A 71,769-nucleotide genomic window follows, 5' to 3' on the forward strand; every position below is an offset into this window, starting at 1 on the left:
GCGGTATCTGGCCTATTAATTTAATCCTACATTATTTATCACATTTATCACACTGACCCAAACGCTATAAAAGAGTTTCATATCATTAGACTACACCCCTCAATTGGACGGGACTCAGGGAAAGCGGAGAGACAGGCAAGACTGTCAGAAGAGAGAAACAAAGTGAAATCTGGACTGTAATCCTCCAGCCCCAATCTCCTTGGAGAATAAAATGAAGGGATGTCCTGGTTAGTTTTGATTGATTATACTCTTTCTGATGGACTTTTACTACAGAGCTTTAGATGTTGTGCTTAACCGTCTGTTCCCTAGTTACAATATTAACCCTCTGCGTGCATCGCCGCTCCGCACCTTCCCCTGCCTCCCCCCGCGCCCGTTCCTGCGCCGGCAGGTGCTCGGGTCCCCCGCGCTCCGGCCCGGCCCCGGCCCCGGCCCCGGCCCCGGCCCCGGCCCCTCTCCCGCCCGCCGCACCGGCCGAGCCCCCTCCCCGCTCGCCTGGCGACCCCCCCACCCCCCCGCGAACCAGCGTTTGAAAACAGCCCGCATCTCTGCCTCGGCTCCCCTTTACAGATCTGTAATATTTTCGAGAGCTTTCCTCGCCGTCCCCCCAACCCCCCCCACGCCCCCCCTCTCCTTCCCGAGTCCTGGTGTTACAATAATTAACAGTGCCCAGAAAAGTGAAGTAGTAACCAGAAAGACTTTCCAGCGCTGAAGAATTGCTTTGCTGCCTTGAGCTTTGGAATGAATCCATGCTTTTTATGTAATATTTCACTAAGGTGCTTTTTGTTGCTGGTGGGATTTTTGTTTTCCTTTCCCTTTCCCTTTTTTTTTTTTTTTTTTTTTCCCAGCCTATTTCCTTCCAGGCAGTTGCCATAGGTTTCCCTGTCTTGTCCTAAGCTTTTGAAAATATATATCCAGAAGACTTTAAAGAAAACAAAAGTAGATAAAAAATGTAAAACACTTACCGATCATACTTCCAGGATTTAGAGAATTTTTTTTAATTTTAGATTTTAATAAGGTGACAGGGGGGAAAAAGCATGTTCTCAACTCCAGCGAAACGATCCATGTTAAGATTTTCCTTTGCACTGACTCCACTAAGCCCCGCTCTCCACTAGTCTATTATTTTCACCAAAATATATGAAAATTTATGCAAATGAAAATCAGCACTAACTGTTCTCCCCTTGTTATACTTTGGATTTTTTTCCAGACAAAACAATCTCACTCTGCAAGGGAGGGGGTGGGAAGAGTTGGGGAACGAAGTTGGTTGTTTGTTTTTTGTTGGGATATTTTTTTAAATAAAAGACATTATTCCATCTAAAGCTTTATTTTTTGTTGTCGCTGTTATGAGGGTGTACAATTTTTTTTTTTATTTTGAGGGGATTTCTCCACCACCCCCCACCTTCCTTTTTTATTAAGAAAGTAGATCTGTTTGCAGAGGCGCTATCACGTTTCATCAGGCCACCTGAGACGGCTTTTGAAAGCGTGTACTGTGAAATTCATAGCAGTAATTTAGACAAAATCCTCACTGTATATTAATGAAAGACGGCCCCATGGCACCGTTCCTATCCTCCCCATTCAGTGTAAACAAAACCACGAGACTCACTCGGTTTTTGAGCCTGATCCAAGCAAAATCGGCTGGAAAGGAAAACATGGGGTTCTGGCACTGACTATTCAAACGTCTGCACCTGGAGATCTCAGATTTATTCAATGAAATCTGTGTTGGATCTTTTATATATAAAAAATAAACCTTTGGAGGACGTATGGGAACAAATACACATACATACATACATACATATATATGTGTATATATAAAATCATTATGTTTGGTGCTTAGATACCAGCGCCCTTCAGATGCGCACGCTTCACTTGAATGGTTTTTCTAACCCGACCTACCATGGTATTTCGTACTGTGCCAGCCGGGGGCTGGAGGGAGCCCCGAGCACCGGCTGCCGAGCGCGGCGGGAGCGGGGCGGCGCGGAGGGCGCTGCCAGCGGGACGCAGCTCACCGCCCCCCGGGCGTGCGGAGGAGGGGAGCGAGGCGGGCAGGGCCGGGCGGGGGGCGACGTTCCCCATTCCCCTGCCAGCACCGCGCGTGTTTCCCTCGAGCGAGTCCCCGCCACCCGGGGAACGCGCATAGGACGGCGCTGCGCGGCGGTCACTGGTAGCGCCGTGTCTCCTTCGTGTCCGAGCGCTGTTATTGCACCGGCAGTCCCCGAGGAGTGTTCAATTTGCCCTTGTTTTTGTTGCCACTTTCTCTTTTTCTGTGGTTCACTGAGGTTGCCTGCGCGCAGCGTTTCCGCTCGGTCGCATCTCTCCCCCGCGCCCCCCGCCTTCCCCCGCCCCCCTTAACTCTTTCCGCTGGACGAGAAATAATACAGCGTTTCATGCCGCGGGGCTGGTTCCCTTCGAGTAGACCGCGGCGCGCAGGGCAAGCCCGGCCGGGGCTCCCCTCGCCGCCTCCCCCGCCGACGGGGCGGCCCTTCGCCGGGGCTGCCGGGCCGGCCTCCCAGCATGACGGCTGCGGGCGGGCGGCCGGGCTTCGGGGCGCACGCCGGGGTGCGGGGGCGGACAAAGGGAGGAGGGAGCGGGCGGGGGGCGGGCGCCTGCAGGGTCGAGCATCGGGGGGGCAGCTCTGAGCGCCGGTGCGGGCACTGCCGGCGGGGGAGGCGAGTGCGTGTGCACGGCAGCGGCACCTCCGCACAAACGCCCTTCCGACCCCCGCCCGGCTCCGGCGTCGTTATTATCGTCGTTATTACTGTTGTTATTAATTATTACCGCCCGCTCTCGCCCCTGCCCGAGAGGCGGTGGCGGCGGGAGAGCTCCGAGGTGCGTGTGTCCGCCGGGCAGGAAGAGTTAAAAGGCGGAGGGAGGAGGGAAGGGAGGGAGGGAGGAGGAGGAAGAAGGAAGGGGAGAAGGGAGGAGGGATAGAGGGAAGAGGGGGGCAACTTCCATCTCCGACGCCGCTTTGCCTAAATTAAAAGGCAGCCAATCGGAACGGCCGGAAGGGGGGCCGCGCGGCCGGCGCGGGCTGTCCGTCACGGGGCGCGCAGCCAATCGGCGGGGGCGGCGCGGCCGCTTCCTCGCGGCGGGGCCGGGCGGTGGCGGCGCGGGCGGCGGGAAGGAGGGAGGGAGGAAAGGAAGGAGAGAGGGAGGGACGCACGGACGGGAGGAGGGAGGGCGCGGGCGCGGGCACGGCCCGGGAGAGGGAGGCGGGGAGAGGCGAGCGGCGGGACTCCGGCACCGCCAGTGCGCGCTGCCAGCCCGGCAGCCAACTTCCCCGCTGGAGTTAGTGTATAAAGGATACCATATATGCACACACACATACACACACCTCTCCACCAAGGCGCTCCTCCTCCACCTCCTCCCTCGACCAACTGCTGGAATTAAAATAAAAAGCAAAACAAACACCAAAAAAAAAAAAAAAAAAAAAAAAAAAAAAAAAAAAAAAAAAAAAAAAAAAAAAAAAAAAAAAAAAAAAAAAAAAAAAAAAAAAAAAAAAAAAAAGACAACAAACCAAGCGAGCGAGCGAGCGGGAGAGGGAAAGAAACAATTCGCGAGGTAACGAGAAATTTCAACTTTTTAAATTTCTTTTTTACTTTTTTTTTTTTTTTTTCTTTTCCGACCGCCTAAAGGAAAGGTAGAGGAAAAAAAAAATGTCTTATCCAGAGCGTGACTCTAGCAAGAAGGCTCCGGCAGGACTCTTGTTTCAAAGGGGACAAAGTGCTCCAGCAACAGCACAACTTTGAGAAATGCATCATCACCACCATCACCACCATCATCATCACAGGAAGTTTTCTTAGGACACCAACAAAACTTGCAAATAAAAGAGCAAAAGGAGATCGAGGAACCGAGGAGAGAAAGACAGAGAGAGGCAGAAAAAAAGGAAAATATACTCACTCACAAAGCCTTAAAGAAGAAGAAAAGGAAAAGTTTCTCTCTGAGAGGGGAAGGCTGAGAGGAGGAGATGTACTCCTAGGGGAGCGGAGGGGAGAAGAGCACGGGGGCTTTTTGATTCCCCCCCCCCCCTCCTTTTTCGCTTTTTAGCCTTTGTTTGGTTTCCTCCCTCCGAGCAGCAACCCCGGGCGAGAAGAAGGCGGAGGAAAAATATATGTACAGCTAAATATTTCTCTTTTTTGGGAAAAAAAAAAAAAAAAAAAAAGAAAGGCTTAAAAAAATATAAAAGGCGAAGCAAGAGCCGGCGACCGCAACGAGCGCGCCGCGGAGCGGAGTCAGGACGGCCGGCGGACGGGCGGAGGAGAGCGCGCAGCGGAGCGCTAGCAGGTGAACCCCGCGCCCCGGCGCTCCGGCGAGGCTGGGAAGGCGGCGGCGGCGGCGGCGGCGCGGGCGGCGGCCCCGGCAGCGCCGGGCAAGGGCGCTCTCGGCGGGCGCCCGGCAGCCGGTGGCGGCGGCGCAGCGGCGGCTGCGGCGCGGCGGGGGCGAGCGGCGGGCGGCGGGCGCGGGATGGCCGCGGCCACCTCTAACCCCTACCTCCCCGGCAACGGCATCCTGGCGGCCGGCTCCATCGTCCACGCGGACTCGGGCGGCGGCGGCGGCGGCGGCGGCGGCGGCATGCAGCCGGGGAGCGTGGCCGTCACCTCGGTGGCGGGGGGCTACCGCGGCGACCCGGCGGCCAAGATGGTCCAGAGCGACTTCATGCCGGGCGCCATGGCCGCCAGCAACGGCGGCCATATGCTGAGCCATGCCCACCAGTGGGTGACAGCCCTGCCCCACGCCGCCGCCGCCGCCGCCGCCGCCGCCGCCGCAGCCGCCGAAGCGGGCTCGCCCTGGTCCGGCAGCCCCGTGGGCATGACGGGCAGCCCCCAGCAGCCGCCGCCGCCGCCCGACGTCAAGGGCAGCGGCGGGCGCGACGACCTGCACTCGGGCGCGGCGCTGCACCACCGGCCGCCCCACCTGGGCCCCCCGCACCAGGGGCACCCGGCGGCCTGGGGGGCGGCGGCGGCCGCCCACCTGCCCTCCATGGCCGGCGGGCAGCAGCAGCAGCAGTCGCTCCTCTACTCGCAGCCCGGGGGCTTCACGGTGAACGGCATGTTGAGTCCCCCACCCGGCGGGCAGAGCCTGGTGCACCCGGGGCTGGTGCGCGGCGAGACGCCGGAGCTGGGCGAGCACCCCGGGCACCACCACCACCACCACCACCAGCACCCTGGGCACCACCCGCCGCACCACGGCGGCGTCAACAGCCACGACCCGCACTCAGACGAGGACACGCCGACCTCCGACGACCTGGAACAGTTCGCCAAGCAGTTCAAGCAGCGGCGGATTAAGCTGGGCTTCACCCAGGCCGACGTGGGGCTGGCGCTGGGCACCCTCTACGGCAACGTCTTCTCGCAGACCACCATCTGCCGCTTCGAGGCCCTGCAGCTCAGCTTCAAGAACATGTGCAAGCTGAAGCCTTTGTTGAACAAGTGGCTGGAGGAAGCCGACTCCTCCACTGGCAGCCCCACCAGCATCGACAAGATCGCCGCCCAGGGCAGGAAGAGGAAGAAGCGGACCTCCATCGAGGTGAGTGTCAAGGGGGCCTTGGAGAGCCACTTTCTGAAATGCCCCAAGCCCTCTGCCCAGGAGATTACGAACCTAGCGGACAGCCTGCAGCTGGAGAAGGAGGTGGTCAGGGTTTGGTTTTGCAATCGGAGGCAGAAAGAGAAACGGATGACCCCCCCGGGGATCCAGCAGCAGACCCCCGACGATGTCTACTCCCAGGTCGGCACCGTCAACTCCGACACGCCACCCCCTCACCACGGACTGCAGACCAGCGTGCAGTGAGGGGCACCGCGGGCGGGCCGGGGAGCGCGGGGGCAGCGCGGGCCGGGCCGGGCCGGGCACCGCCGCCGGCACCGCCACCGGCACCGGCACCACCGCGCACAGCCGCACGCTCACAGTGACACACACACACACACATGCGCGCACACACACACACACACACGATCCAGGCTCGTTCAGACTGCTTGTGTTTATATATATATGGATATATGCGTGCATCTATATATATATAAGATCGATACCAATAGGGAGCGGTGGAGAAGGTCGATCCGAGTGAGAGCGTTTAGACCGTGTTGGGAAAACGGGGTGGAGATGCATAATGCACCAAAACTGCAGATGTGCCGGGGAGTTGTTTGGCTGTGGGGAGAGGGCTTGGATGGGTGGGCTTGGGAATTTTTTTTTTAATTTTATTTTAATTTTTTCTCCAAATTATACCCCTGTCACAGCAAGGAACACCACTTCCTGCACCTCTTCTCTCCCCTCCTCCCCCCTCCTCGCACTCTTCCCCCTATTCCCAAAAGGGCTCTCTTCTATGAATCACGGAAACTTTTTTTCTCCTTTCTCTTTCCCTTTTTTTTTCTTTTTTTTTTTTTTTTTCAATGGGAGCAATCCAAAAAAAGGGAAGCAGAAGCAAAATAATCTGGTTAATCAGAGGGTGCCTGCTGCATTCCAGCACCCTGTTTTTCTTGGCCGAACCGTAGAATTTTGGTGCAAGGCAGACATCCACTCTGAAAACATATATATCTCTATATTCTGCAAAATGAAACGGGACACTTTTTCCAGGAAAAAAATTATGCACACAGCACTAAAAACAAGCAGGCTGAATAGGGAAGCAAATACATATATATATATTTATCTATATATATAGGTATAGCTATAGAACAAAAATATGGAAATAAATGCCCGCACGCCGATAAAACTGACCCTGAGGAGAAAGGGGGGAGGGACAGACGCCGGGGGGAGGGTGGGAGAAGGAGATGTTGTTGGTACCTAAAGTTCGAGCTCTGTAGAAGGACTTTGCATGAATTAAGGGAACCAGCGAGAGAAAGGGAAATAATTTAGGGCTGTCAAAGTCCTGTTCCTGACGGCTGCCAATCATCATGGAAGAGTCATTAAAAAAAAAATCCACTGCTAATATTTTTTTTATTAATATTTTTATTTTTTATTTCTGGACTGATTCAGATAAAGGGATTTAGAAGGACTGAGCATCTGCAGCTGCACTTATCTGAACTTCTCCTCTCCTAAATCCGTTGCCAACTTTGATTGAATGGGTGCTGTGGATGTGATTATATAATACTGCCATTTCCAAGCAGTGTTTTTGGTAGGTTTTAATAAACAGACTTTTCAAAAAGACGGCAATATAGAATTGTTAGATCCGTTGTTGATCTAAAAAAAAAAATTTGCTTTATATTTTCATTAAATGACTTCTTTTAATATTTTATTCAGAATACCTATGAACTGCTGCAAAACGGTAATTTATTTTTTCCCCAGATCTTGTATTACGTGTTTTTTTCAGACGAGCACAAATCAAAATGAAATGAAAATATGGACAGTTGTTAGGTAATAAGGGTATCTTTTGATGTGATAATTTGATTGTAATTTAATTTGAGTAGTGATTCCGTAAGAGCTGATTGAGAAAATAAATTTGTTAGAATGAAATAGTCTGTGTCTGATGCATAAACATGTCAAAAAAAAAAAAAAAAGTTCTCTGAAGGGATATACTGCTGAAAGGAGAGAAATACCGAGGGTCCGATCTGCCGGCCGCACGGCCCTGTGCTCGCCGGCAGTGCCCCTGCCGCTGCCGGCCCGGCGCGGGGCTCACCCCCTGCCCACCCCTCCTCCGAGCCCGTGTCCGCGGCCCCTTCCATCAGCCCGGGGACCCTGTGTCACCGGGAAGGACGGCGAGACTAGAGATCACCAAAGACCACCTTCTCCCACAAAGGGCTGTGTCAGCTCAGTTTAGGCTGGCACTTGGGCGCGGGTGATACCTGAGCGTGTCCTCTGGTCCCGCGTGGCCGGTGCTGAGAGGGATGTTTCCAAAAGTTCAGTATTGTTTTCTCATTTTCCAAACTGAGGCTTGGGAGGGCAAAGAAGGGGAAGGGGGGCTAAGCTATAATTTATTTTTATGCATTTTATGTATGTATTAATATTTGTATTTAATTTGTCTTTATAATTTAAAAAAAAGGTACGTTCGGGTTTTTTTCTGACTGAATATATAGAATACTTTCAGCATCCTACGTGCAGTCTGCCTAGTTCACCATTTCTGTTGTTGCTGTTGCTGTGGCTGTTGTTGTTGTTGTTTTAGGGTTTTTCTATGGGGTGTGAAGTGGTGTAGCCTAGTTTTCTCCTCCACTCTGCCATAGCGCTGCCATACCTTCTTTGCAAACACACGCGTGTGTCAGTAACGTTGGAGATGCCAATAGATGCACTAGCTGACCTGTCATACTTATCCGCTATAATTTATTGCAATATAGGGACAAGTGAATGACCGTCTCAACTCTCTTCGTTTTGCAGCGGGGAGGTTATGGGAAGTAGAGAGCTGCATCTACTGCATCCACCTGACCCCATTGATAGTCTGCTGGAGAATAAGGTTTTCTTTTATGATCCAGCTCACCCCTGGGCTCCTTCCTCACCTTCCTCTTCCTCCCTTCTCCGCGCCCCCCTCCCCCCCCCCCCCCCTTGCTTCTCTAAGTGCTATTGAGGCAGGGGTTAAACCCCCAGAAAACTGCTGCAGGAACAACAAGCATTTCTTCCTTTCAGATAGGCCTTGTGTCAGTCCATAAATCAAAGCCAACCTGAGAGCCGGGCACCGGGATGCATTATTTTAACACCAGCTCGTAGTAAATATCACCGTCGGTTTGATTTGTGAAATCCAAAAGGCCCTACTGACACCGAGGAAAAAAAAGCGGGGTGGGGAGAAGCCAAACCAACAAAGGGAAAGAGAACCCGAAAGGGTAAAGGACGCTCTTTCTTTTGTTCGTTTTAGCAGAAGCTGCTGGCTGATTTTGCTGCTGGGCAGGGAAAAAGGGTCGGGCGGGGGCTGGCGGCCAGGCGGGCAGGCCGGGCCCCCCTCCGGGGGCCGGGTACCACCGACACGTCAGGTGGGATCCTGTTTTCACACACGAAGGGGAGCGGTTTTATTAGCCGCGGAGAAAGTCTATTTAAATTTCGGAGCGGTATTTGGTTACTCGATTTGGATGGCAACAAAGAGCTAACGTTAGGCTTCACGCTGGTTTCTATTAAAAGGCAACCTTTGCGGGTTGCTGCCTCCGAAAAGCTGGGGGTTAGGCTGGAGGAGTAACGTGTGTTCGAAGGGACTGGCAAAATGTCCCTGTTCCGTGGACTTGTTATGCACAAAAAGTGAGGCCATGGGCGCTACCCCCCGCCACCCCTCCGTCCCCTCCCCCGCCCCCGAGAAACTGAATCCTTTGAATGTATTTAGGAATTTCAGGGTTGTGAGTCTCTGAGATAGCAAGAGATAGATAATAAATGAGAGGGTCTGCGCTAAGGGTTATATTGTTACACGTGTAAATAATGAAAATATTGTTATATATCACCAGATCTCTTAATGAATTTAGTAATTGTATTCATTTATAATATCAGTGTTCTGTGCTTGGTAATGGAGTCGGCATCATTTTCCTTAGTTTTTGGTTTTGCTTTTGTTTTTGTTTTGTTTTGTTTTCCTACCTAAAGGAAAGCCAAATGTTTTACAAAGTTATGTTTGGTCAGACTGGGTAATCCCGAGATGTGATTATTTATAGTTTACATTTTCATATCCTGTGATCCTTCACTACGCCCCAGTCTTCTCACATCCTATCCTTGCCCCGTCGAGTCTGTACACAATAAATCATTTTCAGGTGTATTCAAAATAGTCATCTCACTGCTGTTGGTCCGCATATTTTCCGAAATTTAGCAAAGAGCTCTACTTCGGTTTTAAAACCAAGCAGTTCCTATCGGAAAGTGATCTTTACAGAACCCTTTGCTTTACTGTAGTGACTCGTGTTTGCACATTACAATGCTCATAATTTGTTTTGTATGAATGGTTTTAAATGGAACGTTTAGAGAATAATTGGTTCTAATATGAAATGCAGTATATACTATTGATAATTTTATCAATAAGTGTACTATTTTAAATAATTTTAACAATTAAATTTGTTTTTTTAAATTATATATTTGTAAAATATTTATCCTGTTGAAAGCAACAATATATTGTTGTATTTATTCGTTTATTTTTGTAATAAATGATCAACATCTTCAAGCTACAGCAAAATCGATACTTCTATATATTTATACAGAGATACGTTTCTGAGACGCAGAGATGCTCGTTCCAATTTGGAAGCGAGTGTAAATATTACCTCTGTAACTGGCAGGCTGCAGGACCAAACTGTAGGCGTGAGCTTCTTCCCCACATATACTTTAGTTTGTTAAAGTTCCAGGGTAATTAGTACAACTCCAAAAGGGATGCAACAAGTCCCGGCTTCGGAGGCAGGTGTGGGGCAAGCGCTTCAGGACAGGGACCTATTTTGCTGAAGCCAGAGTTGGCGAGGAGCTTGGTCGCCTGAGGCGAAAGGGATGGATGGATGGATGGAGCGAGTGGAGGAGATGCAGGGAGGTGGTTATTGCCCTATCGGTGTTTTCAGTTGCAGTTTGGCACAATGGAACGGGCGCAGCGCTCAATAGGCGGCGGGAGCGAGGGGAGAGGAGGGCGAGCGGCCCCGCAGTGTCAATGACACAGCAGTAGGGAGTTCTTTGGTTGAGAGGCTTTGGCGGCACAAAAAGCTAAGGAGTGAAGGCCGAGCGGGGTAAGGTTCGCCGCCCATCCCGTCCTCTCCGACACCAAAGGAGCAGCCGGGTCTACAGAGGTGCTCATGGGGCCTCGCCTCCGGGGCCGCCCTGGGACCTGCCCCCCCCCCCCCCCCCCCTCGAACAGGGCGGCTGCGGCCGGGCCCGGGTCTCTCCACGCACGGGGAAACACTGGCGCCGCGTTTCCCCACCCGTGGGAGGCAGGTCCGGGGCAGCGCCGACGGGGCGGCCGCCAGTTCCCGGCTGCGCTCCCTCCCCGCGGGCCGTCCCGGGGCGGCGGGCGGCCCGGGGGAGCCGACGGGCGGGCGGGCGGCGCGGTGGCGCGGCGGCAGCTGCCGCGGGTCCCACAAGTTGTTTTCCTCGTGGCGACCATTCAGCAAAACGCAGGATCCTTTCTCCAAGATTTAAATTTCGCGGATGAATTACCATACAGCGGTTGCTTAGCAACTAAATTCAAGCCGGGCTAAGAATATGCAAGCTTTTTGTATTCTCATTAATAAAAATGCCACTCTGACACAGCAACCTGACTTTGGATCACTGCAACTTCTGTAAAAGCCATAGGAGAATACAAACGGGCTCCTCCATTTAATTACAGATCAGAGTGGCTTGAAATGTGATGTTTTGTTAATCTATCTTCCTAAAAGCGATGTAAAAAATAACGGCTTTTCAAGAGCAGTGGAAAACTACTTTTTTAATGGAGCTGTCTCCTGGTGCTACTGATGGCTGCAAAGCGAAACCTCTTTTTTTGAGTCACACTTTCAAGTAGCATCCCTCCTTCCGTTTTGAGTTTCCTGAAATCAAAAACATTAAGACATTTGGAGCCACAGGGGAAAAAATAAAAAATAAATAAGCTGCAGCCGATTAGCGCATTAGAGAGGAGAGCATCGCTCAGGAAAGGGAATAGAGGATAAAAATTGTCAAGGTGCAGCCCCAGCCAGGCAGAGACCCACGATGCGGGGTGCAGCCTATGCTTGCTCTGAAGCAGGAGTCTCTTGCTCCGAAATGGCTCTCTTCGGCATAAAGTGCGTGGGTACATCGGCTGGGGAGGGCGGGGGAAAAGCCTTCAGGGACACCTTGTTGAATGTTTCTCTCCAAAATTTATTTCCCCTTCTGCTAACATTTACTTTATATTGCTTTCAGATCGCCAGAGATAAGATCTTGGAGTTAGATTCTGGCACCATGCACCCAATCTCGTATATATGGGAGAATGACCTCATCAGGGGAGGACTGTGTGTATAGATAGAACAATTTAAACATAGACTAGACACCTACATATAAATCTATATATAAAGATGTGTGTGTATGATATAGATAGATATATATGCTTGTGTGTGTGTGTGTATATGCCTTTAGCAGTACCAAAAAACTTCCTTGCCAATCCCGCAGCCCCCAGGCAGGGTTGCCTTCCCTCGCGGTATTCGGAAGAAGTGCTGCCCCTTCCATGGGACAGCGGGGGGAGCTCCGGGGCTCGGCTGCACGCAAGGTGCTTGGCAGTCAGGGCTGGGGCTGCCTCTCCCTGCCGGCCATCGGCATTGTGTGGCGGGGAGGGCCGCCTCGGGACCGGGCGCCGACTGCCAGGGTCGCTGCTCGCTCTTGCTAATGGCTGGGGGTTTGGTTGTGGTGGGTTTTTTAGCAACAAAGAGTTAAATCCAAACTTTCTTTTCCCTTTTTGTTTCTTTTGTTGTTGGTTGTTTGTTTTTTTTTCTCCTTTCGAGACTTCTGAAATGGAGCCAGAATTGTATAAACCCCAAGCCACGTTAAAAGTTCAGGCATGGGGTTTCTTCTCCGAAGGGACTTGTCTGCAGGAGGCGAGGGGGAACTCGGAGGTCTGTCCCAGCTGTGCAGATCACTGAGGAATCAGGAGTTGCCCCGTCCTCCCCAGTCCTGCTTCTCTCTTTCTCTTTTAAAGTTTTTTTTTCTTCCCTGAAAGGGGGAGGATGACTAGAAGGGGGGTAGTCAAAAGGGGTAGGCATTTTCCAAATGTGAGTTTGTGGTGGAGGGAGCTCACTCTCTCCACAGGATTTAGTCTCTACTCACTTTAAAACACAGAAAGCAGGAAAAAAAATCCCATATAACAAATACTAATGGAAGAAAGGCAATGAAGTAAGAACCTGTGAAGACTAGAGTCCCCTGAAACTCAGGCTTACCCAAAGCTTTAGCAGAGTGTTTTTCTTCTCTCCCCAACGGTTATAGGATGTGTATCACAAGGCTACAGCATAAATAATCTGATTCCTTTCCATTTCGCATCTCTGTCTAAGAGTTGAGATTAAAAGCCAAAATTCGAACGCAGCCCTTACAGAGCAGTTGAATAGTGCCAGTGCATATAGTTCCAACTCACAGGTTGAAAACTGTACCTTCAAACTTAGGTTTGTTTCTGATAGCTTGCATTTCTTCAACTAGAAGATAAACAGAACTTTTCTGAACTTTTCCTATTGCACCCATCCGTGGGGGGAAAAGACAGTATTACATCAGCTCTATACCTTCAATACAAGCAGGGAAGGTTTAGCAAGAAAAACTCACTGGTATACCACAGTGTAGATCTTTATTTTAGACTTGGGACAGTTCAAACCAATTTGACACCAGCACTGAGCACCACAAAGTATTTGGTTTGGGAACAAACTCCTCCACAGTAGTGTGAAGTGGATTGTTGTTGCTTGATGCCCGATGTGTGGTTACTCCAAGTGTCCCCTCGCTGCATTTCTTGCAAGGCTCATAGTACAGAGGAGAGTTTCCACACACAGTGACAGTGCTTTTATATCAGACCACTGTGCCATGCTCCCCGAAGTCCAGACCTGGGGGCTCAGCAGAACTATTTCTTCTCAAAAGGAGAAAGGGGAAAATGGATTAGAAAAAGGGAACCAGCTGGGGACTGTTACCCTCATTGGTAGTAGGCCTGCTCTTAAAAAACAGTGTCAAGGCACTGCAATAGCATGTGAAATGACAAAGATAGATGCTATTTCTTCCTGAGGTCCACACTGAGTGGAGAAAGTCAGAGGGTTGTTGACTGTCTTGCATATTGGGCCATTCTTTCAAATTGAAATGAATTGATTTTAAAAAGCAGGGACTGGCTAATGGGGAACCTGGTATGGCTGCTATATTTATGTGCATCAAACTGAAATTTAAACAACTTGAGGGAATGTGAGATGTATAAACATTTTATATATAGTAACCTTTTTGTTATTAGTTTTGGAAATGCTTGGTGCTACTTCCCTGCCACCGCTCCATAAAGCTGACTATACAGCATTCAGTCCGTGTTACAGGCAAGCAGGAACTGTTTGCTTAACAACTCCAGGCTCCATTTTCAACCAGAGTACTAATGTACACCCTGAGCTGGTCACAAAAACCCAGGTAGCCTGAAGTTTTTAGACCACTTCACCAAGCAGGTAGATAAAATGCAAAAAGTAAGTGCATGGCTGTAGGGAGCTGTGGACTGGAGGGTCTTCTGAAAGGTTGGTTTGGTTGTTTGTTTTTTTCCCACCTCTGCGTGAGTGCAGTGAGGATCTTCTGAAGCTGAGTTTGGGCTCATATCTTCACCTCCCCTCCACATTCAAGACGTTGCGAATATTTACCAAGTACAAAAGATATGAGAAGTGCTGGGCATAGATCATTATTATATCCCTTGCCTGACAGAAAATGGGCCCAGAATAGCAGAGCTGAGATTAATCTTTCCTAAAAAAAAAAAAAAATAATAATAATAAAAAAAATTGTTCTGGAGTAACATACATTTCTTTCATCTCCTGGAACTCTCATTCAAAACAGGGGTCTATCTGCCCGAGTGTGACATTTCTCAGAGAACTGTAATGGATATTTGTTCCAGCATCCACACTAAAGCTACAGACCACGTGCAAGGTGCAAATCTCTAATTTTTTTCTCTCACACACACCTATGCATCCTCACAGACATGCAAACCTACACTCCCTTCTCTTCCTAAAATAATAAAACATACTCTCCCCAGTTCTCCCACCCTCTCTATTTTATGCAGATCCATATTCAGATGTGTACCAAAATTTTTAACTCAGTTTTCTGAAATTGCTAGATTGTTGAGGAAATTAAACTAAAAAGGAGATGTTTGAAATGATGAACTTTAAATACCATCCACTACCTCGAGAAGAAGAAAAATGAGTCAATAAACACTCTGGTTTCTGCTACTTTTAGATTATCATGATTAAAAGAATAATTTTGTTAGATTTTTAATTTTAAATTTTTTTTATCATGATGAGAATTCCCTCATGCTGTAATACTGGGTATTGGAAGGTAATGCCCTTTCCCTTTTGATTTTGGACTGAAGAACAGGGTTACGTTGTCTCCCCTAGGTGTTAATGATGGATACAGATATGTTTAATCTTTCAAATGTTATGTGTATTTCTGTGAATACTAGGGGAGATGACAATATCATTGTCAGCAGCCCAGAAGAAGCATGTTTTACCTGAAGAACTGGGCTTGGGCTGGGTGCTGCTGCTGTTCTGGGTTTGGGGTTTGTTTTTTAATTGCCCTGCCTATTCTCTCAAGTCAATATTAATGCCATACAGCACGGCTGAGGCCAGGGCTGAGTGAGCCCCGTCATTAACAATAGCATAAACAAAGGAAGGGGACCAGTTACCTTGACATTCGATGCCCGCTTTGTTCCCGAGCTTCCAACTGCATCCTGAAGCTCATATAGGGAAGTATTGCCTACGGGAATGCATAATCCACTCCAGCTATTGTCCCAATCTCCTGGAAAACAAAACAACAGAACCAAAACAAAGATGACAACACACCCCCGCTCCGCAAGGAGCCTGCGAATGGTTTCATCCCCTCCTGCTTTTCCCCGCGCTTTTCCTGACCACTCGCGTTACTGACCCGCTCCCCACAAGCGCTGCCCGCTGCAACCCAGAGGAGTATCCCAGTTTGCGCAAGCACCCCAAGCCTCGTATTCCCCAGTTTCCAGAGGGAATGGGGTTTGAGACATCCCCTCTGTGCTCTGCGGGGGAGTGAGGGGGGTGCGCGCTCCTGTGCCTGCGCAGCCCAGTCGTGTCCCTCCAGAGACCGGGCCGCACCCGGGGGACTCCGCGTTAGACAGGGCGGCCCGGCGGGGTAGGCTGCCCTCCGACCTCCCCAGCCCTGCCCGTCCCCCCTGGCCTGTCAGCAGGAGGGAGGGTTTCACCCCCTCCCGGTGGCGTGGCGTGGCCAAGGGGCAGCGCGACATCCCCAGGCACCGCCGCGGGGATGCGAGGGAGGCGGGGGGCGAACGTGTCCCTGTGTGTGTGTGTCTGTGTATCTTCATTGTCCTTCCAGCTTCGCCCTCCCGGAACGGTTTTCCCCGCGGAGGGGCCCTCCCGGCCTGGCCCTCCCTGCCGGGCAGCTCCTGCTCTGTATCCCCCTCTGTTTGGCAGAGAAGCTCGGAGCAGCCCCTCTTGCTCACGCGCAGCCGAAGAAGCCTGCCTGGAGTGCGAACATCTCTTTCCTCTGCCAAAATAATTAAGTTCCCCGAACCGAGTTTCATCTTCCCCTTTCTCCTACAGTCCTATGCTGGCCGTCGGAACAGAGGGACGGAGAGAAGATCCCCCCCCCCCCCCCTCCCAAGTATACAGGGCTTGGTTTGACTCCATCCTTTCCCGCTTCGGAGGCAGTTTTTGCTCCCGCTGCATTCGGAGGGGAGCAAGTTCAAGCCCTGGGAACCCTGCGCCTTCGCCTGTGTCTCCAGGAGAAGATGAAGGAGACCTAGTGACAAAGCCCGAGGTGGAGGGAGGCCTGAGGAGACAGATCCCAGATGCCTCCGAATTCATCCTCTCAATGTGTCTGTATGGGGGGAGAGGGGAGTCTTACAGGGGTAACGAAAGAGGTAGTTCGAATCTAAAGCCTTTGCTTCAAAGGTTGTCAAACGTTGCTGGGCCGAAGAGAGGGGAGAAGGAGGGTGGGGGAAGAACATCAACATTACTGAAATTTTCAAAGCACTGAAAATAGCTCTGGGAAATCCCGAGGATCTGCCACCGGTTCTTTTTTTCCCAGGACATATGCATTAGGGAAAGCTTTTCCCGGATGTGTTTGCGAGCAAGGCCAGCGGGAGCTGCGGCTGCCTTTGGGGGCAAGCCGGGTAGTGGGGAGGGGGGCTGCAGGCTGGGACTGCCCCCGACTCCCCCCCATCCCTCGCACCTGCAGCCTCTGGCTGCGCTGGGGACCCTGCTGCTGTGGGCTCTGTGACCACCCCCAGACCGTGTCGGGAGTAAGCCCCCTCCCAAGTCCTCCCCTCACCCCGGTCCCAGGGCCGCGCTCCCGCCGGGAGTCGCGACGGCCGGGCAGGGGCCGGCCCCAGCAGCCCTTTATGCGCAGCGGTCAGCAGCCGGGTTGTGGGTTTGCAGCTGCATGCAAATAAATCCCTGGCAATAATCTAACGCGCGTGTGCTGCCCCGACGACAAAGTGCCGACTCAAACGCAAGTGCTTTTGTTTGGTTTTGACCATCTAGGTCCCGCAACCAAGGGAAACAAATAAAACTAGGGAGGGAGAGGGAGAAAGTTGGTTAATACGTGTTTCATCTAACGCATCGTGCTTTTGTGATATATGAGAGCTGAGAATTTGTCTCCTGCACCTCTACGAGATCTGCACAAGCACCCATCCCAGCTGGAAGGAACGATTCCACGCGTGATGAGCCGGAACGAGGTGTCCTACCTACCCGACCGCCCTCTGCACCTTAGTTACTATGTTCCCAAGTGGAAAACACATCTCTTCCCTCAATTTTCAATTAATTACAGCTGTCTGTATTCGATACAGGACCAGGGGGTGTGTGCGTGTGAAATTTTGTACCCTCTCTTCTGTTGCAGGTAGAAGTTTTTTGTTTGTTTTACTTCTCTCCAAGAAAGGTCTGTTAGCACGTATAGGGGTTGGGTTGTTTGGTTTTTTCCTTGTCCTTTTGTCTTAAGCAAAAGCTGAGCTTTTGGGATGGGATAAAGGGGGGAAAAGAGAGAGAGAGAAAAGAAGGGAATCTTTGAGAAAGAGCTTTTTCCTCTGAGAAAAGGGGGAAAAAAATCAAACGGAAAAAAACCCCCAGCAACCCAATTCCAGAGAGAAAGGGTGGGCATACAGTTTTTCCAATTGCCATTCTGCGGACTGGCATTAAAAACAAACAAGCAAACAAAACAAAATACACACTGAAGGCCGGATCGAGGGAGAGCTTTACTTTTGTGAAGTGTAAGTTTCTGAGGACAGAAATCCTTGGTGACGTCCAGTGCCCCCCGGGACAGACTCGTCCCCCCGGGGCCGCCGGAGACCGAGGGGCAGGCAAGGCTCGGGTGCGGCGTCCAGCCCTGGAGGAATCGCCGTCTCTCCCTCTCGCCCGCCCCTAACTTTGTGAAAGAGGGTCGTTATCGTTGGGGAAAAGATCATTTCCCTGGTAGAAGAGGGGCAGCTGGGCTCCAGCCCCTCCCCGCCACCAGCTCCCACTGAGAGTGCGAGCAGTCTGTGCGCGTACCCCAGCTCCGACGGTTCGATCCCGGTCTTCACCTGGTCCACCTGAGACAGTCCCACCCCACTTTCGCATTCCACCCCTCGTGGGGGGGGATACTCCCCTGCAGCCGCAGTGCTGGGCAAACACGGGCAGCCCTGCGACCAGCTGGCCAAACGGCGGCCCTGGGGCCTCCCCCCTGCACATCGCCCCAGGGGTCTTTCCCAGGCTTTGCCCTACTCTCTCAACTCCTCTCCCTGGCACACTTTCCCAGCTTTCCCAGCCGCCGCACCGCTGAGCCCGGTACCCCTACCACCTAGGTCTCGCCGATGGAGGAGCAACCGGAGAGCGGCAGGGCAGAGGGTGACCATCCCCTTGGCATCTCGGCTGCCTGCCTGCCCGGCCCGGTTTTTCCTGCCCTCAGCCCTGTGGCCGCCCCTCTGGCCTCCCTGGCACGCATAGAGCCCGGCTCAGCTGCCTCTTGTCCCCTCGTGGGGCTTTTTTCTTCTCTCCCCCCATACCCTCCTGGGCAGTGGCTGCAGCCCCCGCCTCCCCCGCCGCGAGTGGGCGAGTGGGCTCTGCGGAGCCTTTCAGCCTCGCCGCTCCGTCAGAAACAAAAAGCCCTGAACAAGGCGGCCAAGCAAAGATGGCACAGCAAGGGCCTGCCCTCCTAAGCCCAGGACTCCCTTAACCTTTGCAGCCTCCCGGTGGGAGAAAGAGGTGTTTGTCACCCAAGTTCCCCCTCGGACCTTTGTGTCACCCGAGGCGAGACAACGTTGCGCCTGTTTCGCAACCCAAAAGGAAACTTCTGAGCCATGGGCTCGGTGCCATGGGCTGGGATGGGTCTCCGGATCACTCCCCTGCCCTACACCCCATACACAGCCTCCTTGTCTCTGTCTTTGAAACCGTGTTTAAAACAACAGCTGAAACACAATTAATTTTAACTGATTAACGTGGAGTAGTTTGGCCTTCAAAGCACTTCAAGTCAGTTCAGCAGCCATAATAATAATTAATTCATTAATAAGTACTATTGGTGCTTCACCACTAACGCCAAGAAAAGTTTCCCTGAAAAAGTACAGGTGGCAGGGACTGCTAAAATGAAAACATTCGCATGCAACTTTTTAACCAGAAGGGAAAGCACTTTGGTTATATTTGGAGACATGTGTCTCACACATTTCCCCCTTTTTTTGTAAACTATGTAAGAATAAACATTACAGCTCTGGGCTTTTAATTTCTCCAGATGGAATCATAAAGTACCTAGTAGATTTTTTTTTTATATATACTATACAATTGAGGACACATGTCTGCTTTTCCCAGTGAGGACTGAGAAGCAACTTAATTTGAAGGCATAACTACTGAACCACATTTTGAACAACACACTCGAACAAGTTCACTTTAAAAGGCAGGAAACCGCTAAGAGCACAGCACTGAAAGTTGCTCCTTCCCACTTGAGCTGCAGTGGAAGCTCGCCCGCCTGACCTTCACATACACTTCGTCGTTTCGCACACACTTACAGAAGTACACACGCGCGGAGGTGGCAGGGTGCCTAGCCGTGGAGGGGGCTTTTCCAAGGCGCTCGCATCCCCAGGAGGCTCCCCCCGCTCGCTGCAGGCTGAAGAGGCTTCTCGGGATCCCACCCTCGGCGCGACGGAGGAGCCCTCTGATCCGCGGGTGACGTGAGAGGTCTCCTCCTGCTCGCCCTGGCTGAAGCAAGGGATTCACTTACCCTCTCGGTGCTCCTCTCCGCTCCTTACGCACACACTTGTGCGCCCAGAAAAGCGCTCTCGTGAAGGGCAACAGGAGGGAGGGAGCCTCGAACCCCCACTGCTCGGCTGCCTTAGGGTTACAGGCGTGCTGAGTGGGGCATAAATCCCTAGGCCGGACGACAAATAATAATAATAATAATAATAAAGCATTTTAAAAGTCCAAGGATAAGATTTCTTGATTAAATGGTTTATTTTTGTTTGTTTTTGGGAGGGGACGTTGGTGATTGGAATGACCAAAATACCTTGCACATCTCCCTAATTAGACTCAGCCTCCCTCCTCCTTCTCCCAGCCCTCCAACCCCCTCCCCCTCCGTTCTAACTTACATGTGTTTAGAGCAATGGCAAGGAGCTCCCAACTGGAGCCCTGGCAGAGAGTGCCTTTAAACTGGGATGATTTACTCCCCGAGAGCTCGGGTCCTGACTGTGAGCCTCCAGCCCCGCGTCAGCTGGGCACTGCAGACAAACAGTCTTAAATATGCATAAGGAACAGTTCTCTTTCTTAAAGGAGAACTTACCCCACTGGAAAGTTCACGGCCCGACGGTAGGCACGGGAGGGGGGTGCGGGGGTGGCCTTTGCGCCAGCCCTAACCCCTTCTCAACGTGGTCGCCTACATGCTCAGAGACAGGGCTGAGGGCATCCGGCCGCCTTTCGGCTGGGGACCGGGGAAAGAAGCTTTGGCGGGTCGGTCATGGGCTTAGTGAGTTGCGTACCAGCGGTTTCATACACTGTCCCACTCTCTCCTGTCCTCTGTGCGCAAGGGACAGAGCCGCGCACTTGGGGCAGCCCCGCGGCAGCCCCCGACAGGCTGCCGAAAACTTGCGGGGTTCTACCAAGGGGGGAAACGCGCGACTCCAAACAAGAAGAAAAAGTGTCTGGGGGGAAGAAAGGGGACTGATTAAATAGCCAGCCAGCAGACCCCAGGCAGGCTGTGGAGATTCCATGAGCAGATTTTTGGAAAGGAGAAATAACGCGGGGCAGGGACGAGAGACTGCCCGTGGATTTCGCCCAGCTCCCCGGCTGGGAAACGGCCGGCTCCCCCTCCCCGGCCCTGGCAGGATCTTCTCCCGGTAGGAGGGACGATTACGCCGGGCCCCGGCTCGTCCACTTGCCCCTGGGTTTGCCCTGGGCGTCTCTGGGGGCCGATCCCCGACAGCCTCCGTGAGGGTGAGGGCGGCCTCGAGAGCTCCCCGCGGGAAACGGGCATCCCTCCACGGTGCCAGATCCCCCCGTTTCGGACAATAAGAGTGTTTTGTTTTTTTTTAATTACTATTCCTTTTTCCTCCCCTCCACACACGTGGTTGTAAAGTCTGTAGCGCCATCTAACGGGAGGCGGAGGCCGGACCGCGCCGCGCCGCCCAGGGCAGAGCAGAGAGGGGCTGGCGCTCTTGGGAGGTGGCCCTGGCAGGAGGAAGGGCGCTGAGCCTGTGCATAAAACCTGCCCGAAAGTTGCTTTGTAACCCGACCAGGGGATTATCCTTCATGAGCTTCCCCTCAACTTCTGCGGTGTTATTTTTATTTATTATGTCGTTGTAACTGTGAAGAACTGGTAGAGTTACTGGGTTTTTTTGGGAGGGGGGCAGGATAGGGAGGAGCAATGAATAAATCCCAGCAGAGCCTGACCGAGCTGGGGATGGAAAGGAGGAGGCCCTCTCAATCCGACATAGATCACTCTTTCCCTTTTCTTGGAGATCAGGGAAGGCCCCAGACAGCTGCTGCATCTTACAGGCCCCAAAATTCTGCTGCTTCTTTCGTATCCCAGGAAGCTTTCTGTTTCCAAAATTTTTGAGCACATGCTAAATTTTACGGTTCAGTTATGATGTTGCCCTTTTGACAGGGCAGTTCAGCCATGCCTCTGTCCATGTTCAGATGGGAAGCTTCTGACTTGATCACCTCAATTCTGTTTAAGCACTGCATTAGTTGCCCCGATAGGAGCCTGCCTTGCTACAGTTCTTGCCACCTGTAAGGAGCTCAAGTTAGAATCAGAGAATACAGGTATTTCTGCTGAACAGGATAGAAATTTTTCTTTAGGTTCGAAATTTTCCTTTATTCTGCTTCTGTGTTTCTGTTACAGGTACAGAATACAAGCGAAGTCTTCAAATACACATACCAATTTTACTGTATTTACTTAGGTCTTCTGCACATACATGTTGGCAGGGAGTCCCAAAGAAGCACAAAAATCCTTCTACCCATACCTCAAGTCATAAAATGGTAGTGTAGCCTTTGGCTAGAAACAACTGTATTTTCATGGGCAACTCAAGCTGGATGTATTTTTCAGTCCAGGTTGTCCAATGCCCTTGGATGTCACTTCTGCAGGTGGCAAATCCTATGTGACTTAAGTGGCCAGGTTACATTTACCCAAGGGACTTTGGCAGATTAAATATCTGAGTGTCACTGACATCCATTCACCCTGAAATTTGCCCCTACTAAGGCCCAGCTCATACAAAGGGTTTAGGCTACCAACTCCTGTGTGAGATCCTGATTTCCTCCAGACACCAATAGGAAGATAAAGGCTTAAACTAGAGTTACCGGCCTAAGATCTTTGTTGTATATTAAAGACCTCAGTCTTAAAGCCCATACTGAAATATTTAGTTTCTAAATCCCTCTTTATTTTGACATAAAATCTGAAACACCTTTGATAGGACCTGAATCATTTGGAAACGGGATTCATCCACCTCAGTTGCTTATGCCTTCTGAACAGAAGAATGATTAAATGTGTTGAAAAACTTACACCTTAAAATTCAGTTCTGAAGTCCCCTGATAGCCAAACCCCAACATTTTAGGTGCTCTTTCCTGGGTTATTGTGAAAGCAAAAACTTCTTACACAGCAGAAGCATTCCGAAGTGCAAGGTGACCAGGACTTCATCCTTTCTAATTGTGCTGCACCACAGGCAGCACCACATAAACCAAACAATTAAGCAACAGTAATAACTACTGTTACTGCTGTTTGGTCAAATTTTATGGGTTTTGCATTTTCGGAGGTGAAAGTGTTATTCATAATCCCTGTCCCATCTAATTTTCTGGCACCATATGAGCAGCAACAATTAAAAATAACACAAATTTATTCCAGTATCAAAATAAGGTTTGTAAATACAGACTAAACTTCACATTACAAAAATTAAATAGAATACCTTCACTGAACTGGTTTTATAGAAAAGGAATGTTGATGTGCATATCCACAAAGAGGAACAGACTTTCCTTTTTGAGTCTGGAAATGCTCCTCTCATTCAGTGATTGAGAGGAAGGGCAATTTCTGTCTACACTGAAAGCAAAATGTATTTTTGGGTTTATGGGCAATAGAAAACCTCTGATAGTCAGGCTAGGATGTCTCAGAGTAGACATGAAAAATGAGACACGGTCCAGTTCATGAGCTACCTATGAAGAGTTAGGCTAGAGAGGTTTATGCATAGTTCCAGTGAAGGATTTACATGTCTTAAAAGTTAGTTGTCTCAGTACTTAACTTTCAAGAGCCTTTCCCTAAGACTGGCATCCTTGATGTTGTGTTTGGCAATACTGTGAATTGAGAAGGTGCATACAGACAAATCCTTTGTGCCTTATCCAAAGCCATACTGTCCAGCAAAGGACAGAAACAGCAGAGAATCCCAGGCTTGTGGTTACACTGGAAAATAGAAATTATTGGTCTTAGCTGAGAGAATTTTTTAAACCAAGAAAGGAAAAGCTTCTCCTCCACTTTTACGTGAAGAGTAATAGAAGGACAGCTGCCCAGTGTCTTCCAAATGGAAGATTCCTCATGCTTGTTCACCCCACAAGGAGCGCAAATCCAGAAGAAGGGCAGATGGCACATTTTGCTGTCACAACTTCCAGTTTAGGAAAGATCCTCCTGACATTGGTGAGGAAGACTTACTTTGAGCTCTCCAGTAGCAGTTATTAATTTGTTTCTGTTGGGATGGGACATAAAGATTGTAATTCAGCCTAAAATATGACACCTATTTTCTCTTACGATATAATCCAGAGTACCTTGCGATTTTCTTTATCGTTCAAAGGAGTTAAGCTTTGGTTTTGAAATTACTTCAGTGTTGTGAGTTTTTTCAAACTTGAAATATGAGAACAGTTCCTTGAGCTAATTCAAGCCAATGCATTTCCCAGGTCAGCCCCAGGAGGGCCACAGGCAGGATCAGCTATGGCATTCCAAAGGTACCTTTCACTGTGCAACTTATGTGGGTGAGCCTATCACAAGCTTTTAGTTCCAAACTTGCTGAAGTTGTGGTGGAAGGTTTCTGTTCGTCCAAAGTTCTTTTGATGAACCATTGGTGAATTATGTGATAGGCCTCTTTGGGTTTTGGTGGTTTTTCTGTTCATTTGCTTGCTTGCTTCTTTGTTTTTGTTTTGTTTTGTTTTGTTTTTTTTCTGGTGGGTTAATTCTGATACAACTGAAAAAACTCTTTGTCAGCACCAAAGGCATCTCTCACTGTTCTTCCCATTCCAGTGTAGAAAGATAAGGGGGCAAACCCCTTTTGGGGTTCCTGTAGTAAAGCAAGGACCACATGTATTCCTTTGTACAAAATTGAAGCATTCTTCCACATAAAGGTATTTAATTAGAACTGGAGTAGTTTTCAGAAGTGCTAGGGAATAAGTAGACTCAGCGGGTGCTCGGTCCCTCTGTAATTCACAATCCCTTAATGTAGATGCCAATGTTTTGACTTGGCTGACTATCCTTAATATTTGGGTTTCAAACTTTTGGCCCATGTGTTCTGTTTCCTCAGGGCCCTCTAATCTTTAACTTTTACCATAGAAAAATCTTAATGTTTTCAAGGTTCCACCTTGCTAGCAATATGGTTTGAATCAGATACACTGCACAGAGACTATTTTGATTTTAAAAAAGAACAACCTTCTGGTTTTATTTCTGCAGGTATGAATAAAAATCTGAGAGATCTTGTGTTTAGAGCTTGCCTTCTCTTGATAGCAGACAGCATGGGCACTGTGATATGGATCAGTGATACAACATGTTTTCCTTCATTAGAAACACAACCCTGACATTAAAAACAGCCTGCTGAAGAATCATATTCATTTAGTAATCATGTAATTTCACAATCAAGGGGTTACCATCCCACCCCCTGCCCCAGCCCCCCCTTAGAACTGCCTATTTATGGACAACATCTGATATCAATAAGTTTATGATACCTATTTCTAAAAGCAATTCTTGCATTTCAAATGGGGGTTTAGCTGTTGAGTTATCAGATCCAGCACTAACTGCAGATGGGATTTATCTTCACTAACTTTAGCCATATACTGGTTAATGCGTAGGCCAAGTCTGGTCTCCTTCTGTATTCAATGGAGAAAGATGGAGAGCTATTCATGCCAGCCAGCTTAGGCACCTATTAAAGGGAGGGATGAGTCACCTTTTGAAGTTGCCTGCATCGCTCAGTAGATTTTAGCAGGCAGACAGGCAGTTAGCTTAGTTAAAGCATACCTGACCAGATGGCTGAAGTTAGGGTGGGTGGGTCCTGTCTTACCTTTCTGTAGGCATTGCAGACAAGAATATGCCATGATCAGCACTGGCTCAGGGCTCAGGACTACTCAAGAGGAGCTGTTATTTCTGAGTGTGAATGGGTTTTGCCCATAAAGAAACAAATATCTCTCAGACAGGTTCAGGAAAACTGACCCCGGTCTACAGCTCATTTGATCAATTTACAGTGATGCCAACTGAAATGCATTTTTATTTTCTCACCCCTTTATTGGCTATTCAGACCGGAGTGCTTCTCTGAAGCATGAGGTTTTATAGTTATTTTCATGACAGGATGAATTGAACCTTCCCCTTTTTTCAAATATTTTCTGCATAACCACATGAGTCTAGGAGACAGGCATTAAACAAAACAAGGACTTCCAAAACTCAAACCAAAACCAGGCAAAAATCAATACAGGAATACCCTTTTAAATGCAGTTGCACTGTGTTGAAATACACTCCTTTACCCATGGCTGGCATACACTGCTTGTAGAGAGTTAGATCTACACCATAATAAATTCAAATTTTTTCTACCTTTCCAGTTAGTGAGACCCCATGACCTGGGAGATATGAAGGCAAGGATGCTGCTAGGCTGGGCAGTGATGGAAGAGACATACATACCCCAAAGCTGGAGCCAGGTGGTGGTGGGATGAGTCACATTTAGCTCCAGGTTATCTTAGGCTGAGTCAGCCTGCAGCACTGGGATGGAAACCAGCAAGTTACCAGAGTCATGGTGCAAGATGGAGACCAGTCAGGTGTGTCTCAGGAGTAAAAATGACACAGGGAATGGCTGATTAACAGTGGCAGAAGCAGAGGAATAACAAAGCACCATTTTCTTCAGAAGAACATATCTGGGGGGAAAGAGCAGTGGGGCTGCCACTTTTATTGAAGATTTCACTCCAAGGACCTCACCAGAGAAGCAGCAGAAGCAGATGGACCCTGCAGACAGAGATGAAAATATCCACCTGCTCAGCTATAAGAACTCTGTATATATGATCCCAGTGAAGCAAATGGATAATATTCTGTGGCGTCTTGCAGGAGATCTGTAGCTCTGCTAGTAGATTTAGCTTCAAACTGGCAAACAGCAACACTGCATGCACATGAGATGGGAATAGACAAATATCCTAGACCACTTTGCTTTCACTTTTGATGGTGTTTGGCTAGCATGTAGATAGTGAATTGGGCTTTTTGTCTGTTTAGGACATACACAGTTTGAATATTTCAGATGGCAAAGTTCAGCTGAATAGTCAGACAAGTCTGAGAAATATGTTTTACGTTTTCCATGGAAACTCACATTCTTCCTTTTACATGACTCAGACTTCAGAATCTTGCTCGAACTTGAAATGAAAAGCTTTTCAAGATTTGTGTCTTTCTGTTTCATCTCATGTTTGGCAAACTAGCAGTAGTTTTGAATTGAGAAGCTGAGAAAACATTTACCAAACACTGGAGACCTGCAGTCTTTTTTCACACACAAATCTCTGCTTTTAGCCTCTCCCTCAGATATTCAGCCACAGTTAGGCCCACCAAACTAAAAGAGACTTCTCAGACTAGCAGGACCTCCTCTTATTGCAAACACATGGATTTGCTTTCAATGATGTGTCAGATTCAGTCTTAAATGTTGTTAGACTCTTTCTGCTCATTTTCCACCGCAGCAAGACCAATGACTCCAACAGCTAGGAAATATTTTCTGCTTTTGCTGGTTTCTTGTGGCTGGCTTGCATCTTCTCAACCCCCCACATTAATTAATTAATTAATTAATTTTATTTTCACAGCTTAACAAACCAGGTTATTCAGGCCTCTTGTTTCCTCTTGGTCGAGTTGGACATTAGGAATAGGTTTTTCACCAAGAGGGTGGCTGGGTACTGGAACAGGCTCCCAGGGCAAAGGGTCACAGCATCACATCTGACAGAGTACAAGAAAGATTCAGACAACACTCTCAGGCACATGGTATTATTCTTGGGGCTGTACTGTGCAGGGCCAGGAGTTGGACTTCAGTGATCCTTGTGGGTCTCTTCCAACTTAGGATAATCTTTGCCCTATGATGATCATATGATTCTAAATTATGTCATTCACAATTCGGAGTTCAAAGGGACCCACAAGGATCATTGAGTCTAACTTCTAACATTAATTGTCTGTATGGGGATCAAACATGTAACCTTGATGTAATTTTGCTTCTGTATAGCTGAAATTGAACTTTCCATGGGTGCCCAGAGCTGCACACAAGCTTTTATCAGGTTTTGTGCTAAAGTATTAACACTTTCCAATCTCTGTCTCACTGGATTTTAGTTACCTGGTTTGATATCTATGTCATACTGTAGCATAAGAATCATTTTGCAGAGCAGGACCAGGTATTTCTGCTCACTTATAAGTGTGGACCATCTAGGGGAAATTGTACTGTTAGTTCTAACTTTGCTTTTACATTTTTTGTTTAATCTTTACTGGTTTTCAGAGTCTTGATATGCTTTTAATTGCACTAATGACACCTCTCAATGCTGCATTAAAATTTAGAAGTCTGTACTAGTATCATGAACATTTATGAAAATATTAATCAAGATTGGTTCAAACACTTAGTCTGATGTGCCTTCCTAGTTACTTTTGTCCAGTATTGTAAGGCTTTTCTTTTTAGCAGTGTCTGTATACTATGACTATACTACATTATTACACGCAGCTTTTCTGCAGCAAGACTCCAACTAACAACATCTGCGCTGTTGAGCCAAAAACTGTAGTGAATCACAAGTAGACAATATTACACTGTTGTCTCTGTGCAGGATATGATCTTGTCCAAGAAAGCTTGGGAAGACTTTGGTGTGATCTTTCCTGTCACGTTCAAGTCCATTCCCCATAGGAACTGGTCTTTCTTTTAAAAGACATAAGATAATGAACTAGTATGTCTCTTGATGTGATTACACAAGCAGGCTTTCTCTTTTGGCTGGTATGCAGATTCCCAAAACTTTTTGTTGCTCAGACCTGTAGAAGTTCCTGGCCTCTTTCACATTTTAATGCCAGGACTTTGCAATCCATCTGACTGTACTAATCAATTCCACAAGTTTACCAATCTTTACCTTTTTGAAATAAAAAATCTTATTAACAGATTAGTTTATCTGTTCCATTTAATTAGGAAGTGTCAGTCCCTGATCACTTCAGCCAAAGTCCTTTTTTTTTGCTGCAGTCAACAGTTACCAAAACCAAGTCTTGATCAGCATCACTTTTTACTGGTTCTGTGAGAATGTTATTAAGTCATTTGCTAACTACTAAATCCATAAGTATCTGGATTATTTCATTATTAGTTGTGTTTGTTCTTTTGTTCATATTTGGGAAGGTAAAAATTTCCCTGCATGATGTGAACTCAATAAAACTTGTCTCTCTATTGCCATTACTGATGTACAAAACCAGACTGAAATCAGGGAGATTGCACAGTACAAATACTCTCCTTTTCCGGCTTTCCATAAAGTAGTTTTAACTAGAACAAAATCTGCTTTTTGCATGCTTTCCCTTCTGCACATCCTTCTTTGCAGTGTTTTGTATCATTAATGTGAAGTTCTCTGCCACCACCTTCACCTTTATCTCTGCCTTTCTGAATAATGCATGTGCTTCGAGACCAGTGTTCCCAGCTGTGATTGCTATTCTGTTCTGTTACCAGTGTATACCTGTCCTGCCTAATGCCCTGCCAGTTTAGTTTATGCTCTTCCCTTTTTTTGGTACGTGTTTCTGTACCCCATAACCACAGTTTTGTCAGGACCCACACCTGACACTCACTGTATTTCCACCTTGGAAGCAGTTCTCTTCACAGTTTTCACTTTCTTTCTTCTTATTCCCTGCCATTCTCATCACATAAATTTCTTTATCCTTTGGCATACCCTTCTGTACCTAGGCTTTCTCCTCTGGTGTGCTATTGGCATGGGGAGATTATTCAAGTCTTTGACTCTGTACCCTTCATTTCTCAGTTCAAAGCTCTGCTTATCAGTTCTGCCAGATTTGCTTCCAGAAGGCTGTTTCCACAGTTGCTCAGGCAGAGTCTGTCCTTCAAAAAGGGAGTTCTTGCGGTAAATACATTCCAATGGTCAAACATTGCCAGTCCTTTGGCTATGTGTTGATCTTCCTTAAAGCACTCTTTTTCTTGGGCCTACTTTTTATTTCCTATAGCACCAGTAAATGCTAGATCTTGGTACTCTCTTTAAATAAGCAATATTAAGAAGTGAAAATTAAAAAATATAATGGCATCTACCCAAAATTTCCAGTAATACAGTTCTAAAAGCAAACTTGCTCATGCAAGAAGCCAGCCCAGAGAGACAACTGAGCTGCAGCTACAACCAGCAGTGAATATTCTGTTCCATACCACTCAGGATTTCTTGTCTGTGCAGAGAGTTTTGCCATCCTTGCTGTGTCAGTTAGAAGCATGAAAACAATTTCCTGAGGTAGACAGAACAATATCGGGGGGGGGAAAAAAAAGGTCTTTTTCCTGGTTTATGATTTTGTTCATCCAAACGGTTCCACTGAGGTGTTTCTGTTGGCATTATACTAGTGTAGGTTTTCTAGAAAACCCTTTCAGATGTAGTGGACAAGGTCTAAAATGAAATAGCAGAGAGCAGGGACTATTCTGTGTCTTTTCTTCTTTGGAAGGTGATTCAGCAGGGTTGGCTTCAGAATCACATCAGTTTTGTGTAGAAATTAATGTGATGTGAGAAAGGGCAGGAAGAATTAAAAAAGAATTAGAAAAAGCTACAGGGAATGCCCTCATAAATGTCTTCTGCTCACAGATTTTCTTCAGATGTCAGTGTTTCTGAGTCACACACTCAACGCAAGCTCAGCATCCACTTCTGACAAGCTAACATTTTGGTCATGTTAGACTATACAGAAAGCTGCTTAGAATATGACTGACTTCGTAACAATGGCAAATATGTAAGAAAATAACAAATGTAATTGTAAGGGAACTGGAAGAAGTAAGTTAACCACTTGACTTGGGCAGACAAAACGCATCCAAGGTTTGCTTCCTCTCTCCATTCTTCCATCTCTTTCTCTTCCTTCTCTTCCACACTTTCCTTTTCCACCCTTTCTGCCTTTCCTCTCCCCTCCCCTCCTCTCCCATCCCTTCCTCTTCCCTCTCCTCCCCACCCCTAAAAGGCCCATATTTCTGTGCAATGGGAGATGATATGGTTGATCAAAACTCACAGTAAAATTTGATTGAATGAAGAACAAAAATGTATCGGCACTATAAGCAGCTTTGTGTTGTAATGAATTTAGAACTGATGTGTGAATTCAGAAAAAACCCAGTGTATTTCTAGAAATGCCAGCCTATTTTTTTTTTTTAATGCAACGATTAGTTAAAATACCACTTAAAGAGTCAAAACAATGTAATATTGTAGATGATCACCACCATACGCACATGTTATAAATATTGAATAAAGTTCTGTGAGTAAACAGTACATGCATGCCTGGGTTATGCCTCTAGATTTAACAGCAAATTAGGTGAAAGAACATGCTGACTAGCCATTGAAAACAGTTAGGAGTGAGTAGTCTTCATATCTGGTCCAGTTACAAGTTCACTCTGAACTTCAGACAAGTGATTTCAAATCTGTCTTACTTTCGGGATCTGTAAAATCAGAAATATGTTAACATTTATCTGTCCTTCTGGGCCTGCAGAGAGTTCCTTGACAAGTCCACAATGCACTGACAAAGTTGTAAAGCTCAGTTGCTGAATAACATGGGAATGCATATGGAAAGACTTGAAGTAAGTTGGCCACTAACCACATTTGAGTCAACTATCTCTATGTACTCAGAGACCACCCTGCTCAAAGGTGTTAGAAGAGCACATTTCAACCATGGTGTTGACTCTCAGGGCTGCAACTGGTGGGCTGTATGGTCAGCCAGGTGATGTGCTGGTCTCCGCTCTTACCTCTTCCTTCCTGCCTGAAGGGAGGCTCTGGACAGCTGCAGTCTGCTTCCACCCCTGTCCCCCACTCTGATCCACCCCCTTGCTTTCTGCTGCCCAACAACTGTATGGTTAAGCTCAAGGGTGAACATGAAAAGTTCAAATCAGAGTCTGTCTCTCTTCCCTTAACTTAGGCTTAGATATAGCCCTGCAGCTTGATGAAGTTCATTTCCTATGGGTGTTTACAAAAGCGTCCAGCTGTAGGATTTCCCTCAGTATTTTCCCCTAGATAAAACCTAATCTACCTATTTCTACCTTTAAATGCTGACGAGGGAGAATCCCAGCAGAAAAAAATAAATCCATCTGTCCATATTAACTACAAACATACCACCTCTGGCTCAGTTTGTTCTCTACCTGCTAATCGCTAGAAGCTAGGAGGGTGTATTGGAGAAAAATGGCTGCATTTTTTGGCTTTGTAATTTTTGCTAAACATCTACTAGTAGTCACCATCAGAGGCAAGGGTCTAGAGGGATGTTGGTATGATTCAGTATTACCATTCTTACATTTTGATATTTTGTTCTGATAATTCAGCCCTACACAGCCTCAGGAAGACAATGCAGGGTAATGTCTGGGCGAAAGGGCACTGATCAAACATTGCTGTCAACGTCCCTTCACTAATATTTTGGAATAAGTACATAATAAAAATGATGAAGAATCCACCCTTCAGCTTGGCTGTTTGCAGCAAATATTATAAGGGTATTAAACTAAACAATGGCTGGTACTCATCTGGCTCTCCAGATGTTTTCTATGACTCTTATTTTCTATCAATCAGTTAACCACGGCTTTTGCTTTCCTTAGCAACGTATTTCCAAATCACAATCAAAGAAACTAACAGCAAATAATAAGGGCTAGATTGTATTTGATTGCTGCTAGCTGCTCATGGGAAAGGAAACTGCAAGAAACACTGCCAATCCTTCACACTGGCAGACGAGCCAGGAACACTTCCAGCTCTCCTGGCTGCCCCCCCAGCGTGCTCCATGCCAAAGGGGCTGTGCAGTGGTCACGTCTGACAGGGAGACCCTGTGCCTAGAAATGGAGGGAAACATGTGCCTGACTGCTATATGGGACAGGAGTTACAGAATGACGTATTTCTCTTTCCACTCAGTCCTTTATTACAGCCTCCCCAGCTCACTCAGAGACACGTCAGGCTTCAGTCATTTAGAGTCTATCAGTGGGTGTTTTCAGCCTGGCTCCACAAGGAAGTGCAGCTCATATAACTGCAGCGTGTGTGTGTGTGCGTGTGCACGGGCACAGTTGCCTAAAAACTTCTGTACTTTTTTACCCATTGGGCAATTACAGCTGAACCTGGCAGAAAGGTAGAGGTTTCAGAGATAATCAAGTCGGTAAGTTTTTGTGAATATAGAAAGCTGAAGAGTTTTTCTACTGATGGAAAGGCTGCAGCCCACGCTCGGTTCTCATTTGACACGGAGAGAATCCACCTGGGAAAGAGACTGGATGTATGTGAAGGAAAGCTTCAGTCAGAACTTATACCTTATTAGATATAAGGGAATCCACTCCGCAGCCAAGGCTTCTCTCCCTTATGGATTCTCCAGTGTCTGATAAGGGCAGAATTCACACTGCAGCAATAGTATAATTCATTTAAAATGTCAGTCAGCCATGAAACTCAAACTCCATTGGAAACTAGTCTTCCAGAATAATTCTAATATTCATGGAAATACTTGTTCCCTCACATACTGCAAAGTTCCAGGAGGAATTATGGGTGTTTCTCCATTGCTTCCAGTCTCCAAGCTAGCTCTCTCAGAACTATCTACCCAACAATACACTGGGTCTTTCTAGCACCCACAACCTCTGGAGGTTTCAGAGAGGAAAGTTGTACTTTACTTCTTTCCTCAGAGCCAGACTCATCAGGCATAACTTGTCTGAAGAACCTGATTCACAAAAGAACTCTCCATTCCCTTTTAGGCACTGAATAAAGAAAAAGAAAAAAAAAAGGCCTGCTTTCTCAATGACTTCCTGGCCAGAAAGAATTGCTAGCTGCTGAGCACTTGTGGAAAAATGCTCTATTGAGAAGTGTAAATGAGAATGGAATCTTTCTGAAAATCTGGATCCAACTGGGGACTATTGGCACTTGAAAATTTGGCCCTCATTGCTTTTGAAATACATAGCTTTTAAATGAGCAAAATCAGAAGTGACTTTTCAAAAGCCTCCTGCCTTCATTCCCCCTTATTCCCAGGTAGCACTGAAAATACTTGAGGTATTGATGTCAGGCATTATGCTCAAACCAGGAAAAAAAGAAAAGGACACATTTCAGTTGGATGAGCGCTCAGGTTTCCTCTAGATACTATTTTAAAAACAGACTCATTAGGAAGTTTCCCAATTATTTGTATTGTCTTCCCATGTTAAAAGAGAGAATGTTATTTCTTAATTTCAATATTATTATTGAATAGAGATAGCTATTCCCTGCAGAATGAATAGATTATTCCAGTCCACTTGGGGATCAGCATTATTTCTGGTTGCTACATTTCCCTGGGAATGAATACTAGTATCATGACAGGTATTTGACAGAGCTATTAAAAAGGGAAAAAAAAAAAAAAAGGAGAGAGACTATCAAGTAATTCGATTACTGATAAAGAGGGAGCGGGACACCAGCACATAGAGACACATGCGAATTCTCCTGTCAGAGAGAATCCCGTGTAAAATGTAACAATTCTGATGAATGATCTTGGTGGAATTTAAGTCAGCGCTGATTTGCCACGGATCTGAATGGAAGCAGGGCCCCAATGACAAAGGAAGAAAAATTTATTTCCCATATAGCTAGGCAGTGTTATTTGACTTCAATAGGTGTTGCAAATAGTGCTGGGAGTTAGACTCTGGCTCTGTTAAAAGTCAGGGTTGAAGGCGATGGCACTGAGATTGTAGACAGGACACATCAGATATTACACAAGCAAGATGGAAATACAAACCTCACAGAATTAACATATATTGTCACATTCTATTAAGATTTTGTGTAGGGCTAGATGAGATTAAATGCACTGAATCCCAGTCATCTTACAGTATATGAAAATATTGTCATGGATAGAATTTTTCATTAGTGAATAAAATGCAGAATAATGAACTGTAGACAAAAAAGAGAGAAGATGTAAAGCCAATCAAAGGAAGGACAGATGTTTAAAAAGTCTTTTGCTATTCAGGATTGTGATCCAACAAAAGCAATTATGTTTCTGCTTTCTCAATTTCAAAACAGCAGAAAAGAGCTTTGAGGTTTTTCCAGTGCTTATGGCCTATCTCCACACCGTTAACTGAACAGAAGGTATCATAATACCAAACATAGCCAAAGGCAACTGATTCCATGCAAAGCTTATAATTTGGGACATCCAGTGAGTTAAAGGGGATTGTAATCAAGAAAGAGATAGATATATATATTCAAAAATTGCCAAAGAAATCTATAAGAAGCCTAATTAAATTCTCCTACAAATCTGGAAGAGGAATCATAAAAAGAAAACTAAATCAGTGCCTACAGGTGGAAATTACACTTGGTAACTGTCCTCTGAACCCATAAAAAAGTAATGTGTGGAATTTTGTCAAGGAATGGCTAGCATGTGACTGCAGAAAAAAATAGTCTCTCTTGGCAAAGTAATGAATATTATTTTTGCTCAAAAATCTATTGTGTTATTTTTGAATGGATAAATATCAGAGCTGTAATTATAAATACACTCCTTCTCCAATATCTATAGCCATGCACCTAAACAAAAGTCAGTGAGGTTGAATATGGGAATATTCAGTGAATGCATCATATGTATGGCCCAAAATGCAATAGAACAGAGAGGAACGTGGCAGAATAGCGAGGGAAAAAATTCAATGCCAGTCAGTCTACATTGTGAGAGAAACACTTTCTTAACAGTACAAAACTCTTCCTGTATTACCCGATGCCCAAGTTCTGATGTACAGTTGCTGCCTTCTACTCAGAGTAGTGCCATAATAAAAACGGTGATGGTCACATTCCACCCTTTGTAGTAGTCATACAACTTACTAAGACTGTGCCATTGAAAGGGGCCTGTGGTCAGACACACAAGGACGTACAACCATAGAATAGAAGGCTGTTGAAGTCAGTGGAATTTTTGCCAGAGACTTCAGTGGAGCTGAGATTTTGCCCACACAGTTTGTCTTCTCTTTCTCTGACTCTTGCTCTGCTGTGCTATTCAGACACAGAGGATACTTCCCTCTTCCTTAGCTCCCCCACTGAGGAAGGAGGAGGAGGCATAAAGTCTCCTTTTTGCAGGTAAGCAACCTGCAGAACTTCTTCAAGGCACAATGAGATGAACATGGACACGATCCTAAACTGTCTTTTATGTGCCTAAAATACCACTTATGCAGAACGTAGGTGCATACTGAAAGTCACACAAAAAAACCCACCAAGCTTAATTAGGCATCTCCCAGGCATGTATGTTGCTGGATGACACTTCCTTAGCTGGCCAGTACAGTCCTACTAGATGTGTCCCACCACTCCCACCTACAGCCAGTTCAGGTAAAAAGGAGTGTAGCCTTCCTGCAGGCAGAGGAGTTGGAGACTGTTTTACTGTGCAGTAGAGAGAGTTAAGGTACAGTGAAAGCAAGGACAGAGCCTGGGCCAGGACAAGAGGGTTCAGAAAAACAAGGGTCTTGGTCCTGCCAGAGATATAAAAAATCAGAGGCGTCAGTTGTTGCTCCAAGATGAAGCCTTCTGCCTCATTTTCCTGGTCATTGTCTGAAGCAAAGTAGTGCTATTGCTTTTTGGTTTGGCTTGGTTTGGTTTGGGCTTGGAGGTTTTTTCTGCAACATGAGGCAGAAAAAACAACAGCCTGCTTGTTTTACATACTGAACTGGCCCTAATACAGGGCTGCATAGCTGAACCATTCCTGTTTCCTTCCACAAGCTGGGCACTCCCTACCTCATACCCTGTCAGAAACAACAAGGTTTCTCCAAAGGTCTACAGAACCAAAACGTAGGACTACTCTGACTTTTGACAGCAATTGAGAGCTCTCCTGCTTGTTTTCTGGCCACATGGTGCTAACTAGAAGCTGTCGAACACTAAGCCATGTAGTTTCATTACTCAGGATCAGCTTACAGTAAAGCAGTTCCACAGCTGGCTTGGAAAAAGGACAAAACAGGCTCACCTCCATCCACAAAAGACCATGTCAGCATAGTCTTACACGCTCTTGGTTTCAGCATTCTCAGACACTTCCTTTCAAATGTGACAACTGCTGTCTACCCTTTGTGCAATTGCCTGGCAGCTGGAATGCTTTGGGAAATAAAAGTTTTCAGTTCTTTTTAATCTAAGGCATGGGTTTGAAGGCCCCTTAAGGAGCCTCTCATTGAGAGAGAAGCAGTAGTGGAGCAGTAGTGGAGCAGTAGTGGAGCACAGAAGCAAGTGTAGTCAAAGAGTCAGGAGTTGCAGAGCTAGATACAGCAAAGCTGAGGCCCTGCTTTTGTGTTGCGTGTAGACAGGCATGGGCCCAAACCCAGGGTTCAGAGCTTCCCATTCTCAGTGAGAATACTCATTACCTGCACCACTCATGGCACTCCTTTCTGCTATCTCTGGCTCTTTGTGCTGTGCTTTCTGCTGAGTCCTGACCCAGCTAGCACAGTGAAAACAGAAGCACTCTTTCATCACTATTCCCACTCTCACCAATATCCTTCTGATGAAACCACACTCTCTACATTATTGTAAGTCTGCTGAGATAGGGCTGGAGTCCCATTTCGGGTGCACATATTCAACTAGCTATTCGCTAAAACCAGTATCACTACAGGCCTCATCCCAAAGGAGAAAAGAGACAAGCCACCTGTCTACAAATATGTATCTAAGGTAGCTAAATGCAGGACAGCCCGGTTCAGAAGCTGACATTCAAAGGCATACATTTAGCTGCAGCTCTGATGGGGAGCAAAACTCCCGTCACTGGGATTTCGTATTGGCTTTGGTGGTACACTTACCTTGCTGTGCCCATGCTTAGGGTATATTGATATGTGTGAGTACAGATTGACACATGTGCTCCATCTGTGATCCAGGCCAAATGAGCGTATGGCATTGTGTTCCAGGAGATAAGGCTTGTGAGCTTAGGTCCAGAGCTGTAGCTGTATGGGTACCCAGAGGAGCAGGCAGAGGTCTCACTGCACCCATCTTTACATGGTTACTTTCTAAGAGCTAGTTTTCCCCAGTGAGTGTCAAGGGAATTTAAGCTTTATCTTATCTGCACGTTGCCTATACCTTAGCCTGTGCTTGTGACCTAGCTCAGGAATTTATGCACTGCTGATCTCTAAAGCCAGAATGCCACTCTCTATGCTGGATCTTCAAACTGCTGGGTCAGCGGAGAGGCAGTAGGTGTGGACACATTCGAGCTCTGTTGAGGGCCAGATGTTAGCACAAGCAAAGTGAGAGCAGTGGCTAGACTGACCTTTGCTTGGGTTATAATGGGCTATTATAATACCATTTAACTGGTGTCCTGTGTCCCTGAAAGCCAGGATGTCTGATGACACAAGTGAGAGGTCAGAGTATGCACTCGGGGACCTGCTGCTCCTCCCAGAATCAGCAGTCATTCCCCCCAGTTACCAAGTGACAGCAGCATCCAAGTATGGTTCTGACACATTTCACTTCTTCTCCTCCCCTACTACAGCCTCAGAAGCCCTGGGGACTTGCTCTGCTTTCTCTCCCTTGGGTCATCAAAGCTGAATTCTGGGATGCAGTAAGGCACCCCAGCTTGTCCCATGCACAGTGTGCTATGCTGTTACACTCCAAATGCGCCAGTTGCTCAGAAGCTTGGGTTGAGAGACAGAAGCATTTATCTGAATGGTGGTGGTAAAAAAATATACAAAGAAATGGCATGTCAAGGCTGCCCCCTCAGCACACAGTCACCACGTTATTGCTGAGATGGGTTGACCGTGTGGACTCTGTCCCTGTTTCACTCCAGGCAAGGGGGCACCCCATTTCCCCATCGGCCTGTCTGATGGCTTGCTGAGAAGAAAAGTGTGCTTCTACAGTCAGGTGACAGTGTAACAAGCAGCACCAGTTGAGAAGTGGTTTAAAAAGCCATCCCTTACTGTCTCTCAGCTAATAGTTTGGTGTCTTTGACTGGAGAAACCTGCCAGAGTATGTGCCATTTGGATCAGAGCATCAGGAGGGTCACAAAGCTCATCAGAACAAATCCATAAGCAAACATCCAGTGTACACAGAGCTTTAGGCGTCTTATTCAGCACTGTGAATTTTGATTCAAGAGCTAAGCACCCCTTTCTAGGTATCACATAGCTGGCGTGGTAGCACTGAGAACTGCTATTAAGTGAGCTCTTCTGACTTCTGCTGATCAGGGGTAAGATGTGGATGCACTCAGTCATGTCCAGAAGTTTGTCTCCTTTTCCTCTTTCCCCAGTTGTTGCTGTCCCATCAGTTTTGCAATTTAACTCTTTGTCTGATTGCTTCTTGACTTCTTGACTTCCAGAAAGTGATTCAGGTTAAAAGAGAAGAGCCTTTGAATCTGGTCTAATCTACATGGCTTCTTGGATTATCCCAGCGAAATTGCAGTGGATATAGCTCAGAGGGACAGCTACAGAGCTCATTTTCTGGGATTTGTGCTGCACTTTACCATCACATGCCTACATGAGGGTCTTGGAAAGAAGGAGGGAAAATACAGAAATACCTCAATTGCACCCCTGCTCTGCCCCCACTAGGTTCCTCTAAATGGGTTCTGCAGGAACAGATGGCATAGGAATTGGCTCTGTCAGCTTTGTATGAGCTAGGAACTCCCTCGTGCCAAGGGAATCCTCAAACAGGGAGATTCAGCAGCTCCTCAGCTCTTCCAGAGTGGGTCAAAATGATTTAAGAATTTGGCCCATTGCAGCCTCATTTTCCTCTGTAAATCATACCAAACTGAGGGAATGATGGAGTGGTGAGAAGACAGAGAATAAAATTTCAAAGAGGATCAAAATATGCCATTTTAGCTTTTGTATGTATAAACACGCATAATATGACATTTTGTTTAGACAGTTATTTAAAAAGAAACTTGCAATCTTTTTAATTAACACAAATGCAAAGGAATAAGCTATAAAAATATGAAAACAGGAAGGTAGGAGTTGACAGCACAGAGCCTTTCAGACAATCTCTTTTTCAGTTGTTATGGGGTATAATAAAATTTTGTTTTCCTTTGCAATTTTTCCCATAATGTTTATGTTTGTTTTAGGTAACAGATTAACTGTAGGTGACTTTTTTTTTCCCCCCATATATCACATCATGTGTCAGAAGCCCTCATCTTCCAGCTAGATTGGGAACAGTGAATGAGATTATAAAAGAAAAGAGAAAGAGAGCGAGATGGCCATGTGGGCAGATCATACCTGAATGGTGGATCTGATATACTGTGTTATGCTGCTTATACACTCATGCTGCTGTTGCAGTTAAAACATTGCTGGCTCCAAGTCTCATTACCTTACCTTACCTCTGCCATTCCCCTGCTGCCCACTTTGCTTTGCCTCTGCTGCCTGTCCGCCTGACTCATGAAATGCTAGACAAGTTTTGATATTTACCTGTTTATGATCAAATTGCAAAATGATCTGTTTAGTTCTGTTCTAAATTAAGGTCTGCATTAAATGTCATAGCATTTATCTTTCATAAAATGAGACAGCAAGGACACTAATTTCCCAGGCACTCAATCACTGCCCGGTGCCACCAGAGAGAGTGGCTGGGGAGGTGCGTGCCCGCCGTTCACAGCCGGCTTGACAGCACCCAGGCGGAATCATAAAAGTCAATTAATCATTAAAAGCTGTTACCAGCCTGTATTGAACCGCTCTGGCACAAAATGTTAATCAGTCCCACATCAATACTATAAATTCCTGCAAATTGGAGTGGTCGATAGTGCCGAGGCCCAGCAGGTCGATGGGAGGGCACAAGACCTCTCCGCCAACATGGTGGCTGGGCAGCTGCCACGTCCTGTCCCAGCCCGCTGGGACTGAGCAGACACCGATGCATCACTGCCCCTGATGGGTCTGTCAATAACACGGAGCAGGGGAGAGCGACCCTCACAGTTTAATCGCTCGAGGCGCCGTGTGCTGCCGCATATGTGGTGGGTTATAAGCAGGCCTGGGTCAGCTGGTGCCCGGGGACGGGACAGGTCGGCCGGCGCCGTGTCCCATTAACCCAGGCACTGCTTCGAGAGGAGTCACCTGGAGCTCCCCGGGTTAGGAAACTGTTCCCTGCTGAGCTGTAATATGTTACCCATGAACAGTCGTGGAGTTGTTCATTAATCCCCTCCAGGCCCAGGACAGTGTTTTGCTGCAACCTCTGGTATGTTGCTGCCAGGTACTCAAGAAACTTGGAGTTGGGGGAAAGTGGAAGGTTGCTTCTGCCTTGGCACCTAAGTAATGTTTTTCCCCATGTAACCATTGCTGCCACTGGGAGCAGGAACAGCACAAGTGAGCTGTCCCTGTGAAAGAGACACTTTGGGCCTTTCCTTCTCACAGCAACCCTACGCGTTTTGGTGTCAGCTGTGGAGAGGCCTCAGGTCGTTTCCTTGTCGCCCTCATCCCCAGGGCCAAGGAGGACTTGTCGCCTTCCCGCTGAGATGTGCAGACCAGACTGGGATGAGTGGAAGAGCCTCCAGCAGAGAATCAGTGCCACAAGAAGGACTGTGTCCCAAGAGAGAAGCACTAGGCTCCCTGAGGCCATCTTGGCAATGCCCCTGCTGCCTTCTGCTGCTTCTTCTCCCAGGGGGGCAGAGATCCCTGCTTCCCATCTACAGGGCTGCCGAAGGCTCAGCTGAGCCCAATCCATTTATCTCCTCTTACTGTTATTAAATCTGACCTGCAGTGGGGGAAAAATAGCATTTTTAGGATTGCAGGATATTAAGAAGCCTCTTTAGAGATGAAAGAAATGCCGGATACTGTTACTCTAGGGAAGGTTTGTGTTCCACCGGTTTCATTGTCATTTAACGTAGAACATAAAGGTTAATGCTGAATAAAATAATACCCATGTTGATTATTTTAATAGTCTCAAAGTATAACTTTTCCCCTGGTCTGCAGTTATCTAATCCATGTGCTGTACATGCACTGGCAGTATTTTGTACTTTTCCACAGCACTGATATGATGGTTCCATTAAGTTCAGTGCTGAGGAGCTATTGTGTGTATCTCTAGTACAATCATTCCATACTCTATGGAAAATGGAAAAAGTATGGATCTACAGACATGCTAATTCCAAAGATTTGTACATTTTTAAAGATTAATATAAAAGTCCATCTTATTACTGTCCAAGTTATAGGAAACATCAAAATAAATTAGGAATCCTACTGCAAAGAAATCCCCTATTAAACATATTGAGGCAGGATGATATGAGTGTTCAGACAAAGGTAATACAGTGCCTCTATTTAATCGCCCTGACACCTTGTTCAGTTCCTCCAGCTATACTCTGAGAGCTAAAAAAACCCCTCTCATTGTTATTAATTGTATTCCTTTTTAAATGTAATGTCATATCGCTGCAGGCTGAGCTAATGAAACATATCCATATTACCAAAATAGGCATATTTCTTTTTGTACAACACATTCTATCATAACTGTCTGCTAAAGACATCATGTTAAAGACCTTTCATAGAGCAATATAAAGAATATCTCAGCTACTCCAACATTTCTATTACATGATTATTAAAATGCCCAGGAGAACTAAACAATATAGTGTGGATCCAGTTATCATATAAGACTTTAGAAATATTGTTAATTCTTTCCACTGATATGTTCATACTAATGCTAGATTACATGCTATGGCTACTAAACAGCTACTGCATACCAATTCACATAAAGACAGTCCCCATCCTCTCTATCCAAGCTTCAACTCTTCTGTTATAATGAGAATCTGAATTATTTATCTCTTTATCCTACAATAGTTCACTTGACCACAATCACATTTTTCCCCCCTGTATCTACTGTACATCAGTGCATGTAAACATGACACAATAACAACTACTTTCCTTGCCTATTTCAGCCACATGAGATTAGTCAGAGGACGGAGGCAAAAAGTATTGAGCAGTCCTGAGCAGGAATGGGGTATGAGGTTGCCTAAATGCTGAAATAGCCTTCCCTAAGTTGTCTTCAGTATATTTAAATACAGGTCCAGTGTAAATCACAAACTGAGCAATACAGAAGACTTCCTTGCTGCTGGTTTCCGCTGCTGGCAGCTTGTCTCAGGTGCCCACCGCTTTTTGCAGCTTTAGCTGGGTGTGAACAGCTCCTCCGCAGCACGTGCGCAGATTCAGCTCTCTCCGAAGGGGACTCCAGGAAAAGCCACCAGCGTGGGTAGGATGAAATACTGGTCCATTTTGGATGTTTATGTAAGAAAGCAATCTTCAGTTCTATTTTCTTCCTAATCAAGAACAGGGATGTGGCAAAAGCTCTTCTACATGAGAGGTGATTACTGCAACCATAATGTTATAGAGCAGTCTGTGGCATGTCTATAAAAATATTTTTAACCTGTCTGTAACACATGTTCTGCAATCTGCTGTGTTTAGGCATTATTTGTCAGAATGCATTTTGCCCCCTTCATATGTGGCATGTATATGTTGAATTCCCCATGTGATATTTGTGTGCTGCAGCCCCATTGCTTGCTGTGTCTGTACTTTGGCTGGCCTTGGCTCACCCAGAGGGTAGAAATACAGCCCTGCTGAATTAGTTCTAAAGATCCTCCTGGAAAGCTCCTTGAGGAGGGTCAGTTTTTCTGTTTTCAAAATGAAGAAGTTCACACTGTATCTAGGACACTATTTCAGCAGTAGGACACCAACACATCTCACCAGTGTCTCCATGCCTTTTGCAAGGAGCAGTGAAAAGTAGGATGTTCTTGGACATGGCAGCCACCCTACAAGTGTCCATGTGGAGGCATGCAAGTTCCCACTGTATACTTACTACCCTGCGACCCAAGCTCCAAACAGAGTTCACAGCTGCATGTGTTTCTTTCTGTAAGGAGTTCCAGAATGACATTTTACCTGGTGGCAGGACAGCCATGAAGCTGATTTGAGCTGCTAAGGACCCATAATGGCAACGGAGAAGCATGCTGTAAATGGAGGATGATATCAGCTATGGAAAGAGATTAAGAAAGCCTCAATAGAAATTTGAACCACATCTCAGCTGGTGAGGAAGATGACTATCACAATTCTTGGGAAATGCTGAGGAAGGGGTTGCAAACGTTATTTAGAAATTTACAACTCAAATTAATTTGCTAGACAGTTTGAAACAGGAATAATAGAAGACAGAAAGACTGCTCACAAGATGGCATGTGCCATTTGGAAGACTCTGGTGCTCTGCTACCTATAGGTATTGGATGCACAAAGTTTGGACTTTGTCAGGGCCACTAGAGAACCTATATCACAATTTTCTGTATTCTTGACCTCTCAGTTATGAATTAATTGAAAGGTATATTTTTACCCTGTGCTTTTAACTGTTGCTGTTCACTGCACTGTTTCACTGTCCGTGCCACCCAGCTAATAGGACACCCCATGCCAGGTTTATCCACAGCCCTTGCTTGTCCAAGGCTCTGCAGGTATCTTATTTTCCTGGCAGACAAACCTGTCAAGATCACCAGAACCATCATGTTATCCACTACCCATCTTATCTTAGTGACACTTTCACTGCCAATTTCAGCCACCACCTACAGCACTGAGGTTTTATACCAGAAAAAAGAGTTGTAGAGTGAAAAAAGAAGGGTGAGTTTTTTTCAACACCCCTTCCACCTGCTTCCTTTAAAAGGATTGATTAGGTAGAATCATTTGTGAGTAAGTATGACTGTGTGGAAGTTTGAAGCCACAAAAATGGGTACATGTGTGTTATTAAAAGCCACAGTCATTGTAAGGACTTGAATCTCAACGTGAACTCTTGTGGTGAGCTCTGAAATGCTTCCTTCACTGGAAGAGGTGAACAGGGCCTTTGCTGTTGGGCCACAGGAAAGAGAACCTCAGAGTCCAACTGTGGAATCTGAAGATGAAGACTCTGTTGGACTGTGCTGCTTACACACACTATCTTCTCCCTGCATCTGGTTTGCTTTGCACACATTTGCTTGACAAGCTAGTGATGTTTGCTGGCTAATGACCTGCAGACTCCTGAGACTGGAAGGGAGGGGAGCAGGACATCTCTCACAGAGGAGCAGAAATGAGTGGGGAGGGAGGAGCAGAAGTGCCCCAGGAACAGTGTGGGTACCTGGGCCCGGTTAGCATGGGGAGACCTTGGAAGTGATGCAGACCAGGCACTCTAAACACCTCTGGTCTGAGGAGGTGATCCAGTTGAATGGTGTGACACTGAGCCATCACACCTGGCCAACAAAAACTATCTTTTGCTCAACCCTGGAGGCCTAGCCCTGAACTGTTCATTGATGTTATTGATATGGTGCCTCAGATGTGGACCCTGAATTCCAATTAGTTGTAATAATTAGTAAAGTTCAGTACCCCAAAGATGGCACTTTAATTTAGGAAAACAAAAGGTCAGATTTTATGTGTTATAAATTAATCTAACTCCAAACCCTCCAGTACTACTGTACTAATTTCTATTATCTGACATACTGGTTTTGGTTCCAGTGGTTACCACAACAAACCATTTTTCTTTTGGGAGCATAAGTCTGGAGATAGACTTTAACCTTCATTATGTCAGCCTAAACCTAGAGTTTTCCTACTGAATTTGAAGGACTTACACCAGGTTGATAGCATAAGAAATGAGGTCAAAATCAAGTTGTAAAGCAATGCCATTTAGCATCTATCAGAGTTGATGAGGGCTTATCTTGTAATATTTAAAACCATGGGTATTTTAGTCAGATAGGAAAATGCACTTTCAGAGTCCAATTTAACAAAGTCTAATTTCAAAAACTGAAGCTCAGTTCTCTTAATCTTAGTGACTTTAGATACATATGGGAATATCAAAACATGATTGCCCTGAAACTCAATCTTCTTCTTTTTAATTAAAGAAAGAATCCTATCTTAGTCACCTGAGAATCTGAAAGATAGTCTAAGTATTTGACACTCAAAGAAACTTTTAAGAGATAAATTATGATGACAAGAGACAAAAGCTACCATCAACAGTAAAAGCAAATTTAAAATAAAACTAAAGATGCTCTAATAATTTAGAAAAAAAAAAAAAAGCTAATCAATCCTGATTTTCAGATTCTTCCTTCAAGCCAAAAATAAACGTGTTGCAGGAATTAATTTAAGTTATAAAACTTTATGACTAGATCTTCAACTGCTGTGAATCAGCAAAGCTCCACCTATTTCAATGGACCTGCACTAAGACAGCTTAGATGAGAATCTGATCCTGAATTGCTTTGTATTTTTTTTCATAATTGACAAACAAAATATTAGTTTTAAATTAACATAGAATCATAAAGTCATAGAATCCTTTGGGTTGGAAGGGACCCTTGAAGGTCATCTAGTACAATCCCCCTGCAATGAGAAGGGACATCTTCAATCAGCTCAGGTTGCCCAGAGCCCCATTCAACCTGACCTTGATGGTTTCTATGGATGGGACATCTATAAATCTGTTGCAGTGTTTCACCACCCTTGTCATACAAAATATCTTCCTTATATCTATTCTGTATAGACCCTCTTTGAGTTTAAAACCAATACCCTTTGTCCTATTGCAACAGGCCCTGCTAAAAAGTACATCCTCATATCTCTTATAAGCCCCCTTTAAGTACTGAAAGGCTGAAATAAGATCTCCCTGGAGCCTTCTCTTCTCCAGGCTGCACAACCCTGGCTCTCTCGTTCTTTCCTCATAGGAGAGGTGCTCCAGCCCTCTGTTCATTTTTGGGGGCATCAGAGCGGAGTAGAGAGGCAGAATCACCTCCCTTGACCTGCTGGCCACACTCCTTTTGATGCAGACCAAGATACAGTTGGTGTTCTGAGGTGCAAGCACCCCTTGCTGCCTCATATCCAGCTTTTCATCCATGAAACATCTGTCTTAAGCCCCTGCTGTTCCTCAATCATAATTCGGTGTCTCTTTTGTAACAGTTCTCTCAATTTCTCTGTTCTAATGGTTTTAAAAGTAAAAAAAAAATCACAGAATCACAGAAACTTTTTTTTTAAATCAAGTTGTGCAACCTTGATAAAGTACATGTCTTATGCTACACACAGTACCACCTTCTCCTGACTTGCAAGAAGAACTAGACTACGCTAAAGGATTAATCTCCTTCTGGCATAATTTCTCTGGTGTCATTCAGGCTAACACACATAAGAGTTCACGTGCAGTCACACGTCCTATATTGTTTGACTGGCTTTTGTTGGAAAAGTTTTACTAGGTACATCCTCATTTTCCATTTTTAAAGTGTGCTCATCCCCAAGAGCATTGTATTGAAACGGTAGAAATAAAATACAACTGAGATAAATAGATTACACTAATACTAACGCTCCTCTGATCCTTGCAGGCAAAAGCTGAAAAAGCAATGAAGGCTCCAGGCTGATGCTGTGAGTGCTGTGCAGAGACTCATGCTTCCATGGAGCAATGACTGGTGCGGACTGTCATTCCTCAAGTGATCCTTTACTGCCAGGGGTGGAGTGCTGGGCAGTGCTGGCACAGCTGCCTCCACAGCCAAACAGTGAACTAGATGGGGGGATGCAAGATCTGCTTTTCCTACCAGATGAATTCCCTGAACTGTTGTATTTCATGGCCACATAAACACCTGACTAAGCAAAGCATTGCAATGATGTGGAGCTGGAAATGAGTAGTTGAGGGGCTGGAGGGTCAAGAGCTACCTAAGGCCATCTAAATAACACCAAATTTGTCACCAAATAAGAAGCCACACAATCTGCTATGCAATCTGCTACACCATACCACACTAAATTTTCAAGAGCCGTTCTACAGCCTGAATTACAGACGAGAAGCAAACAGGAAGTGTAGACAAATGGTGGAGCTCTTGAAGCCTATGCCAAACCAATTAAGCAGTCAGGCCCATCGGTAAAATTGTCTGGAAGAAAAACAGCTTTGTGCCCTTCCTAAGTACAGCACAAAGAGAACTGGGAATACTGCGGGGCTGGAAGGAGACCCAAGCCAACCAGCAAATTGTAGTGTGCTGGCTACACTGAGTTCTGTCCCATCAGTCCCCTTACTTTTACAGCTGTAGAGGTTTCTGAATAACTTCCTAATAACTTTTCACTGAATGCTATGAAAATGAAAACCATGTAGTTTTTCTCTTGTTGATAGTGAAGCTTTTAAGACTTGAGCATCCAGATATACAATCCTATTTTGTATTGTGTTCTTTTCCACTTGCGAGTCTGGTTTATGGTCATAGCAATAGCAGGACAAGGATAGAATGTCCCTTATCTTTTAACCATCAGGCTGCCATTATGAGCATTAAATGGCATCCCAACTGCTTCAAAATAAAAAGCACCAGCAAATATTTAATGCTATACAATAATTAGAAAAGGCTGGGATTGTCTCTCTTTCCTTAACCTTAATCATATCAACCTGTTTGCATACATTAGTGTATCAAATGCCAAAAGCCTGCTGGGAACCTATCCCTTTGCCAGCTGGTATGTACTGTATTTGATCAGGACTCCTTTATGTATGGGAAACAATGGAAGAACATCTATAGAGGCTTGAAAAAAACATGAAAACCAGTAAACACAACTGGAAGTTTCTGAGAACAAGCACACACACTGTGTGTTCATTTGTTTTCCCACAAACAGGGAGATAGACAAAAGGATACAACCTATGAAAGCCACATTTATCTAGGACAATATCACTGGGGCATCATATTATATTACTGCAGTAAAAGCACATGTACTTCCAGGTTTTCATGAAGAAGACTGTTAGTCTGAGTACGTGGAGTGAGCCACATAGATTGACAAGGAATTTTGCTACCAAATGTTCATCACCCCTTGAAGAAGGTATGTGCTTTGCTGCACAGTGGTATAATTTTTTTTCCCACAGAAAGTGGAAAGAAATTCAGTAAAATGGAGGAACAGATCAGGAAGCAAAGGGCTCAGAGTTATGCCCACATACAGCCTCTGCAGCCCTTGAGAGGGGAGAGAGAAAGGGGGCCTGTTATTGCTGTCTGAATCCTTAAACATGCTCTGGACCACCCTGTTGAATGCATTTTTTCCTGTAGCTGAATCATTTTGTGACTGAAAATGGAGTCAATTCTACATTAGAAATTTTCTCATAAAATACAACATTCGGGAAAGACAAGTGGGATGCTACACAATATTATTATTATTTCCTTTATTCTAGGGTTAAATTTAAACACATGTGCTTACCTTTTCTGCTCATCCTACTGATCTTCCCTCTTTTAGCTTTGCCTGCTGGTTTTGCTCCTGACCAATACACCAGCTGCTATTTCCCTTCTATTGCTTCTTTTCCCTGGGTATGTGAAGTGAGGTCTCCCTTAACACTGAATTCTGCACTAAATAAAACTGTCTTTTTAATAATGAATCTTTCGCCTTGTCTCAGGGGCCATGCACACAATTAAGAACAATATGAAATTTAATTAACACGGATAGTAATAAGGGTATGAATGTCTCGGTGAACTCTGAGTGAAACAAACCCCCCACAGCAAATGGTTTGGGAACTAGAGTGAAAGCCAGCTGCTAACACTTAGGTCCCAGGTACCCAAATGGCACTTCAACACCTGACCTCAAGTATCAAGGTACTGGAAGGAAAGAAAAGATGACTGCCAAGCAATTAGACCCAAGGGTTACAGATCTTTATAGGGACTATACAATCCATAACAGGGACTTATACCCGTAAGTGGTGAGGGAGGGACTGGAGTCTGGGTGCTAGGTGCTCTGAATGCCTGCAGCCTAACCAAGGCATCACCTGCAGGGGCACTACAGGTCACATACAAGGGACATAGCTCAAAGAGCCCTCCCGTGATAGTCACTATGATGGTCACAGGCATGTCCTGTTAAACTGCAAACCCCACTTCTGGTCACATAAAATGCTGTCTGTCTTGTAATGTCTGTCTATGTGCAGAGTGTATCCTGCAGTCCTGAAGCACTTTCAGACATTTTTTAGGAACCCCAAAGACTACATATTAGGTAGGATCACGAGTACAATTCGTATTACAAAACCAAAAAGGCTACTACAAAAAGAAAAAGTATTAGGCATAGAAAGGAAAGAAAGATCTGACTGCAGACAGCTTTTCCATTAGGGGAAAACACTCACTTGCTAAGATTTAGATAAATCTTCATTACAAAATCCAAGCACAAAGGTAGACATCTGAAGTGTGGTTAAAGTATTTCCATCCTCTTGCTTCTCCTGCCTTTTCCCCTCTCCCCAAGGAGCCAACACAGCTCTGGCAGTTCACACTGGCTGAGAAATGGGCTTCTATTCCTTAGACTGCAGTCATGTGCGTGCGTCTTCTCATTTAAGCTCTTCCATTCTGTTTCTTTCAGAGGCTGAGAAATCTGCTTTTGGGGAGATGAAAAAAAAAAAAAAAAAAGAAGTGGGGAAGCTCATTAGCAATTTGTTTAGAATTTGAATGTCAGCATAGTCACTTATGTCTAAGTGACTAAAAACTGTATGCGAGTACTCTGACTTTCAGCAAGAGATACAGCGTTCTAACATCAGAATGAACAATATAATTACTGTGTGTATGAAGACATATTGGTCTCTGTATAATGAGGTATTCAAATCTGCTCCACTTGAATCAGATCACAGAGATATATTAAACACACATGGCGAAAGAATTCAGTGTAAGGGTAACCATGTGTTCTGCCAAGTCTTTCTATGCATGAATGGGCTGCCAGGGCACCATAGGCTACAGACAAAGTACAGGAGAGCTGTGTTCAGAGGTAGGGAAGTGAGGTTGCAAAGGTATTTCCTCTTCATTCCCTTGAACATGTGAGTGTCTCCCATTTCTCTTCCTCTTTCACAGGCTGGTGCACCTCAAAAGCAATTCCACCAGAATTCACTGTAACATGACTGTATCATAGTTCCTTGGTACGGTTTATTACTGTGTATTTATAGCACCCAAGAGTGAGCTGGATGCCTGAGAGGGGTAGCGTTGCAAAGGCTATTCTCAGTTTTGGTTGCAGAGTTGTTTTGCAAGTTCGCAACATTCTGAAAAACATGCCTCCTTTTCCAGCGTTGCTGCAGCTATTTCCAAATGAAGGTGCTTGAACTTGCTGGCTAGTGGCAGCGTGCGTGCGTGCCTGATGGGTGCTGAGGATTGACTGACACATCAGAAAGCTGAGGCTTGGGCCTCTTGCTGTGCCTGAGATCATGTATTACTGAGTACGATCAGGAGCAGCCATTGTCAAAGCATAAGACATCAATTTTTTGGCAGTGTTATTTCAACATCTAGGTACTATGAGAAACATGGTAAGATGAAAACAGTAGCTGTTTTGCTTACTCCTAGAATTGTTTAAGCGTGGATACCATAGCAGATTGAGTTACACCCAGCTGCCAAAACAGACACAGAGAATGTTTCTGTGGGTCACAGAAAAGTCTGAGCATGCCGTTCCTTGGCTGGCTGAGCTGCTGCAAAGACCCCCGTGTGACAGATCAGAAAAACACAAATGAATCAAGGCCATGATTTTAGTCTCTGCCACTCACAAATGAGCTTGTGGTTACAGAGATGGACAAGTTTCTCTGCTGAGAGTGTTGACTGATTTTACAGGAAATTTTGTCTGGCTTTTTGTTCCCAGGGCATGTGTGATATCCATGATGTACTAAACATGCTTTTCTCTGGGTACAGCTGCTCGTATGCCTGTTGGGTACATGGGCATTATCAGAGGCTGCTTCTGTTTTCCATATGTCGATGGAGGCAGAATTTCAGGGTGGCAGGAGCAAGCTGGGAAGGCAGGAGGAGTCCAGTCCTTGCTCCTCTCTTGGCAGACACCGTGGCAGCATTCTGCAGAAGGCTTACCAGAATGAGGATGGCAACTCACACAGAACATAGGTTCTGGGAAGAAAACACCACTTCATGTGGCTGCCAGTGATACAAACCTGGTAAGAGATTTATCAGGAGAAGCCTGGCCATTTTTAGGAAGTGAGAACTCACTGTTTCGAAGCAGAAAAGAGAGTGAAACCTATCTATCTCTTCAGGGAACCACAGCTGCCAGAAGGAAAGGTGTCAGATGTGGTTGCTGAACTCAATCTTTTTTAGAGGCTTCATCGGTAACTAGCGAAGGAGAGAAAGAGTGGAAAAGATTGAATGGGAATAGCATATGCACAACATCTCTTAGAATAAAGCTCAGGCCTTGTATTTATTTCACTTTGAGATGTACCATAGAGTTTATTTATGCAGAATCGGTGAGGTAAAGCTGCAATTTTAGAAAAACCAAACCATGTATGGTTCCTACCTTCTTTTGTTTCATACAACTCTTTGAAGTCTATGTGAGGTTTCAAATACTAAACCAGGATTCAGATGCCAAGCTCAGTTTTTAATGCACATTTGAATTAATAGTTCAAATATGTAGNGTAGTAACATTTATTTAGCATAATGGTAGATTTCTTCTTTCCAGGGCATAAGGTTGCCTTTTAGTTTCTATCAGTTCTATCACTGAAGGGTGTGGAAAGTCAAAAGGAGACTAATAAGCAGATAGTTAAGCTGGATGGATATACTGACTTCATCAGACAATGTTTGTCTGGCTAAAAACTCTCTTTCATCATTATGAGAGTCAGTTCATATCCTCGCCCTGTGGAAGTGGTTAGCTTTTAATTCATTCAAGAGATGCTATCAAAAAAGAGGGAGGTATTTTCTACAATCCCAACCCCAAAATAATACTGCTTAACAATAAATAATTCATATCACTTCAGAATTCTGAATGTGGTCAGAAATAAATAGCAGCACAGGCATTTAAGAGCTATTCTCATTGAAAAAATATAATTATTTGGTGTTATGCACAAAATATTTCTTTGAGGGGGGAGCAGCGTTGCTTTAATTACAAGTAATTGTTCTCAAAATCATGCAGCTCATAAGTTTTGCAGACTAGACAGTGATTGTGCATCAATACGCTAATCTATCACCTTCATTATTTTAGTCATCTGGGAGTGATTATCAAACTTTGGAGTGTAACCCAGACAAGAAACCAGACACATCTCATGCTTAGGTTCTTTCCAAATTGGTTTGTTTCAGAAGGAGTTTGCACTGGTCATGCAAATTTCAGTGCTTTTGTTTCAAATGAAGAGAGTAAATTAAATTAAATTCCCCTTTGTATATTATTAGATGATGACAATGGAAAGGATACTCTTGTGAGTGCACAATGGCCTGGAGGGCATTCAGGAGATCCCAATATTTCTGCATTCTGCCACAGATTGCCTTTGCAGACAGGAGATTTCACTTCTTGCATTTTGTTCAGACTGCCCAGTAAGCATAGCGAGAATCAGCTACTGGAGAGACCAAGCAGACTAACCAGCTCATTGCTCTCCTCATCTTAGACACCATAGTGGTGTGATCCACTGGCCACCTTTAGGTACTCTACCAACATGGAAGAATGACCCAAACCACCTCCCAGCTTGGGAACGCAGGGAGACTTAAACCATTAGTGTTTGTACAGCTTACTATTTGATCTATTTAAATGAAAGTAGCTGCCTAATTGCAAATTACTGTCGTTACTATTATTGTTATTATCATTACTAGATGAATGCAGAGCTGAGTCTGTTATTAATAGAAGCTGTGCTCACCGCAGTCTTTAGTCATCCCTACCCAAGGATACCACATAAGCACCCATGTAAATCAAAGTTAAGCAGAGGATTAAGTGCTGTCCTGCATAAAGATGGTTTAAGTACATGTTTCCCGAATCAGGGCATAAGCTGTTATTTTACTACTGTCTCTGCAGTACTGCTTTTTCTACCTCATTAGAATGAGAGGACACTTACATAAATTCCTCATATTGACACACAAGACTATGCCTGTCTCCCTGAGAATTTGGAGATTTTTTTCCTTTTCCCCCAAATTAATAAGTGCTGTCACCTGCATCGCTAAACACCAATTTGCTGCTTACCGCTAACAAGACCTCCACGTAATGTAGCTAACAGTAGTATTTCAAAAATAAAGCTCTCCTGTTCCCAGCATGTCTGACAAGAATACATTAGAGGCACCTGTCCCTGGCGCTGGTATTTTGTTTTCTCTCTCTTTACATGGGAAGAAAGAAATCTAAAGCGCCGAAATTTGCCTTGAAAGCAAAACAAATGCGAGCACAAGAATCTGTTTTCCCATCCTGCTCCCCCTCTTTCTGTCCTGTCCAACCATATGGAAATTTTCAAACATAAGTAAACACTAAAAAGATATCCATTTGGGTAAAAAATTAAAATTATCTCTTTGTTAATAATTTTCATTTAAAAACCAGCCAGTGGCAGGAAATCTTTTAACTATATTTGAAACTATAACACTGGCTCTGTGCTCACCAGGTCAAAGACATAAATACTGCCTTATATTGCAAATATACTTCAAATATCATCAATCTTAAACCAAGTCCATCATACCCATTATTTGTCTGGGTCAAGACCAATAACAATGGTACAGCAGAAACTCAGGACTGGTAAAATCTAGACGTTCCTCACCTCAAATGATGTGAAATGGTACAATATGCTTCTGTATCCTTTGTTTGAATTGCAAGACTACTTCTTGTCCTGGTTTCAGCTGGGATAGAGTTCCTATCCTCCTTCCTTCCTAGTAGCTAGTGTGGTAGACTGTGGGATATGCTCCTTCAATCCTTAGCTTCAGACATTTATCCTCTATACTTTGACACCCAATGTAAATTCCTTGGATCCCCTCAATACCAGGAGAGAGAAATAGGTGTTTTGAAGACTTGATTCAGATACATCTGGGCCAGATACAGATGTCAGCCTTAGGAGATGATGAGGATGTAGTCCTACAAATGCCTATTTCTATGTATTAGCTTCGGAAGGATCCTTAAGTGATGTAAACATCTTGGATGGAAATATCTGCTTTTAGTTAGATGAATCCCAGGATGCTGGGAGCTCAGATGTATCCTCAGACTTCACATGCCTACTCAGCTGGTTCTACCAGGCTCTACCTTCCTCTCTTGGCATTAGTTTTATTTGGATGTCTTCTATTCAAAAGCAACTGATTTGTGCTTTTATCCCTGGGACAATGACAGTGCAAGCTGACAGAGTACTGTCATGGCATCAATGTCTGTCCTGTTTAGGATGGTTTGTGAATTCCTTCCAGTTTTCCCTAGCACATGAGCAGCAGATTTGAATATTACGCATGGATTTAATGCTAGATCAGACTCAGTAAGGTTCTCATTTGAAATATCTAAAATATGTCCATTGACCAACAAGAAGACTGGGTTGGGTCTTTTGAGTGTGCTATCATGAAGTCAGCCAAGGCAGCACTGTAAATCAAAAATATTAATTTTGATGAAATCTACTGACAGTTGTAAAACTGTTTCCTTTCTTATTCACCTGAGAAATTCTACATGCTATAGGAAAGATGGGAATATCCAAACAATAAATTTTTGGGGCTTTTATCCTGTAATTTTTCGGTAGTGGTGTCATGGGAAGAGACAGACAATCTTCGCATTGTCCTTATGATTTATTTGGTATTTCAAGTAGGATCTTTTGTTTAGTGTTCCTTCTCATCCCAAACCTATGTTCAAATAATGACCATTTGTAAAAAGCAGCAGAAAAATATAGCAAACCTTCCAAAAAGACTGTTTAACACTTGTTGCAAATGATTGTTATTTCAATATACAATGAAATTCTTAGCTTTCTAGTAGGATTTCCATACAGCTGGCTTTCAAGCACCTGGTAGTCCTAAGATACTGCACAAACTTCACAGATGTAGCTCAGATAAATCTTTGTAAGGTAAATGTGTAACAGAATGACCTCAGACTGAAGTTTCCTTCTTGCCTGTTTTCTTGAGTAAGGATCTAAATGCTGTTTGAAAATGCTGCCTCTTTTTAATGAGGAGTTCACTTTATAAATAATAAGGTCATATCCATTTTCTTTTACCAAGTTAGTCAGCTTTTGACTATTTCATCTGCTCCTAGATCATGTAGTAATAAGAAATAAAGACACTTTATGGACCTGATTTTCCAAACACTTACCTCACTGTACACCAGAAGTAACTCCCTTGTAGTCATTAGGTCTGATTTTTCTCATACTTCATTCTTGCCTGGCTTCCAAAAAACATGGGGCATGGGAAGGGGGGAACCTGGGCTGGGCAGCTCTTCTGTCCCTCTCCTTCTCAAGCTGCTTCAAACTGTGGCTTACAACAGTGTTACCATCCTCTGGATTTACACTGGTGGAAAACAACACCAAGCATTAAGGAGCCCCAAGCCTTGGAGAATCCCATTTTAAAATTTTATACATGTTTTATGGTTTTCTGGAGTCTGATGGGGAAGAAAAGAACGCCGCACATTGAAATTGCCACTATTTCTGTCCATAATCTTCTGCGTTCACAGTTGTTAAAGCAGGTTGAGTCTTCACAAAAATGCTATTTTGCTGGGAGAAGAAAAAGCTGCAGTGAAGTGACACTTTGATTATAATTAAAAACTTTTCAGTTGATTTAACAGTTCACTTTAGGCATTTTTTTGAGCTGTGGAAGTTGCAGTGCTTTTAAGATAATGAACATTGTATGATTGCTAATGAAATCCACATATACACACATATAAATATATACGTGCATATATATATGCAATCTTTATGCTATACATTTATCAATCTACTACATATATGCTCCTCTTAAGTTTACTTAAAAAGAAATCAAATGGGAGGGAAAGCACATTTTTCAAATGTGGTTCTAATTGTCTTCTGTGAATGTTCTATAGATCATTACAGACTGTTTACAAACCTTGTATGGAATAGCTTTACAGCAATAGAGAGGGTAACATACCTTCATTGTTTATAAAATGACAGCTCCTAATGGACCATATTAGCTTTAACACAAACTATTAAATCCTTTTCATTAAATTATTCTGAGTTCTATTTTGGAATCTTGTTAGCTCTGGAAAGTAGGTGCAAACTCCTAAGGAAACACGAGCACACATTGAGACTATTATAGATAATGTTTATTAAATAAGCCTCTGAGGATGTTTTTCTTGGGTTGCTCTCAAGCATTTTGAAGGAGTCATGTTCCATGTTTGAGGTCCCATGTTTCTTCCTCTTAAACTATGAGCAGCTGTAGCACATGACCTACTTCTGTAGAACCCTGTAATGATTTCCTTCCTTCAGTGGCTTCAGGAGTCCCTCCTCTGCCCTGTGAAAAAAGGGACAAATATTTTAATCCAAGCAAAATGCTAAAGCAGGTTTTGTTGGTTTCAGGGAAGAAACTCAATACAGCTACATCACCGAGCGTAGGCCTCAAATTGGAACCATCTGGCCTGCAGAAGCACCATGAGATCTTTGGGAAAGGCATGGATATTTTTGCCTTGGGCTGTAACACATACACCTGCAGAATGGGTAGACATGTTGGCAGACAAGCTGGACTCGTATAGCAATACAAGCCTTCTCTCACAGTGCTGTGGCAGTGATGGAGTTTGGAAATTACCCTGACATGTTTAATAAATGCAATCACTGTACTGCATGCTCTGCAGATAGCAAATATTCAGCTGCAGTCACCGTTAAGTTAATTCAGACAAGCCTGCATTCCAAGGCCCATGTCTTTTCACCCTTCTTGCATAAACAGCTCCTTTGAAGGCAAAATAAGGACAAGGGAAAGAAGATGGTAAGCACAAAATCATGCACTACATCTTAAGGCTGCCTCTTGCAGGAGGTAGCCTCATGTGATATTCATGTGAACTGGATTAGATTGAGAAGAGATTCTTGTTGGTAAATATTACAGCTCTTGGGGAACACAGAAAGGTAAAAGAATGCAGGTGTCAGTGTAATTCGTCCCCCTCGGTGGGAGGTTTGTAAAATCTCTAGGCTGGATGCAGAAGGAACAAGAAGCCACACGCAGACTCCAAAGGTCACGACTCATGAAACTGCCAGAAAGAGGCAGTGTCTGAGCCCATCCATAAAATGAAAACGTACATCACAGAAGCAGGAGGACATATGTCCTTTGACTAGAATGTTATCAAGCAATTAGTATCACAGGTTTTACCAGAGTTCTGTGCAGGGTCCGGTTTTCTGCCTGCAGCCTGGAGGATGTCAGAGCAAAAGACCAGAACATGGCATTTGCACCTTTGTGATCTGTAGTTGCAAATACTCTTTCACACCTGCAAATTTGTGGCCTGCCCCTATGGGCACTCTTCAGACAAAACTCCCCATGGTCCCTTGGGGCTAAAAGGTTAAGGCCTGCAATAGTTGGACATCAATACCATGTTATTCTCCTGTCAGCAATATATCACACAGCATCTGAGGCAGAATTTCTGGTGCTGGGTTAGAAAGCACTGGTGCGTATATTATGCAGAAGATACACTGGAAGGGAACAGGTTTTCCCCAACTTTCTCTCTCCACCTAGAAATCACACTAACTATCAAACTTTCAATGGGGAAAGTTTACACCCTGAATCTCAATCTGTACTTTCCCATACTCCTGAAGAAGTCCAAAAAGAACATTTTGGCCCAGCTCTGCTTTCAGTGTACTCTATATTGCTAGTATCTGGAGTCATGTATGTGGGCTATCCCAGCCCTGAGCCAGGGAATAAAACAGACAGAATGTGTGCAAGATTGCAGTCTAGTCCTCTGAGACGCAGTATTCTGGTATTCTGAGCACTGCTGGCTCCTGTTGTCTTCCCTTTAGGAGATACTGAAGTGTTTTCAGAGCCAGATCCTTAAGGCGACTTTTTAATTGTTTCACTGAGATCTAGAGTGGGATAGGGATAAAGGAAAACTACGTCCAGTGTGTAAAAATCAGATGCGAAGTCTCTCCTGCGTTCCACCGTAAATGTGAAGCAGCTCTACAGAAGCAAAACAGTGCCAGGTAAAACAGATGACGCAAAGAGCAAAATACTTCTTTGGAGAGCTATGAAGATATTACAGAGATTTTGTGGACATTCAATAAAATATAACAGGAATACAGGATAGTGCTCTGAAATGGCCTCCTTAGTTCCCAACTCACTCCTGTCTGATTTTGGAAAGGAAATCTGATGTCAGGTACTGACACACAAGAAAGATGGGATACAGTACATATTGCCAGAGACAAACTACCTTCTGGAATCATATTTGATTTCCTTTTGCTTTTCACCGTACCTTGGTTCACCTCCCATCACAGCAGCTTCTCACTGCGGTCCACACAGCCAAGGCAGCTTTGCCTAATACACACCTCTGACAGTTTCCAGCGCTGTTTCAGCAACAAGATGAGAGTTAATGAGGCTCAACACACTTCCTACCATACTTTATGGGGAAAACCCCTTGAGTGAGAGCAGGAAATCCATCTTGTAAGAATTACAATGTGGTCTCAGTTCCTCAACTAGAAGCTGAAGAGAATATTGATATTTTTCAAAATATCAAACACTAAATGGGGGGGTTCCCCAGCCAAATATCCCTTTGGTTCAACGGAGCAATTTTTCATTTCAGCATCATTTGGATTTCTGAAATAATTTATTGTATACTTGAAGAATATTGAAAACTTCCCTAAGCCAGATTCTGCTACCTCTATTTATGCAGGTTGTGTATAGGCAATCCCACTGCTGATAGGAAAAAAGGTGTTGTTTGCTGTGAGGAAGGGTGGCCAGAAATAAAACCCTTAAAAGCCTTCTGAAAGATGGGGAAAAACTAAAGGGCCCAGGTTTCAACAAGTGCATTTTGACAGATAACTAAACTGTTTTGTGATTTCAACCATTAAACCAGGGCAGCTTACCCCAGCCTTGCCTTTAACAAACAGAAACTCCTCCATCACATTCTGGGAATAACAACAACAAAGGAAATCTTTATGAGAGGAAAGCAAATGCAGCTGTGAACTTGGGACAGGTAAAAGGATACACACATATCCAGGTAAAAGGATATGCAAGAACACAAAGAGAAAAGCACTTTCCCTTAGCAAGTTTTTCAGCCATCTGGCTCTCCCACTCTCTTCGCCTCAGTCCTGGGGGTGATGGTCCTTGCAGCACACTTTTCCAGACACACACCAAACCTGACACATGGGCTGCAGCCGCAAGCCAAACGTCTGCTTCCAGATGTGCCTGATGGCCCCCGCGGAGCTGCTCCCCCATCATACAACCCACGACCCCAGGTTGGCAGCTAAACTTTCCCGGAGTACCCAGCACATAAATGACTGCCCAAATCCTGATCCTTCCTTAGCTCTGTGCCTGCTTTGGTTTCAAACAAGGGAGAGGTATTCCCTGCCTGTCTCTGTTATGTTTCAGGGTGCTTCCTGTCCCCTCCCTGTTCAGACACAGGCATTTTTTTCCTTTGGGAATCACAGTACAGGACAGGAGAAGGAGGATCCATTTTAGAGACAGGTCCCATCCCTGTACACAGCCAGATGTTGCCAGAATGTGCATATGAATCCAGAATCCAGAGAGCAGTTGTGGCCCCATGATTTAGATGTTGTTCAAGTGCCATAAGAAGAGTCATGTGTGTGTAGTTTACAGAAATTAAGCTTTTTATGAGATTCTTTTCCCTTTCCATCAGTAAAGGCAATAGAGAGCTCTTTCTCCTCTGGATCTTCAGGCCTTGGAGATCATTTCGAAATGCGCAGAGTCTTTCGAGGTTGATAGAGTTTCAGCTATTGATTTTCTTGACTTCTTCATAAGTTAATATTTACCATAAACATCTCATTGAGAAAATTAAAAGAAAAAACATATTTTCAAAACAGCAGAAGCTGGTGAGATAATGAACCAGACACAACTTTAAACAAGATATTTTAAAAAGCATTAAACCTTCCTTCCCTTTTTCTAATTAGTGGAAAAAAGAAAAAATGAAAAAAAAAAAAAAGCGCCCCCAAACCAGAAGGGTGATAAGCAGTTTTTATTGTTGAGTTCATTACTGTGGTTATTTTGGGAGAGAAGACATTTTTCTCTTAATTCATGAGCCAGAAATGAGCTCTTTGGAGGCTGTAGTAAAAAGATCTCCTTAAAAATGACTGTGAAAAGATGACTTTGCTAGAAAATTCCAGCTGGTTCAGCCATATCCAGATGCCTAAGAAGCTTGATTATAGCTTGACTAACTCTCGCCTACCCTCATCAAAGCACAGCCAAGACCAGGATTTCCCAGGAGCCAGCATCCCACCGGCAGCGGCACAGCAAGTGAAGCATGAGATGGGCTGGGGCACTGCAAGCAAAGGCAAAGGGTTCAGCTGCTATGACGGGCTGTGTCACAGCAGTTCAGCCGGTTCTTAGCGTGGGGTACAGGCTTGCTCCCCTACAACCTGCAGAAACCAGGGCGCAGCCTGCAGCCCCAATGCAGGCTTTGCTAGTCTGATGGTCTGGGGTCCCACACTCGTTTGTCACCACACTGTTCTGGAAATGGCAGCAATCCTCGCTCTCCCCTTTCCTTTCTCCCCAGCAAGGGGCTGGGGAGAGCTGCCAACAAGCTCACCAACAGTGAGGGCAACGCATGAAAGAAAACACAGAGCCGACAGAAAAACGAAACGCACATGGTGGGGAATAATATTTCATTTGTGCAGTAGCAGCCCTGTTCGAGCAGTGTAAATAAAGCAGGTTAGTGAGACGTGAATATACCACTGTTTATAAATACTAGCCCTTCTGCCCGGAGACGTGCGTGAGGAGAGCTGGACACTCGTGAGGTCACCCCGCCACATTTTATGATTTACATAAATCATGTCAACACCGCTAGCAGGAACAGCGGGCAAGTGGGGCTGCATGAAGCGAGCCATTCAGCCTCCTGTCACAGGTCTTAAAACAGGTAGAAGCTGTTAACAGGCCCACCAAATCTCTTAAAATGCAGAGGGGATGAGGGATAATCCAGCCAAGGAAGCAAGGCATGTACCCACCCCGTGGGCTTCAGCCGACAGAGGCCCTCCCGAGCTCTGAGGAGCAGAAAGCCAGCCAAAAATAGGGTGCTGGCAAAGCCCTGGAGCTAAACCTGTGATTAATATTCACCTTCACAGAGGGTAGTGTGTCCCACCAAGCAACCACTCCTATGAAGAACATGCCTTTGCGCCTGGTGAAAGTGAAGAAAATGCCCCATGTTTTGCTGCTTGCGGGACCCTTCCTCCCCTTATTTACCAAGCACATCAAAAATGTGATTTTTCTGCCAGAGGAATCAATATTCGGGGACTAAACGGAAGCCCCTCAGCAGGTTTGCCTTGCATCCAAGTGCCTGTGGTTTGGGGACTGGAGGGAAAAGCAGGGAGGGGACAGATGTAGGAAAGCAGTGTGCAGCTTCCCACGAATTTTGTTCAACTCCCTGTGAGTGCTGTGTCTAACTGGGATCACGTGATAAAAGGCCAAAGCTGCAGTTAAGGATAAAAGCAGCAGGGACAAAAAATTTCCTTTTCCTTGCCATCTCACAGCCATGTTTCACTATGGGGTAGTCCTAATTTCGGAGGACAGTAGTCCCTTTCGGTCTATTTTGCCTATCTCAGGAAACAGATGATGCCATCAGGGTGGGTGCCTGAAAAATTGTGGATCTGGCTTGCAATCTCTAAGTCTGCCCAAATTTCAGCTCTAATAACATGTAATTATGTAAAATAATTGTAAAAATTACAATCACACATGAATCATGTATAATTATGCAAAAGAAATGTAAAAAATATAAAAGCAGAACAAAATCCTTATGATACACTGCTGGTATATGGACATGTGCTATTCACTACTCTTAAATACAAGTTGATTTAAAAATATTACTTTGACCATAAATCAACCGTGTTCTGTGTGATTCCTGTTGATCTACAGCTGTGACACGTTCTCAGAGAAGAACAGATGTAAATATTAGAGAAAACTGGGAAGTGTTCTGGGAAATGTTTTTCTCTGAAAAAATGTGAATTTGTTATAATCAAAGCCTTAGGCAGGAGATGGGATTTTTAAAAATGAAAATGCCATATTAAAATACAATTGGAAAATGTTTTTGAAAATTATCAGAATACCCTCTTTCTATACTTTAAAAAAAAAAAAGTAATTTTTAGAGTGAAAGTAAGCTTCTTTTTTTAAAAAATAAGTAGGATTACACCAAAAACACCAGGAAAAATACTTAGGTCAGAACACTTTAGGGCTTATCAAAGATCAACATTTCAGAACTAAACTATTTTTGATCTGATCTAATTTTGTATTTTATTATTCATATTCCATTTTTCTTCAAGATTTGCATTTTTGGAGCCAATCTGAGTTCTTGCAGTTATGCAAAAAAATGATAAGTGCAGAAAACCATTTTCTTTCACCTCTGCAGATCTATAAAAATGTATTTTCAGCAGACCACAGACAGATCACGTAAGCTTTAGTATCTTCTCCAGAGAAGCTTCACCAAGTTGGAAGGCAGGGGGGGATTTTTCAGTCCTTCATCCCTGGGGAGCCAGGAAATAATCCCTACTCTGCTTCTCCCATCTCATTCCGGACTCCAAGGAAAGCTTTTTTCCCTAAGGAGTAATGCAGAGGTGCCTTGCAGCTGGTGCCTTCCCCCTCTACCTAGAGGTGGCACCTCAGTGGAGTCCTTTCTTGCACAGAGGGGTGGGTGACTTCTGCATCCCAGTTTGGTCAAGGTCACACCTTGGAGAAGCAGATACCTGCTACCCAAAATGGAGCCCTCACTGAAAGCCAAAAGATTTGGTTTTTGATATTTTGCCTTCCTAACAGTGACTTCTTTTCAGGGGCAATTAAATGCTAAGCATCGGTCTGTTAAATTTAGTGGCAATTTCAGCTGAAGACAGCATCAAGTCAAGGACAATTTCAATTTGAGGGCAGCTTTTATTTCATGTTTTGAAACTGAGAGTGCTTTCTATTCAAGAACAGCTTTTGTTTGAAATAATATAGCCTAGCTGTTTCTCTGTTGTCCTGATCCCACATCGCAGAAAGGACCTCACAGCCAGAATCCTACTAATTATCAGGCATTTTCAGCAGGGAGACTGAAGTGCTAGGGCCTTCTGCACATGTCTGTCTTGGTCTGGGGAGGGTTTTTAAGATCCAAGGGGTTTCTTTCTCTAAGGCCTCCAACCCAGATCCGTTGGGAAGACCCTTTGGGAAAAGAGTCATCTGCAGGATTCAACTTCGAGTGAAGACCCAGATCAGTGGTCTGGCAGTTTGCAAAGATATTTTGTTCAGGCATGTAATTCAGTTCCCTGTGGGAGTGGGTGTGCATACCCATTTGTTCATGTCTGCATAGCCATACTTTATCTGTCTACTCCCTGAGCTGCCTTCCTTAAGACTCAGGTTTTATATTACCAGGTAAATTTCCTTTCAGTTTTATTTGCATGGAGCAAGAGTGACATTCTGTGGTGAGTTAGATTTATGGCAGTGTTCTCTCACTCTTTTTTCCCCTCCCATAAATACCTCAGGGTATAAACCATCCTCTGACAGTCTTTTGTTTTGTTTGTGGTTTCTATCATGGTTTGTGAGAAATAAAAATAGAGAAATTCTCAAACACATTTCTGTGGCATATAATCCTTAGGGACTGCTTTACCAGGGATTCCTGACAAATTCAGATGTCTATGTACTGATTACTATTTTATGAGAGCAATGCCTGATCATAATGTAAGTATCCAGAAGCATGAAGAGACTATGACATGTTCCTCGGGCTTCGCTCTAGCTGGCTCAGCCTGTTGTACTTGGAAAGGATGAGGAAACCATGTTCCAAAACCCCATAAAAAAATAAAGCAGAGCACTGTTTAAAACAAAGCAGTGGGCTTTTTAGGCACTTATGCGCTTCAGATAATACACCAATGACACTAAATTGAACTCATTTAGCTGTAAACATGATATTACATTTGACAGTTTCCAGTGGTAAAATACCAGACAGTCCCTGCCAAGGAGAAAAGAAACAATATGGAAGGAGTAAAGCTCATCACAAAAGTAGCCACAAAAGGGCCAGCAGGGGGAAAAAAGACCCAATAAAATCCCAGCATTTTTCAGTGGTTTTGAGTCATAACTCAGCACAGACACACATGGTACCAAAAGCAACCTGCCCAGTTTAAACAGCAGAGAGCAGGCGCTGGAGTTTATGTTGTTCCCCTGTTTATTAAAAACGGATGGGAGCACTTGACAGAAAAATCAAACTTCTGGTCATGGCTCATTAATCTCTGTTGTATCTGTCAGATATGTGTGTCTAGAGTTTCAACAAGGCTCTAGAATCAAGATTACTGCTGAGCTCTGTTGTTTTCTCTAATTTTGAGTGAGGGGAAATGCTGCCAATCACCCTAGGTGAGAGGTGAGTGCAGGGCCATGGCTGCAACCCTTTGCATTGGGCATCTCTCTGCCCCGTGGTTTGAATCTGATTTCAGAGGCCGCGACCCCTCTTTCCCCTCCTCACCACAACCGGAATTTTGGCTGGCTGCCTCTCGTCTCTCTCTCCTGAAAAACCAGACTCATTGCCTGCCACCAAAGCACATCCCTGTCAGTGTTAAGGTGATGATGAGGTTGATCTGTGGCAGTGGTCGATGCTCCTTCAACCCTGGATTTTGGTCTTGCACATGAAAGTGTTAATCACATTAATATACTGAAGACAGTGGAGGTCCTTGAGTGTAAAACCAGGGTAAGTGATGGGCTCAGCAGGCCTAGAGTGGGCTCAGCAGGACTGAGATGAATATGGTATGAAACAATTAGCTGCAGATGGTATAGGAATCTCGTTTTCTGGAAATACAGATTTTGCCTGGAGATCTTTCTATATATATTGGATTTGTCAAACTGATAATGACTCGAACATTTGGAGAGAGAGGATAACCCACCGCAGGGCCAGATGCAGCTGTGATGGGAAGAATGGAGGACGTATATTAGCCTCAAAATGTGGCTGTCTCCCCATCACATTCCCATGCCAATCTATGGCAGTGGAAGGATGGATGAGGCCCTCAGTAGAACAGGGCAGAGGAGCTCACCTGCTGCCTCCCCTTATGCCATTACTTTCCTTATTTGCTTTGGATATTGCTCATGTCACTCACTCATTCTTTTCTTCTCCCCTTTCTTCTTATTTTAATTATCAGTGATGCTGTTTCCAGAGATAGAAAAACTGCCAGCCACTTAGAGGATGAGGCACAGGATTTAGCTGTTGCTTCACTTAAGTGCAAAACAGAGGCAGCTGCAGGAGGAGGTTTCGAGCTCTGTCTGCTGGAAGGCAGAGCCGGGGACTCTTTTAATCCTGAGCTAGCAAGGGTTCTTCTTCAAGCAGGAACAGTGGATTCATGCAGCACAAATACAGACATAGACGGAAAAAAACAAGGAAGATCTGATGTTTTACAATGTAGGTACACCACAGGCAGGCAGCCTGACCCTCACTGCTCACCAACTGTAAATGGCAAAAGCAAGACTGTGTAAAAGGCACAGTTTCCTTCTCAATGAAACACATGGAGGTTCCCTCGAGGGGATGTCTCTCCTGCCTGCCAAAGTCTGCCCTCAAGATCAGCCTTGCCTGCTGCGCCAACTGCAGGATTGCAGGCACGGCTGCCGCATGGCACTTCAGATCATATGGAAAGCCATATTCCTGGGGATGTTCAGACATGCTGGAGAGTGCCTGAGTGGCAGTCAGCTGGACTGTGAGGGGGCAGTAGGCAAATGGCAAACAGCAGAGTTTACCATCCTCCATGCTGCAGCTCGCCATTTCCAAGGATAGGCAGAGCCCTGTGTGTCAGCCCTAGCAGAGCTTGCCCATGCAGAACATTTTCCAAGATCATTTTGAAGACCAGATTTATAAAGCTTGACCTATTAAGAAACAGAATGTCTTATTAGATCTTAACAGACAGGGTCAATCCAGCTGCCTGCTAATCTGCCTGCAATGTGGTGGACTCTTCTTACCCCAAGAATAAACTCACATTGTTATAATGTTAGCTCCGATCCCTTAAAATATTTTTCCAGTGGGTTTCTAGGAATCTACATTATTTGGCCCATTGATCTGTTCATTCTTACAGATGTGAGTGGCTATACTAACTGGTATAACTTGCTGTTGCTCAGAGAAGCTGTGCAGTTATATATGCATATTTGCAGTCTTTCTGAAGCTTCCCTGTATTTAAAACTTAATTTTTTTCAATAAAGCATAAGTGACGTAGGAGCCATTTTCAATAGTCACATCAGCACTTAAGCCCGGATCCTTTAAGCTATTCAAGTACTTAGATATATATACCTCGGTGGAAGTGCTTCAGACACCTCAGCGGGTTAGATGAGTAGCTTCCACTGAAATCTGCCCCCAGTTCCAGCTTCCCCTCAGTTGCTTAAGTTGTTCTTTTGGGATTTAGATACTGAGATGACAGGTACCTAAGATATGCAATAGCTGGATGACACGCATAAGGTAAAGATGGGTGTTTGAACACTGTGGGATGCAGGATCATCCTTAGCTGAGTGACAGCTCAGAAAAAGGCCACATGGCCCTCCTAGGCATCTCCTGGTCATCAATAGCCCTGGAGTAAAATTGCCAGGCAGTAAGTGCTGACAGGTATCTTGTCACACCCTTGAGTGTGCAAAATTTCTTATGCAGATAAAGAAGCATGGCACAGGACAAATCTCCGTGCTAGTCAGCTTATTGGGAGTACAGTCATAGCAGTGAGCCTCTCTCCTGAGAGCAGTGCAGATCTGCTTGGGTGTAGCTGAGAGCAGAGAAGGGATCCATACACCAACCTGGCAGAAATACAGGTTTGTTTATTGAAATAGAGAGTGGGGACATTTTAAAGGCAACCTGTCAGGGAGTTGGACTGTATCCTTCAAAAAGCTGATTGCAACTGCTGCCAGGCAGGCAATAACTGAACATGTTTGTTGGGCTGTATCTCTTCCTAACTCTGTGCGCTGCTCAAAGAAAGAAACAAACTGTGAACCCAGGATTTGTTATCTTCTTCCATCCTTTTGGGTCCTCACTGTTTTTCCAGGAGTCATAGAGAAACCTGAGGCAACAGACCTGATCCAACCCTACCCCTACTGCCAGGATATTGAAGGATACAGGAGACCTTGGTGTCCCCTATTGTATGGTGGCAGCATTATTCCTTTTATTCTCAAAAAGATTTTGTGTCTCCTTGGACAGAAACACAGAATAATAGAATGGTTTTGGTTGCAAAGGACATTTAAAGGTCATCTAATCCCACCCCCCTGCAATGAGAAGCCAGGAAGTTCCCTCGGATGATGTAATTTGGTGCTGCTGTGCACCAAGAATAATGTTTTTAAGCAGCCACCATGTCCTTTGCCTTCACAGTTTCCTTTCTGCTCTTTATTGCTGGTAAATTTTTTTTGCAGGCATCTGTTATTTGAACAAAAGAAAATGCTTTCAAGTGAGTAAGTATATAAAATCATGGTACTTGTAGTTTGCTGGGAAGGTTAGTGGAAAGCAATTACAAATGTTTTTATGCTTAGCAAAATATAGCTGAAGATATTATCTGCTTTGAACTGCAGAACCAGAAAGTGCAAACCCTTTTGTTATTTGAGACAATGTGCCACTATAAAAAGAATCTTTTTATGAAGGGAAAGCTAAGAAACCCAATGATACTATATTCAGTTACTCTGAGACTGCAACCTCTCCCTCTGCTTCTACCATCAGCCATACAAAGCCCTTCTTCTTACCACAAAATACATCAACTGCAGGTCTCCAGTTAACTCATGTGTGAAATGTGCTTGATACCAAATGAATGGATGATCATAAAAACAGCGTTCCTTTTTCCTGGAAACAAAACACAGTGGTGATACGTATTGCTTCTGTTTTCAGCCAAAGACTATAGTACCAGATGGCTAACACAACCGTAACAGCTAGCTGCATCTGGATTAAAAAGTTTGAAGGGTGTGAGCTAATGTTTAAAAAATGCCAGATAACTTTTACCTCTTTAAATCGTACTGCTGCTCACACCATCCTAGGACTGCTCAAACATGCCTTAGTCATGTTCATTAAGCATCACTAAAGTGAACAAAAGGCTAGTAACTATCCTTGTCAAGTCAGAGGTCATCTTTTGGGATATGATCCAAGATCCACCAAAGGCAATGGAAGATGTCTCACTGATTTTTGTGGCCTTTGAACTCATAACCTAGTAGTTATTTCCCCTTGTCCACATTGATTATAGCTACAGATGAAACTTATACTGCTTACACATACTGAAATGTACTTTTTCCCATGAAAGTAAAGATGTTTGGGCAACAGTGTTTGGCTAGCTGTGTAACCTGAATACTGATCAGCCAGAGAAGAAATATATCTCTTTGCTCTATATAATTGAGGTACCTGAAACAATAATTTGTAGGGAGGCCCTAGGCTTAGCTACAGGTACTTGCTTGCAACAGTCAGGTACCATTTCAAATGACTTTTATTTCAATATCTTTCAGAATCAGCTAGAAATGAAATTCATACCCTGTTGGACAGGAGAGTTGTTGGTTTTGAGGAAGAAAGCATTTTTATTTTGTGAACAGCAAGGCCAAAATCTGTGGGTGATGGACTAGATACAGAGGACACTGTTCTTTTTCTCCAGAGACTGTGCCAGGCTACCAAACAAGATTCTGAGTGCTAGCACTTGGGTCAGCTTTGCTTTTCTTCTCTCTCCCTTCCTGTAATGGTAGCAGCATAGCTTAAAAATTCCGCAACTTTCCATCCTAAGCTGTGCTATATTGTCAGACATTCAATGGGAAGAGTCTCACAATTACTCAGTGTTTTGCAATGTTAAAATGTCATAAGCATTCAAGTATTTTTCCATGTGAGAACATCTACAAAACTTCATGACTCACTCTACCAGGACAGAAAAGAGAACAGCGTTGCAATACATTATGCTGTTTCTCGAATGTTGGCTATCTTAATGGGGTCAGCAGTGACATTTGTCTTGAAAGCCACACAGTAATAGAGGGAAGTTCTCACACAGTCTTTCTCACAGATGGTGAGACCTGCCAGCAGTTTTATGGCTCGGCTGTGAATGGCTCTGCAGCTGTACGGGTATACCTGCTGGAAGGCTGCCCGAGGGATACAGACAACACGTGTGTCAAAAACCCCCAGCGCCGCTGGTGGCTTCCTTTGTTTAATCTTCCTCCAGCAAACAAAAAGTGACTTGGCTTCAAAACAATGGGAGGGAGGGAGAAAAATAAGGGGAGAGGGTGCTACTGAAAGATTTAGTTAAAGTCTATTCTTCTCTGGTATTTCTCATAGTAGGGGTCAATGGTTTAAGTACAACAGGCTTGATTCACTGCCTGGATGAAGCAGATGGGGCAGATCGCCAGGCAGCAGCTTCCAAAGAAAAGCTGTGGAAGGCAGCTTTAACTTTCCTTGCAGACCAAAGGGCCATTATAACAGTGAGAAAATTGGACCTGACCTGGCTCAGCCTTCACTTCCATCTGCTCCGGAGTACAGCAGTTTGGGTCAGAGGGGCCACCTGAACCATCCCTCTTCTCCACCAGCATCCTGGAGATCCAATATAGGAATTGACAGACAATCTGCCTGCACAGGGGAGTACAGTGATTGCTAAGACAATCAGCTCCAGTGTGTTGACTTATACTCTTACCTGGAGCCCACTTTATTCTGCAAGAAAAGGCACTACACCAGCAAATCACAAAGTCCTCTTGCCTGAAGGACGAGACAGTCTAAGCATGAAACTAGAGACAGCAGTGGGAACACAGATGTTGAGATGGAAACACAGAGAAAGAGTGAGCTGACGTTGTTCAGCATCATGGCCAGCAGCCCGATTGTGGCTATGTGTGTTGCAGGCATCATGCTTCCAAAGCAGGGAATGAGGTAAGTTTACAGATATCTGCTGGGAGTTCTTCCTGAGAGAAAGCCTGAGTGAAGGGGTGAAAGTGCTCATTAGGAAATATAGTAAGCAGGTTGAAACTGTGGTTTCAAGGGACAATTGATTGCAAGAATCAAAATAATGGCAGTGCTGATAGGTCAAGTAGGAATAGGCAGTGAAGATCCAGCAAACTGGAAACCAGTAGTTTATATCAGGAACTAAGATGGAAACCAGAAGAGAGAAGCCAAAGGATAAAGTTAAGCTGCAGTCTAAAAGAATTATTTTTTCAGTAGAAGTCAAAATATATTTCAGTGGCACTTAGCTTTCCATGATTTGATGCTTGTACAGCTATTATCCAAGACTCCTTTCCTTTCTCAAATCTGCAACAGATCGTAAGAAATCCCTCAGTGACTTGATAGAGGAGTACCTGGAATGAACACACACAGAGGTTTTTAGCATCAGTGGTGTCAATCTACAGAGAAGTCTGTGTTATGTAACTTATCTAGGTTTTTAGACACCCTGACTTTGAGCTACTAGCACCCATGTTGTTTCTCAAGGTTTTGCAGAGCTTGAGTTATGAGTGTGCATAGTGGTAACTACATGGAGTTCTGATGAAAGGGTATTGTACAGATTTCTTCCCCATGTATGGAAAAGTGTGAATAAATTTTTCCATGCCTCTGTCAGCTCATATATTATTATTAGCAGATAGACTGAAAGACAAATAGATAAAATTAAATTGTTCAACACATTTCTGTCCAAAATATTCTACTGTCAGTAAAGTTATTCATATTCCTATAGTAACATTTATTTTTTCATTCGCTGATTCATAATTTTTTCAGTTCACACCAACACCAGCTTGTTTCTCAAGTCTCTGAACAAGCACAGCATAACTGCCTTACATATGTCCAACATCTTCCATTGCCTTTGCTTTCAGCTTCAAAGTTTCCTAGACACCAAAACAAAGCATTCTTCTGTACATGCTCAAGAGCCTTGGTATCATACATCACAAACTGGGCAGTTAGTTCCCACATAGTTCAGTGCTCTATTAATCCTGAAGAAAACCACACTTGCTCAAGTCCAGAGGGATCCTAAGGTGGGATTCCTGTTTTCCATGGAAGTTATTATGGACCAGACCACAGATATCCAGCCACAACGTAGGAGAAAAAGTAAAAACTAAATCCACAGGGCCAGGAAAAGAGAACAACGATGGAGTTTGATTCCATGGACCTGGGACAACAGGAATCCTAGCTAGGTAAAGTCATCATTTCTGCCTCCTGCTCTGCCCCTGCACCTTATCATCAGCATGCAATTCTTCAATTACCCCTAGACTGCAGTAATGAAACCCTGACTTTTTTGACTTCAATTGACTTTGAAGAACGGGGTCAGAATGCATGTATGACAGATAATAACCTTAACTATAAAAGCAATAAAAATGCAGAAGGTGCTAGCTGTGCAATATAGTGCCATTAACATATCACACCAGAAATCTTAATTTTGGAATTTCCTGAGGTAATTTTAACTATGCAGTCTTCACATTACATTAAAAGTCCTCCTTCTATAACACCCAGGGTGGCACAGCAAGTGTAGCAGGAACTGAAATGTGGGCTTCTGAGCTTAGCGACTTTAACCTCTGCTGCCTGAGCTTAAAGATGGCAGTCGGGAGAGACTCGCTGTGCCAGTGTGGGTTACTGTAGCATATTCTTTAGTTTTCTGAAACTCACACCCTTGTTTTCACAGCAGAAAAGGAAGATCAACAGGCCTGAAGGAAATTGGATGCAAGTGTTCCTGGACTCAAAATAAAATAGTAAGACTTATTTTGAGTATTAAGACACATATGCATATGTGGGGGTTGGGAGTGAGCAAAAGAAAAATACTCAGCATGGGTGTAAAGGAGAGAAAAACAGTGTCTGCTTTGACAGTTAGTATTTGGTGCCCTCTTCTGCACCCATCCATATTTTTAAAGTTCTTTAGAATGAGGAGAGGAGCATCTGCCTGTCGTCCATTTCTACATAGCAGTGCTTTGCTGCTAGGGGCAAGAGGTCAATCTAGCAGA

General features: G+C 44.9%; 2 protein-coding genes across 2 annotated transcripts; one reads left to right on the plus strand and one right to left on the minus strand.

Annotated features, from left to right (window-relative positions):
• The first annotated feature begins 4,406 nt into the window (after window positions 1-4,406).
• POU3F3 (POU class 3 homeobox 3) lies at window positions 4,407-7,434 on the plus strand. The gene has a single exon (XM_027892584.1). It carries the CDS (start codon window positions 4,459-4,461, stop codon window positions 5,776-5,778), a length of 1,320 nt encoding a protein of 439 aa, XP_027748385.1. The 5' UTR covers window positions 4,407-4,458; the 3' UTR covers window positions 5,779-7,434.
• A 3,463-nt stretch (window positions 7,435-10,897) lies between these two features.
• Window positions 10,898-20,967, minus strand: LOC114061795. Its single transcript, XM_027892583.1, has 6 exons — window positions 20,848-20,967; window positions 20,474-20,612; window positions 20,278-20,353; window positions 19,723-19,874; window positions 15,179-15,291; window positions 10,898-11,369 (listed from the first exon to the last, which is right to left on the minus strand). Exons 1-6 carry the CDS (start codon window positions 20,965-20,967, stop codon window positions 11,337-11,339), a joined length of 633 nt encoding a protein of 210 aa, XP_027748384.1. The 3' UTR covers window positions 10,898-11,336.
• Window positions 20,968-71,769: the final 50,802 nt, after the last annotated feature.

Source organism: Empidonax traillii, unplaced genomic scaffold (genome assembly GCF_003031625.1).
Source record: "Empidonax traillii isolate 1590-97213 ecotype Southwest subspecies unplaced genomic scaffold, ASM303162v1 scaffold360:size843394, whole genome shotgun sequence".
NCBI classification, from domain to species: domain Eukaryota; kingdom Metazoa; phylum Chordata; class Aves; order Passeriformes; family Tyrannidae; genus Empidonax; species Empidonax traillii.

Coding starts and splice junctions, on each gene's coding strand:
- POU3F3 (XM_027892584.1), top strand. CDS start 4,459: ATGGCCGCGGCCACCTCTAACCCCTACCTCCCCGGCAACGGCATCCTG.
- LOC114061795 (XM_027892583.1), bottom strand. CDS start 20,967: ATGCCCGTTTCCCGCGGGGAGCTCTCGAGGCCGCCCTCACCCTCACGG. Junction 20,354..20,473: donor GACAGTGTATGAAACCGCTG/GTACGCAACTCA, acceptor CACGTTGAGAAG/GGGTTAGGGCTGGCGCAAAG. Junction 11,370..15,178: donor AGCGGGCATCGAATGTCAAG/GTAACTGGTCCC, acceptor TTTTGATTTCAG/GAAACTCAAAACGGAAGGAG.